The sequence below is a fragment of the Cetorhinus maximus genome, chromosome 5 (assembly GCF_964194155.1).
Source record: "Cetorhinus maximus chromosome 5, sCetMax3.hap1.1, whole genome shotgun sequence".
NCBI lineage: Eukaryota > Metazoa > Chordata > Chondrichthyes > Lamniformes > Cetorhinidae > Cetorhinus > Cetorhinus maximus.
The window spans coordinates 159,595,247-159,667,335 of NC_135883.1; the positions used below are offsets into that span (position 1 = coordinate 159,595,247).

Sequence of the window (72,089 nt, forward strand, 5' to 3'; positions counted from 1 at the left end):
AGGTGATGCTGGGCCCTCAACAGCTATTTAGCTGAGATCCCCATCGCCTCCATTGAAATAGCGCCTTATAAGTCTATAATCCACACCTCTACTCTATTTACTTACTATAGCAGCACCTTTGGAAAAAAAAACCCAGTCACATCTTTCCTTCTACAACGTCTGATTTGCAGACGTGAATCTTGGGATAGCAATTTTTAAAAAATAGTTTCCTGAAGGAATCACAAGTTTATTCCCAATTTATAGAGGGAGCTTTGTACTTTCAGGAAATTGAGAGAATGCCCCTTGTGGGAATTCTCATGGGATCTACGTGTTGCGACTGCAGAATGCGGTAGCTCGTGGACACGTGTGTGATCCAGGGCAAACATGTCTGCAGTAAGTGCCAGAGACTCGAGGAGCTTCGGCTCAGAGTCTTTGAGCTGGAGGCCGAGCTGCAGAAACTCCGAGGCATCAGGGAGGGGGAAAGTTACTTGGAATCTTCATTCCAGGAGACGTTCACACCCCTTAGAATAGGATCAGCTGATTTGGTCAGTGGTCAGGGACAGGAGGGTGTCGCTATGAGTGAGGCAGATTAGGGATCGAGAAGGTAGAAGTGGAGGAGCCTCAGCCCTTGCAGTTGTCCAACAGGTTTGAGTTCCTGCAGTTTGTAGGGATGAAAGTGGGGTCTGCAGCATGGCTGAGCGAACTGACCATGGCACCATCGTACAGGAAGCCAGTCAAATAGGGGGAGTGAATAGGAATGTAGTGGGTGTAGGGGACAGTATAGTCAGGGGGATAGGCACAGTTTCCTGCAGCTGAGAGTGAAACCCAGAAGGCTGGATTGCTGTCTCGTGCCAGGGTTCGGGACACCTGATCAGGGCTGGAGGGGAACTTGCAGTGGGAGGTGGAGGATCCAGTGGTTATGGTCCATGTGGGTACCTTCCTCACCTGAGCTTCCACCTCGGGCCGGGTGAGAAATATGCATTGCAGCGAGTTCCCGAGGCCTTCAGTCAAGGGCAGCAGAGTCAGATGAGAGGAGGCCACACCCATTTTTACAGCACTAGCTGCCATAAAGCAGCTAAGTTTAAAATACCCAGCCACTTTGATAAGCCAGGTGGAAGGTAAATGTTCAATGCAAGTGGGTAGGATAGGGAGTTATTGGTCAGTGGAAAGGCAGTGTGGTGGTAGAATGGGTCTGGGGTTGGCGGGGGAATGGAAGGAGAGTTGAGGGGGTTGGGGGTTGGTCATGGGATGAGGAGGGCAGTAGGGGGTGTTGAGTGGGTAGTTGGTGAGGTGGGGGATATTCGGGAGGTCAGGGATGTAGTTGTGTGGGTGGTGGGAGGTTGTTGGCAGCTCGGAAGGGTAATTGTGGAGGCGAGGGTTTAGTTGGTGGGTTGGGATTGTCGTCAGGGTGCTGGAGGGGGTTGTCAGGGTTTTGGGAATGTGGTGTGGTCTTAAGGTCAGGAGGGCATTCGGGCAATGGGAAGGTGGTGGGCGGTTAGAGAGTTGGGGAGTACTTTGTGGGCTGTTGGAAGGTAGTCAGGACTTTGAGGGGCTAGTTGGGGAATGGGTGAGGGTGTTGGAAGAGGCCCCTGGGTGGTCAGGCAGAGGTGGACAGTACGATAGTTATCCAGGTTTTAGATGTGATTTTAATTCTTCTAATTTTTCCTGGGTAACTAGTTTGGAACCTTCCGAAGTCTCCGATTTAAAGTGGAGTAAGAAATGGTTCCCAGTGCAGGGTAATTGCCAAAGGGAAGTTTGAGCTTCCCGGGGAATTCCCAAACATTCCTTGCATGGGGAGATCCAAGGGCACCTTATGGATACGACACCCCGGAGATCGGAAGTTATGGGCCAGTGGGTCTAAGACTAATGTTTTAAACTTAAATAAGGGCAAATATGAGGGCATGACGACAGAGCTGGCTAAAGTGAACTGGGGAAATAGGTTTAGAGATAGGTCTGTAGGGATGCAGTGGCAGATATTTCAGGAGATATTCCATAACCCTCAGCAAAGATACATTCCAGTGAGAAAGAGAAATTCTCTGGGAGGAACACACCATCCGTGGCTAACTAAGGAAGATAAAGGTAGCATCAAATTGAAAGAAAGAACATAGAATTCCATGAAGATCAGAAAATTGGACTTAGTATATAAAAAAAACAAAGAATGACCAAAAGAATAATAAGGAGGGAAAATTAAAATATGAGAGTAAGTTTGCTGGGAATATAAAAATATACATTAACGGTTACGACAAGTATTCAAAAAGGAATAGAATAACTAAAGTGAGTGTTTGTCCTCTAGAGAGTGAGTGTGGAATTAATAATGGAAAATGAGGACCCGGCAGGTGAGTTTAGCGGATGATATTTTGCATATGTCTTCACTATAGACGAAAAAGTAACATCCCAGGAATAATTGTGAAGCAAGAGGTGAAAGGGAGGGAGGAACTTCAAACAATTACAATCACCAGGGAAAGAGTACTGAGAAAACTATTGGAATTAAAGGCTGACAAGCCCCCAGGCCCTGATGGACTTCATCCTAGAGTCTTAGAAGAAGTAGCAGCTGAAATAGAAGATGCATTGGTTTTGGTTTTCCAAAATTCCCTGGATTCTGGATGGGTCCCATCAGATTGGAAAATAGTGAATGTAATTACTCTTGTCCACTTTGGCAGAAAGAATATAAAAGCAGCAGATTGTTTAAATGGAGAGAGATTGCAGACTCTGAGGTACAGAGGGATCTGGGTGTCCTGGTAGATGAAACACAAGAAGCTAGTATGCAGATACAGCAAGTGATTAGGAAGGGAAATGCTGTTGTTATTGCAAGGTGACTGGAATATAAAAGTAGGGATCTTTGCTACAGTTCTACAGGACATTGGTGAGACCACATCTGGAGTACTGTGGATAGTTTTGGTCTCCTTATTTAGGAAGGGAAATAATTTCCTTAGAAGCAGTTCATAGAAGGTTCACTCTACTGATTCCTGGGACAAGATCTCTTATGAGAAAGGTTGGGTATGTTGGGCCATTTGGAATTTAGAAGAATGAGGTGATCTTATTGAAACATAGAAGATGCTGGAGAGACATGACAGAGTGGATGCTGAGAGGATGTTTCCCCTTGATGAAGAGACCTGAACTGATAAGTCTTTCTCTTTAATTTCTCTTTAATTTTTGTAAGTTCAGTAGTCCAGTTAAAAGGTTGGTAAGGTAGCTGACTCAGCTGACTGTGCTACAGTAATCTGTCAATCACCTGAAACCTGATTGGGGCCTTAATAGGGGTTAATTACTATTTGAATCTTAACTAGTGGTGAGTCAAATCAGCTTTATTTAAGTGAGGGACTATCTCTAAGCATGCTCCAGTGAACTTGCACACGAGCAGGAGAGAGAGCACATCCTGAGTGGGGCACAGCCAGAGTGGGTATTCGGAATTTCTTACAAAGCAGGAATTCGGTGCATAGGGGAGGAGGTGCTCTTTGCATTTTTTCCTTGCTATCCAACTTCTTAAACCTTCAGAGCATGCTGCAGCAGGAGAGGCTACAAGGGAAATGATTCACTGGTAAGTAGAGTGTAAGGTATTTACTACTTTAATCACTTATAGTTCAAGGTCTTTTTGTGGTTTACAGTTTGTATACTCTGCAGTAACGAGGATCAGGAAAGAAGGGCCCTAGAGGAACTGAAATAAGAGGTTTAATTTCAAGGGATAAGTCATGGCAGGAGCACTCAAAGCCGTGGTGTGCTCCTCCTGCTCCAATTGGGAAACCGGGGACATTTCCAGTGCCCGGGACCAGCATGTGTGCAGGAAGTGTGTCCATCTGCAGCTCCTGGAATATTGGGTTTCAAAGTTGGAACGGTGGCTGAGGACACTGTGGAGCATCTGCAAATCTGAGAGCATCGTGGATAGCATGTTTAGAGAGGTGGTCACAGATGAAGGGACTTGGGGAAAGAAAGGAATGGGTGACCACCAGGCAGTCCAAGAGAAACAGGCAGGTAGTTCAAGGGTCCCCTGGGGTCCCGCTCGCAAATCGGTATTCCGTTTTCGAGGCTGACGAGGGCGCTGTTTCCTCCAGGGAGTGCGGGCAGAGCCAAGCTTCTGGCACCATAAGCAGCCTGTCTGTACAGGAGGGGAGGAAGGGAGGACGAGCAATAGTAATAGGGGATTCTATTGTCAGGGGAACAGTTAGGCTCTACTGTGGCCGTCAATGTGACTCCAGGATGATATGTTGCCTCCCTGGTGCCAGGGTCTGGGAAGTAACTGAATGGCTGCAGGGCATCCTGAAGGGAGGGGGTGATAAGGCAGAGGTCATGCTACATGTTAGTACCAATGACAGCGGTAGAAAGAGGGATGAGGTCTTGCTTCAGGAATTCAGGGAGTTAGGCAGTAGACTAAAAAGGAAGACTTCTCGGGTTGTAATGTCTGGATTACTCCCAGTGCCACATGTTAGTGACCTCAGAAATAGGAGAATAGTGCCGATGAATACGTGGCTTAAGAGTTGGTGCAGGAGGGAGGGTTTTAAATTCCTGGATCACTGGGACCGTTTCTGGGGAAGATGGGACCTGTACAAGTGGGACAGTCTACATCTGAACCAGAGCGGGACTAACATCCTTGCAGGTGTGTTTGCTAGTGCTGTTGGGAGGAGTTTAAACTAATTCAGCAGGGGGAGTGGACACAGAATGTTAGCAGAATAGGGACACATCAAAATGCAGTAAAACAATCAAGTCAGAGGGAGTACAGCTGCAATAAGCTTCAAGGGAGTAAGGCAAGGCTGGATGGCCTCTACTTTAATGCCAGGAGTATTACAGGTAAAACGGATGAGTTAAGGGTGAGGATTGACACGGGGAATTGTGATATAGTAGCCATCACTGAGACATGGTTGAGGGAAGGGCAGGATTGGCAACTCAACATTCCAGGATATAGAATCTTCAGGCGAGACAGGGGAGGGGGTAAAAGAGGAGGAGGCGTTGTATTATTAGTAAAGGAGTCAGTTACTGCAGTATGGAGAGATGATACCTTGGAGGGGGTATCAAATGAAGCTTTGTGGGTAGAGCTTAGGAATAAAACAGGGGCAGCCACATTATTAGGTGTTTATTATAGACCCACAGATAGTCAGCGGGAAATTGAGGAGCAAATATGTGCACAATTTGTGGAGGTGTGTAAAAACAATAACAATAGGGTAATTATATTAGGCGATTTCAACTTTCCCAACATTAATTGGGATAAACAGAGTGTTAAGGGCTTGGATGGAGTGGATTTCTTGAAACGCGTACAGGAGAACTTTTTAGATCAATATGTAGAGGGTCCAACAAGGGACGGTGCATTGCTGGACCTAATTCTGGGGAATGAAGCCGGACAGGTGGCTGAGGTGGTGGTGGGGGAGCATTTTAGTGATAGCGACCACAACCTGGTACAGTTTAAATTTGTTATGGACAAAGAAATAGACAAGTTGCAAAAAAATGTTTTGGATTGGGGGAGAGTGTATTTTAGTAAAATAAGGCAGGATCTGGCCAAGGTAGACTGGAAAAAGTTACTTATGGGGAAATCTACAGAGGAGCAGTGGGGGGTGTTCAAAAAGGAAATGGGGAGGGTACAAGCTCAACATGTTCCCTCTAGGGTGATAGGAAGGAGTAACAAGCCCAGAGAACCATGGATGACCAGAACAAAAACAGAATTACCTGGAAAAACTCAGCAGGTCTGGCAGCATCAGTGGAGAAGAAAAGAGTTGATGTTTCGAGTCCAATGACCCTTCAACAGAACTGTTGAACAGAACAGTTCTGTTGAACGGTCATTGGACTCGAAACGTCAACTCTTTTCTTCTCCACCGATGCTGCCAGACCTGCTGAGTTTTTCCAGGTAATTCTGTTTTTGTTTTGGATTTCCAGCATCCGCAGTAGTTTTTTTTTCTCATGGATGACCAGAGATATTTAGGTTACGATGAGAAGGAAAAGAGAGGCTTTTAGCAGGTACAAGGGAAGTAAATCAGCAGAGGCAATAGTGGAATACAGACAGTGCAGGTTGGAGCTTAAGAAAGCAATTGGGAGAGCAAAGAGGGGATATGAGAAAGTTCTGGCTAGTAAAAGTAGGGAAAATCCCAAGATATTCTATAAGTATATCAATGGGAAGAGGATAACCAGGGAAAGAGTAGGGCCCAGAAGGGACCAATGGGGCAATCTATGGGTGGAGCCTGTAGGGGGTGGTGTGTGTGTGTCAGCTTCCCCTCTGACTACTGAGCGGTCTGAATCGCTCCCACTCACTGGATTTTAGACCTTGGACTTATTTGGGGTTTGTGACAAATTGCAGCAGACAACTGGTTTTGGTGCAAGAAAAAAGAAACTGATGTTTTATTTTGGCTGAGGCACTGATGAAAAGATGTGAAAGGGGTCTATCAAAAATGCACAACATGGTGGATGTGAGAATGTCAGAAAAACAGGAGCCAACTCCATATGAACCTGACTAATGTGAATGGGGAGGTCTCGCTGTGATCTCAGAAGAAGGAACTGCAGATTGTGAGATATGAATCACTCCATTATACAATAAATATTGACCAATGTTCCCATGTACCCGGATGAGCCCAATAATCACAGTCCGACTCCCGGTTGAGTGATGTTGAGACAAGGGCTGACGTAAAGAAATGTCAAACACAATATATCAGCAACTAAATTCACCTGAGATAGTACGAACTAGTAGGTTGTCTTCCTGTTTTGACCGTTTGATCCGTTGGTTTCGGTGGACTGATGACTTCAGGAATTATTGTAACATATACCCTGAATGTCTGTTCTACTTTGCCACTTGCCAAGTGTCCAATAACTCCCCAAGGTGCAGAGACGGGAACAACTGTACCTGTAGACAAAGAAACACATTGTTTCAGCATTGATCATGGTGAATCAGAAATTACAGGTGAGGGGACAGGGAGACTTTGCTTTTCTTTTATTCATTCACGGGATGTGGCCTTCACTGGCTGGGCCAGCATTTACTACCCATCCCTAATTGCCCTTGAGAAGATGGTGGCGAGCTGTATTCTTGAACCGCTGCAGTCCATGTGGTGTCGGTAGACCCACAGCACTGTTAGGAAGGTAGTTCCAGGATTTTGACCAGTGACAGTGAAGGAATGATGATATATTTCCAAGTCAGGATGGTGAGTGACTTGGAGGGGAACTTCCAGTTGGTGGCATTGCCATCTACCTGCTGCTCTTGTCCTTCTAGATGGGAGCAGTCATGGGTTTGGAAGGTGAAAGCTGAGATGATTAAACTGAGTTATGGAAAACACTGATCTGAGCATTGAATTATAGACACACAGAATGATGCAGGCTGCTCCTGTCTTGTTTGGTGGACTTATCACACTAACTACCCTGACCTCCTCTCTTCCCATAGACACACAAAAATGATTCCCATTATCTCAACAATTGTCTTTTGAATTTTACTATTGAATTTGCTTAACTACAAGTTCAGGCAGTGCTCTCCAGATCACAGCGACTCATTGTTTAAATAAATGTTGCATCTGGTTCTGTTGCCAATTATCTTAATTCTAAGTCCTCCGGTTATCGATTGCACTGCCAATGGAAACAGTTTATCCTTATTTACTCTGTCAAATCCATTCCTGGTTCTGCACACCTTGGATCTCTCAAATCTCCTGGCAAATTTCTCTGCTCTGAGGAAATGACCTCCGACCTCTCCAGTCTCTCCATGTAACTGAGACCCATCCACACTCCTATCATTCTAGTAAATCTCTTCTGCACCCTCTCCAAGGCCTTGATCTCCTTCCTATTGTAAAGAAACAAGGATGTGCCTGGAGGAGGTGTGATTGACAGAATCTGAACAGCTCCCACCTGAAAACAAAAAGAGCAAAACAAGAGAGAGAAAAGGAAACCAGCAAAGAGAAAGGAAAGGAAATGGAGGCAGAGGTTCTGATGAGAGTCATTGGAACATGGCAGGAGACTGTGGACAGCAAGATCAGCATGGAAGCAGGATGGAGAATTAAAATGACAGGTGACCAGAGGCTTGACGACTGAAGGGATGTGTTTTGGAAAGCAATCGCCTTATCTTACTTACATTCATACGTACAAGTTAGGAGCAGGAGTAAATCATTTGGCTGCTCGAGCCTGCTCCAACATTCAGTAAGATCATGGCTGACCTGATTTTGGCCTCAACTGCACATTCCTTCCTACTCCCTGCACACTTTGACTCCCTTGTTAGTAAAGAATTTGTCTATTTCTGCCTTAGAATAATCTAATCACCTGCATCTAGTGTTTTAAACCTAAATAAAGGTAACTATAAGATTATGAAGTCAGAGTTAGCGAAGGTGAACTGGGAAACTAAGTTAAAACGTAGTACAGTAAAGTTGCAGTGACAAATTCTTAACAAGATATTTAAAGGATAGCCTTACATTCAAAGAAAAACTGTACAAATCTGCAATGATTAGCTGTAGGTCAGAGGATTGGACAGATTTTAAGAGCTAGCAAAGAATGTCTTAAAAGCGAATGAAGTGGCAGAAAGCAGAGTATGAGAGAAAGCTAGCTAATAATCAATAAATAGTAAAAGTTTCTACACATATTTGAATAGCAAAAGAATAACCAAAGCTAAAGAGTGATTCTGGGGAATTGGTAACAGAAAACAAAGAAATGGTGGAGGCGTTGAACAGGTATTTTGTCTCTATTTTCTGAGTGGAGGACTTAGATAACTTCCCAAAGAGTCTTGAAAATCAAGAGATGATCGGGAGGGGAGAACATAATACAATCACCATCACCTGGAAAAGGTGCTAGGAAAACTATCTGACCTGAAATCAAAACAGAGAATGCTGTAAATACTCAGCAGGTCTGGCAGTATCTGTGGAGAGGGAAACAGAGTTAATGTTTTGAGTCTGAATGATTCTCTCAGAGCTGAATCATACGGACTTGAAGCGTTAACTCTGTTTCTCTCTCCACAGATACTGCCAGACCTGATGCATTTTTCCAGCATTCTCTGTTTTTAGTTCAGATTTCCAGCATCCACAATATTTTACTTTTAAACTATTAGACTATGATGATAGGAGTACATTTTTATATTTCTGTGTTTATGTGTATATTCTGTGTAGTTAAGGGTAATTTGTGTCTGTCTGTGTCCAGGGTTAATCAAAGTGAGGTTAGTGGAGTCAGATTCTCTGTAGAGTGTAAGGCACAAAAGGCTAAGGGTGTTAACTTCTTGTATTTCGTAATGAGACCTTGTAGTGAGTGTTAACCTTCTCCCCCATCCAGGCAGGGCAGCTGTCGCTTTCGTGGCCACTCCCGCTCGCCCAGGCTGAGCCCGCCTGACGAGAGCCAAATCCTGGCCTTAGATTCTGAAATAATCCAGCAGATTAGAAAACAACTCAAGTAACACATTTATTCAAGCAAGGAGGGAGACAGAAAGCAGGAAACTACAGGCCAGTTAGCCTAACATCTGTCATAGGGAAAGTGCTCAAATCTATTATTAAGGATGTTGATCACGCAGTGCCAACATGGCTTTGTGCAAGCAAAATTGTTTTTAATGAATCTGTTTGAATTTTTTGATGAAGTAACATTCAAGGTGGATAAAGGGGAACCTGTGGATGTGATGTACTTGGATTTCCAAAAAGCATTTGATAAGGTACCACATCAAATGTAACTACACAATATAAGAGCACATGCTGTAGGTTGTAAGTTATTAGTGTGGATAAAAGATTGGATGGCTAACAGGAAGCAGAGGGTAGGATAAATGGTTCTTTATCAGGTTGGCAAGCTGTAACTAGTGGAGTGCCAGAGGTTTCAGTGCTGGGGCCTCAACTGTTTACAATCTACATCAATGACTTGCTTGAAATAAATGAATGCGAACCCAGTTCCTTCATTGTCTATGGGTCAAAATCCGGGAACTCCCTCCCTAACAGCACTGTGGGTGTACCTACACCACAGGGACTGTAGCAGTTTAAAAAGGCAGCTCACCACTACCTTCTCAAAGACAATTAGGGATGTACAATAAATGCGGGCATTGCTGGCAATGCCCACATCCTGTAAATTAAAAAGAAAACAAATGTATAGTAACTAAATTTGCTGATGACACCAAGGTATGGAAGAAAGTAAGTTGTCAAGAGGAGGTTGTAAGTCTGCAAAGAGATATAGACAGATTCAGTGAGCAGGAAAAGTTTGGCAGATTGAGGGTAACATGGGTAAATGTTCACTTTGGCAGGAAGAATAGAAAAGCAGTATAGTGTTTAAATGGAGAGAGATTGCAAAATCTAGTCGTACAGAGGGATCTAGGCAACCTCAAAGCTGAATCACATAAGGTTAGTGTGCAGGTACAGCAAGTGATTAGGAAGGCAAATGGAATGTTGGTGTTTATTGCAAGAGGAATGGAATATAAAAGTCAGAAAGTTTTACTACAGCTGTACTGGGCCTTGGTGAGACCATATCTGGAGTACTGGGCAGCTTTGGTCTCCTTATTTTTAAAAAATGTATAATTTTTTTGCAAGCAGTTCAGAGAAGGTTCAGAGAAGGTTCACTGATCTCATTTCTGGAATGAAGGAGTTGTCTTATGAAGACAGGTTGAACAGGTTAGTCCTATATCCAGTGGAGTTTAGAAGAATGAGAGTTGATCTTATTGAAACATACAAGATCCTGAGCGGACATGATAGGTGGATCCCCAGAGAGTGTTTCCTGTTTTGGGGAGACTAAAACTGAGGGACAGTTTAAAAATAAGGGGTCTCCCTTTGAAGGTAGAGATGAGGAGAAACTGTTTCTCCCAAAGGATCGTTGGTGTGTGGAATCCTCTTCCCCAGAAAGTAGTGGAGGGTGGGTCTTTGAATTGATTTAAGGCAGGGTTAGAAGATTTCTGTTAGTCAAGGGTTATGGAGGGGCAGACAGGAAAGTGGAACTGAGACCACAACCAGATCGGCCATGATCTTATTGAATGGTGGAGCAGGCTCAAAGTGCCAAATTCCTCACCTATTCCTGCTCCTATGTACCTATTGGATGTCCTGTTAGAATCCTCCTTATTTTTTTCTGCATTTCCCAAAATTTATATCGATTTGCAAATGTTGGTATTCTGCCTTGTGTACCCAATTCCAAATCATTAATATTTATTAAAGTGTAATATTCCTGGACTCCAAAAGTGTAATAGCCCCTGACCCCTGGAGAACACCACTGTAAACTTCCTTCCAGTCTGAAAAACAACTGTCCACCACTACTCTGTGTGTTCTGTCACTTAGCCAATTCTGTATCTACGCTGCCAATCCCTTTAATCCCATGGGCTTTAATTTGCTAACAGTCTATTATATAGTAATTTGTCAAACATCTTTTGAAAGTGTGTATACATCATATCAACTGTAACCTCATCCACCTTTAACCATTAAATATCACAATGAAGCTAGTCAAACACGATTTATCTGTAACAAGACAGAATTTCCTGCCACTGAGCCTCAGTCTGGACCCAGCATTCCAGCAGCATCCAGTAACCTGAGAGAGACGCAATATATCAGCTTCCACAAGGGTACATGTCGACTCCAGTAGTGGGATTCATGCCTGGCATATGGAGCCTTTATTATACTAGGAAAATTCAGCAGCCACTGCTGGAGTAGGAACATGAGTTTGGAATCCCACTCCCACCACATGTGGGAAACTGTCAGATTCTGGGAGTATAAAAGAAGCAGCCCAAGTGCGACTTCTGCCCTCTAGTAACATGTGAACGAGTATCCCTCAGAGATTGACAATGGTGGAGCTCTTTGGTCAGTGTGTCTGTCTATACACCAAGGGCGGAATCATTCCAGATTTGCCCTCAGTTCAGTAGCGGACGAATAAAATGAGGTTTTACCTGCCGGCCGCGATGGCAGGTTTTCACCCCGTATCGTCCCACGCCCAACGCATTACTAATGCATTTCTGGGAAACACACCGTTTCCATGGCGGGCAGGCTCTCATTCACCTGCAACGCCATCACCTTGCTGCTTCATCACACCAGGCACCACATTTAAAGTACAGCCGCACTCAGTGCTTCCAGCTCAGGACTGCAGCAAAGAAGACAGGACACCAAAAGGCAAAAAGACTGCAGTCCCGAGTGCCTTTTGGACACTGTGGACGCCCACAGTGATGTCCTCTACCCCTGCTCTGGACGCAGGAGGGGCAGCTACATTAGCACTCCGGCCTGGTGGGCAATGGCAGTGGCGATCATTGCCCTTGCTGCACAGAAGAGTTGGCCATTGAATGCAGATGGAGGATGAATGAACTCATCAATGCAGCCAGGGTATGGCAACCAGCCCATCACTCTAAACTCATACCCTCAGGCCCATCACACATTCACTGGCACCTCACTCACTGCCAGCTCAAGGAACATCACCCATTCTCACACACAGACCCTCATATGTCCATCTGGGCTCATCTCTTCTGGAAACTGCCTACTCAGCCCTCACCATCTTGAGGCCACTTGCACAGATCAACATGTGCCCTCTCACACACCCTGCGATACCCTCCTTCCCCAGTACAGCTCTCATCCTGCAGCCTCTTCCCTTGCCTGAGGCCAAATCTCCCCCTTCCTCAAGCAAGCCCTAGCCCTGCAGCCATTGAAAAGCCACCAACATTTGGCTGATCTTGTAGATCGAGACCTACCCATGATCCCCACTAAAAGGGCTGCGGTTGCGGCCTTGTTGTCTTCGGTTGAGCCTGCCACACCGTGCCCCTCACCGTGATGTTGCCTGCGGGCCTGCAAACCTCCAAATCTTCTTGCTTAAACTCTGTTTCAACTGCTCCCAATTGCTCACCGCCTGCTAGCTGGTTTCCCGCTCTCTCCCTTCTGCTAGCTGGTTTCTCTATCAGCTTTCAAAACTGCAACCCTTCTGCTAGCTGATTTCTCCCCCTCCCCTTCATAACTGACTGCCCAGGTATACTGTCTTTCGAATTTCTTATCTCAATCCAAATCAAGGTTAGTTCTTTGTTTGACTTTGGTGGGCTTTCCCTGGTGACTGTTGTATCTTTGTTTTTAATGGGCTCGCATGATGCTTATCATTGTCTTCCTGCCTTGTAACTAGTTTTGAACTGAAAGCCATTGTATGGGTGGAGTATTGATGGGTTCGCATAATTGAATTGATTGTGCCTTCCTGCCTTAGAAACCAGCCCGCAGGCAACATCACAGCGAGGGCCATGGGGTGGCAGGCTCAACTGAAGACAACAAGGCCGCAACCGCAGCCCTCCACGAAGACCGACCACCCACAACCGCACCCTCCACCCAACTGAAGAACCTTCGCAGATTCCACAGACCAGGACCACGTGGGGACGGCAGGCCCCAGAGGACACAAAGAGTGTACCCCAAAGCTGCAACCGGCTTACCTGGCTGGATTTCAAACTGTCAAGGGACCCTGGGTTGGTGAGCATGATCCCTGACCACTCCTGGTTCAATTTAGTTAGGTTTTGGGGGTGGGGCAAGGGTAAGGGGATTAGTAGCATGATTTTCCCTTGTTATGCCGTGTGTTAACCATTCTTAACTAAGTATACTTTGTAAATCTGTATAATCTCAGCTTAATCCAAATGTTATAAGTTCATTTGTGATTTAAATAAACCCAATTTTTTTTTTCTTGCACCAAAACCAGTTGTCTGCTGCACTTTGTCACAACCCCCAAATAAGTCCAAGGTCTAGAACCCAGGGAGTGGGAGAGATTCGAACTGCTCAGAATTCAGAGGTGATACTGACTCACACCACCACCCCCTACAAAGGGAAGAATGCATAATCTGTCTCCTCTCGTTGTCTGGTTTCAGGTAGAAGTCCAAAAGCCATATCCTTGTTGATGATATGAAAAATGTGGGAATTTTGAGAACCCTTCAAGTGCTGCCTGAAGCAAGGTAGGCAAACAAACCTTTAAGTCCAGACATCGTGGAGCCTGCCAGGTGCACATTGCTTATGTGCTGTTGTGAAACACTTCAGCGTGTTTTCCAGCCAACATGGGCGGACGATCCAGCGGGGGAGGATGATGCCGGCTGGCTGGGCTTATAAACATCTGCTTATCTATCACAATGAGGTTCCCGACGTCCAATGGCAGGGAACACGGCCCGCCATGGGTGGGTGGGCTGAGCGGACAATCGCAAACGGGTTTCACGTGGTTGTGAAGCCGGTCACGCCATATTGTCCGGTCACGCCACTGAACACGCCCGATACCAGTGGGCACGGAAAATCCCAGCCAAAGTTTCAAACAAGACACATCAAAGATTGAAGGGTTATCTTCCATTCTATTGTTACCTGGATGGAACATTTGATGTACCTGCAGCATTAGAGAAATGTGAATAATTGAAAAGTCTCTCCAGGCCGGTCTCTATTGCACGATTTATATCCATTCCATGAACCATTGTTTCAAGCCATTGGGGATGTAGGAATTTTTTCTCTTCATAATTCTAAGACAAAAAGAGCAGAATGTATTATCATATGACACAACTGAACTACCCCTGTAAAGCACCAGTGTTGACTGGACATCCTGGTTTCCCAGGTGAATTAGTAGCATTCATGTCCTGGATGGGCTGGGATTGAAAGAGAGTTAGGAGGTTTGATGGAATTCTTGGCCTTGACACTTCCTGGTTCATTTTCATTTCTCGTTCAGTCTTTTAATTTTGGCGTTGTCCTGCACTATTGGCCTTGCTCCTCCCCTTGGGTTTTCAATAAAAATCAGAGTGTTATTGACAGCCTTCTACACTGAGTCACTTCCCTCTGAGGGTTCTCAGGGTCAGAGAGAGAAGTCATGAGCACTATTGCTCCTCCTGTCTCCGGGCCCCTTAATCCCAATCCCAGCTACACCCCACGAGCTTCCCCCCAAACAACACTCTCCCCAGTCAATCATGCAGGTCATTTATCCCCATTCAACATTCACCAATTCATTCACCAAACAATCACAGAAAGTTCCCAGTAAAATGATAACTCCCATTATTTGCAGCCAGATGCCAACATCAACTGATATTTATGCAGAATGGGTCATTAATATTAAGAGCTACAATGATACAATGCAGTGTAAGTTTGTGCACACCCAAAAGGTGATCCCACCACGACCATTAAACAGACCAGAGAGTACAAATTTTCATGTAACAGCATCATGTAATATATCCCATTAGTTATTTATAACACTGCGGACGATAACACTGATTTTGTTCAGTGCTTCAGACCTCATTAACATATTCTGCACATTGCATCCTATGGAAGCAGTGACAGTAAATTAATATTTAGGGGAAAAATTCAAAACTTGTAACCCAGATAAAGTCCACAAGATCTTTCCTTTAACCTGCCTTGGGTTATTCAATATAATTATATAATTATTTCACACAAGAGGTGTAACTGGATTCTACTTTACCAGTGATCTCACAGGCTCGAAATGTCAAATAACTCCTGAGCAACAAAGTGGAATGATTGAACAACATCAGTCTTCACCGTCAGTGATAAGCATTGGTGCCCTAATGTGTCTCTTTGTAACACAACTTTTAAGAGGCCAGGGGACAAAGACTGAATGGTTCACATTTGTATTGGGTTTCTTGATCATCAAGTCTGAAGACTCTTCTGATTGCTGCTTCTTATTCCTCTTTATTTTTAATATCTGGTATGTAACACAACTTTATCACAATATTTCAATGCCTCCTGGAAGTCAAAAAAACATAGGAAAGAGTGAGCTAATAGGTGAGTAGACAGAGTGGAAAAGAACCTTGAGAATCATGTAGAGGGTAAAACAAGTTAATGATTCACAATGAGCTCATGGTCCACTCGTGTCCTCGTAATTTCACCCCACAAAACTTGCTCACAGTGAAGAACCATTAGCAACAAAATAAACAGATCTCCAGCAATTATTCAATACTCTGAACCGAAGATATTTATGAATGACAAACGTCATCGAGACTAGCTCATCTAAACTGTCCAGAATGACACAAACATACTGTTAGGTGCAGGAGTGAGCCATTTGGCCCATTGAGCCTGCTCTGCCATTTAATGACATGCCCTAAAATATAACAGTGACTACAATGAAAACACATTTAATTGGCAATAAGGAGATTTGAGACATTGTGCAAGGTGCTGTGTAAATGTAGCTTTTGTCTTTCTTTCATTACACCTGCATGCAGTAGGAAGAGAACTGGAGCAGTAGTGATATTGGAGGTCCAATGTTGATTCTCTAAGGATAATTAATCACAGAGCAATCAATTGGTGTCAGGAAAGTGGCTACCAAAAAAATTACTACATTTACAAAGCAATTCAACTCTGTAACTAATACAACCTTACCATTCTGACTTTGCTGGCATCAAATCGCAGCACACCTTAAATGACATCTACCACTTTGATGCTAATGAAACTATCGAAGGATTCGTCAGTCAGACAAATAAACATAAGAGCTTATGATTTAGGCACAGCAGTAGGCCACTCAGCCCCTCAAAACTGTCCCATCATTCAATAAGTTCACGGCTGATCTGAATGTAACTTCAGCTCCACATTCTTGCCTACCCCTAATAACCTTTCACCCATTGGTCGGTCTATCTAGCTCTGCCTTAAAAATATTCAGTCTTTGCTTCCACTGCCTTCTGAGGAAGAAAGTTCCAAAGACACACAACCCTCAGAGAAAAATAATTCTCCTCATCTCTGTCTTAAATGAGTGACCCCTTATTTTTAAACACTGACACCTAGTTCCAGATTCTACACAAGAGGAAACATCCTCCCCACATCAACCCTGTCTGGGCCACTCAGGATCTTAAAGGTTTCAAGAAATTTGCTTCTTCCTCATGTAAATCCCAGTGGATACAAGCCTAGCCTATCCAGCCCTTCCTCATAAGACAAGCTGCCCATTCCTGGCATTAGTATAGTAAACGTTCTCTGAACTGCTTGTAATGCATTTACATCTTTTATTTTTATTCAAGGAGACCAATATTGTACACAGTACTCAAGATGTGGTCTCACCAATGCCCTGTACAACTGAATCATAACCTCCCTACTTTTGTTATCAACTCCCCTCACAACAAATGATAACATTCGATTATGTTTCCAAATTACCTGCTCTACCTGCAAACTAAACTTTAATGATTCATGTGCTAGAACACCCAAATCCCTCTGAATCTCAGAACTCTGCAATCTCTCACCATTTAGGTAAAAGTTTCTTTTTTAGTCTTCCTACCAAAATGAACGATTTCACTTTTGCCTACACTATACTCCATTTGCCAGATCTTTGCCCACCCACTTAACCTATCCATGTCACTGCGTAGCCTCCTGACATCCTCTTCACAATTGACTTTCCTGCCTATCTTTGTGCCACCAGCAAATTTAGCAACCATTCCTTCAGCCTCTTCATCCAAGTCATTTACATAATTTGTAAAAAGTTGAGCCCCAGCACTGATCCCTGTGGCACACCACTTGTCACAATGTACTGATAACTGGAGTGGGAGCGGTACTACCTCACAAAATGGACGATGGCACAGAGAGGCCGAAAGGCTGTGTACCTAGGACACATAAGCTGAAAAAGGTTATCCTCAGATCAAAATTGAAGGTCTCTCGATTATTTTTGGTGTAAAAACATTACACCAATACGTTCACGGGCGACATTTCATGATAGCATCACAACACAAAACACTTTTGGGTCTGCTTAGCGAGGAAAACCTGATCCCACCCATAGCCTCTGCAAGAATACAAAGATGGGTCCGAATTTTGGAGGCATATGAATACACCTTTGTACTTAGACCAGGGATTCATATAGCAAATACCGATGCCCTAAGTCACCTCCCTTTACAAGAGAATGATGAACATGTCCCAAACTCAAATGTCAAATTGAAAGAAAAAACATACAATGTGGCAAAGATTAGTGGGAAGGCAAAGGATTGGGAGAGCTTTAAAAAGCAAAAAAGATGACCAAAACAAAATGAAGAGGAAGAAAATAAACGTTAAGTGTAAACTAGTAAGTAATATATAAATGGACTGTAAGAGCTTCTTTAAATATATAAAAAGGAAGGAAGAGGCCAAAGTGAACATAGGCCCCTTAGAGAATGAGGCTGGGGAAATAATAATGGGGAACCGGGAAATAGCAGAGGAGTTGAATAAATACTTTGCATCAGTCTTCACGTTAGAAGACACTAATATCGTTCCATAAATACTAAATAATCAAGGGGAAAAGAGGGGAACAGGGGGAGCAGGGGAGGAAATGAATACAATAACTATCAAATAGTAATAGGAAAACTAATGGGGCTAAAGGCTGATAGCCTGGACATGATGGGTTGCATCCTAGGATATTAAAGGAAGTAGCTACAGAGATAATGGATGCATTGATAGCAATCTTCCAAGAATCCTTAGATTCTGGAAAAGTCCCAGAGGGTTGGAAAACTGCCAATGTAACACCCTTATTCAAAAAGGTTCGTAGAGAAAAAACAGGTAACTAAAGGCCAGTTAACTTAACATCTGTCATTGGGAAAATGTTTGAGTTTATTATAAACAATGTAATAGCAGAGCATTTAGAAATGCATAATATAGTCTAGCAGAGGCGACATGGCTTCATGAAGGGGAAACCATGGCTGAAACATTTATTGGAATTCTTTGAGGTCACAAGCAGGAGAGATAAAGGGGAATCAGTCGATGTAATCTATTTGAAATTCCAAAAGACGTTTGAGAAGGTACCGCACATAAGGCTGCTTAATAAGATAAGAGCCCATTGTGTTTGGGGTGGTATATTTGCATGGATAGAGGATTGGATAACGAACAGAAAACAGAGAGTTGGGACAAGGGGGGCATTTTCAGGATGACAACCTGTAACACAGGGATCAGTGCTGGGGCCACAACTATTTACAACATTCATTAATGTCTTGGATGAGAGAAATGAATGTACTATTGCCACATTTACAGGTGACACAATATAATATGGAAGGTAAGTGGTGAGGATGACACAAAGAGTCGACAGAGGGATATAGACAGGTTAAGCGAGTGAGCAAAAACTTGGCAAATGGAATATAATGTTTGAAAATGTGAGGTTATGCACTTTGGCAGGAAGAAGAGAGGAGCTGAATATTATTTAAATGAAGGAAGACTACAGAAAGCTTCAGCACAGAGGGTTTTGGGGTCCTCGTGCATGAATCACAGAAAGCTAGCATACAGGTTCAGCAGGTAATAGGGAAGGTAAATGGACTGCTGGCCTTCATTTCAAAGGGAATGGAGTATGAAAATAAGGAAGCCTTGCTAAAACTATACAAGGCCCTAGTTCGACCACACCTAGAATGCTATGAACTGTTTTGGTCCCCTTATCTAAGGAAAGATATACTGGCATTGGAGGCAGCCCAGAAAAGGTTCATTAGGTTGATCCCGTGTATGGAGGGATTTTCTACTGAGGAGACGTTGAGTAGGTTGGGCCTGTGCTCATTGGAGTTTAGAAGAATGAGAGGCCAACTTATTGAAACAGATAACATTCTTAGGCGGCTTGACAGGGTAGATGCTGAGAGATTGTTTCCCCTTGTACTAGAGTCTTGGGCCAGAGGGCAAAATCTCAGAGTAAGGGGCCGCCCATTTAAGACAGAGATGAGGAGGAATTTCTTCTCTCAGAGGCTAGTGAATCTGTGGAATTCTTTACCGCAGACGGCTGTAGGGACTAAGTTGTTAAGTTTATTCAAGACTTAGATACACAGATATTTAATAAGTTAGGGAATCAAGGGCTATGGGGAAGAGGCAGGAAGGTGGAGTTGAGGATTATCAGACCAGCCATGATCTCATTAAATGGTAGAGCAGAATCGATGTGCCAAATGCCCAAATTCTGCTCCTACACCGTATGGTCTTATGGCCACTTGTCAGCCCAAGCCTGGAAATTGTGCAGGTTTTACTACATTTGGACATGGAACTGCTTCAGTATCTGAGGAGTCGTGAATGTTGATGAAGGTTGTGCAATCTTCAGTGAACATCCCCAGTTCTGACATTATGATGGAAGGAAGCTCATTGATGAAGCAGCTGAAGATGGTTAGGCTGAGGACAGTACCATGAGGAACTGCTGCAGTGATGTCCTGGAGCTGAGATGACTGACCTCCACCAACCACAACCATCTCCCTTTGTGTGAGGTATGACTCCAAACAGTGGAGAATATCCCCCCTGATTCCCATTGACTCCAGTTTTGCTAGGGCTCCTTGATGCCACACTCGGTCAAGTGTGGCCTTGATGTCTAGGGCAGTTACTTCCACCTCAACTCAGCAGTTCAGCTCTTTAGTCGATGTTTGAATTAAGGCTTCAATGAGGTAAGAATCTGAGTGGCCCTGGAGGAACACAAACTGGGCATCAATGAGCAGGTTATTGCGAGGTAAGTGCTGCTTGATAGCACAGTTGAAGATCCCTTCCATTACTTTACTGATGATCAAGAGTAGACTGACGGGGCATTAATTGGCTGGGTTGGATTTGTCTTGCATTCCTGGGCAATTTTCCACATTGCCGGGTAGATGCCAGCATTGGAGGTGCACTGGAACATCTTGGCTCGGGGCATGGCCTGTTCTTGGGCACAAGTCTTTAGTACGATGGCCAGAATATGGCCCACAGCCTTTGCTCTATATAGTGACTTCAGATGTGGAGTCAATCAAATTGGCTGAAGACTGGCATCTGTAAAGCTGGGGGCCTCCGGAAGGTCCAAGAATGATCATTCACAGGGCACGTCTGGCTGAAGATTTTTGCAAACGCTTCAACCTTATCTTTTGCACTGATATGGTGGGCTCCCCCATCATTGAGGATGGGAATATTTGTGGAACGTCCTCCTCCAATAAGTTGTTGAATTGCCCACCACCATTCATCACTGGATGTGGCTGGACTGCAGAGCTTAGATTTGATCCATTGGTTGTGGGATCGCTTAGCTCTGTCTATCAATTGTTGCTTATGATGTTTGGCATGCAAGTAGTCCTGTGTTATAGCTTCACCAGCCTGACACCTCATTTTTTGGCATGCTTGGTGCTGCTCCTGGCAAGCCCACCTGCACTCTTCATTGAACCAGGGTTGATCCCCTGTCTTGATGGTAATGGTAGTGTGGGTGATATGCCGGGCCATGGAGTTTACAAGTTGTTTTCTAGCATTTTTCTGCATCTGCTCTTGGATTCCTCATGGATGCCCATGCTTGAGTTGCGAGATCTGTTCGAAATCTATCCCACTTGGCATTGTGGTAGAGCCACACAACATGATGGAGGGTATCGTCAATGTGAAGATGAGGCTTAGTCTCCAATAGGTCTGTGCATTGGTCACTACTATTGATACTGTCATGGACGGATGCAGCTGTGTTGGTGAGCATCGTGTGTTTTTCCCTTTTGTTGGTTCCCTCACCACCTGCTGCAGACCCAGTCTAGCAGCTATGCCCTTTCGGACTCGCCTAGTTCAGTCATTAGTGGTGCAACTGAGCCACTCTTGATGATGGACATTAAAGTCTTCCACTCAAAGAATAGCCTGTGCCCTTGCCACTCTCAGAACATCTTCCAAGTCGTTTTCAGCATAGAGGAGGGAGGGCAGTGTGTGGTAATCAGCAGGATGTTTCCTTGCCCATGTTTGACCTGATGCCATGAGACTTCATGGGATCCCGACTTGAAGTTGAGGACTCCCAGGGCAACTCCCTCCCACCTGTGTACCACTGTGCCACCACCTCTGCTGCTGGTGTCTGGGACATTATCTGTAAGGTATGATTCCTTGAGTATGACTATGTCAGGCTGATGCCGACCGGTCAGTCAGTTTTCATTCCTTTTTGAGACTTTGTAGCAGTTCGATACAACTGTGTGGCTCCATTTCAGAGGGCATTTAGGAGTCAACCACATTGCTGTGGGTTTGGAATTACATGTAGGCCAGATCAGGTAAGGATTGCAGATTTCCTTCCCGAAAGGACATTAATGAACATGTTGATTTTTTACAAGAATCGACAATGGATTTGTGATCATCTTTAGACTTTTAATTCCAGGTTGTTTTTGAATTCAATTTCCACCATCTGCTCTGGCAGGTTCAAACCTGGGTCCCCAGAGCATTACCGTGGGTCTCTGGATTACTAGTCCAGTGAAAATACCACAAGACCTTCACCTCCCCATGTGTACATCTTCTTTCTGTCTGCAATGAGAAGGGCCCTGTGTAATAATATGTGTAGCTTCCAGTTCATGTTAAAGTGCCACACTGCGAGCCCAGCTGACAATCTTCAATTGGTTGTCAGTGTCATTCTTAGCACACTGAGGATTAATTAGCAAATGTTGTCCATTCGCCGAATCACATCTAATGTTGGACACTGTGTTTTGATTTTTGCAAGAAAGGTCTGGTTGGATACGGCCTGTACCCTGCCCGTTGTAAACAGCGGCTGGGACATGTTGTTTGATGTGATCCCCTGTCTTTGGCATGTCCGGCCTACATACCTAGCATCGCACTGGCACGAGAAATCATATATCACATCACTCATTTGTGTGATCGGCAGAATGACTTTTTGGCTTGATGGCAGCATCCTGCTACTCGCGAATACCACTCTTATTGCTGCTGCATAAATTATTGGGAAAACGTGCCCTTCCAGGGTAATCAGAGCACGGGGTGGATTCCATTAACATGTGTAAGGAAATTATTATATGCAGCTGTAAATTTAAATATGGCAAACGTATCATCCACATATCAGAAATGTGGGAGGGGTAGTTGATTAGGTGTCATTACATCAAAGACATGTTTCTCATAGAACCCAACAAAGATGTTCATGAAAGTTGGGCCTAGAGGGGATCGTATGGCTACACCATCTATTTGGGTATGCATGGCGTGGTTAAAACTGAAGTCAACTGCATAAGTTGCCAAGTTCTTAAGTTCAATGAATACTGATTCACATAATATCAATGCCTCTACCAAACAGAGTCCACTTGCCAACCAATCAGCACTCTCTTGTCATACAGTATAAACAGTTGTTTTCCCCTTATATTGGTATTCTTGAGGAGTGTCCTGATGAGTGCAATACGAAAAATTTTGACATGTTTCTATTTTAACAATAATCATGTTCTCTACAACAAAACAACTACAAATATTAATAGATGTCAATTTTTTTTGTAACATGAATAAGATCTGGATTCTCTATTATAGTCAAGAATATACTTGCTTCTCCTAGAACTGTCAATTTTGTGATTGATTTACCACAAAAAGTGAATTGCATTTTCAGTTCCAAAAGCAACTTTAATATAATTTTGAAACTGTATAGTTTCATATTGTCTTCTGTATCAAACTTGAAAACCCATCTCCATGCAATCTTCAGTGGAGAGGTATATTGTTGAGGAGAGATGCCCGGACTCCAGTAACATCCAGGTTGTTATAATCTTGCTTTAAACTTGTTAAAAATCTGGAGCATGGTAATAATCTCTGTTAATTCCTTTCCTTTGGGGAGAGATAGATCAGTTCTACAGGCACAGTTAAATATCTGTGAGGGCTTTTTTTTTCTATCTTAAGTGAGAGTGCTCATCCGAGCAGTGCATCTGTCCCAGAATAGCCCTAAAGAGGGGCTAGGATCATAATCCACTTTATCCTGAACCAGTTTGGACCCTGTCGGAGGCGACACTATAAACACAATTGTGAGAACCCTAGCTCCCAACCTCGGGGATTCATCCTTCAATTCAGTGATTGCTTCCTGGGAAGGATCATCATGGAGTAGGATATCCAGCTGCCCCATGCATATGCAGCTGGAATTCCAGGATCAGGACGATTGGAATATACTGGGGCTGTGGCTGTGATTTCCTCACTAACTGGTGTGTCTGTCTGAGTGGGGTTTGGAGGGATATCACTGTGTTATCTTGTTGCTATGTAAGTGGGGCCTCTTCCCTGGAACACATACCCTTTAATAAAAAACACGCCTGATTTTGGATGTTCTGTTTTTGCAGCAGGAAAAGTGTCCTTTAGATGGAAAGCATGACCAACTCCAGCCAGGATCAGGCTCTGGAATGCTTGTCTCCTAGGTTCCTACAGGGAGAAGCAGCTTTAACACAATAGAGGTGGAACTGACAGAAATCCCAATTGATGAGATTCTACCATCTGTTCAAAATCTTCCTGTCACCTCTGCAATGGAAAGTGTGGCGGGAAGGATTTCCTAACCCTTCTTGGATGGAAATTTGAACAAGTGAGGAAAGGGAATGAGTCCCGGATTAACCAGGTCCCTCCCCAGAATCCTCCCTTACCTGCCCAGATTGGGAAATTTTCCAAGAAAGAAGAATTTCACAACACCCGGCCGATGATTGATCCATGAATTGTGTGTTGGACTCTGTCTATCCTGGGAGTTTATCAGTGAAATCCCATTGAGAGAGTTTTAAACCCTGTTCAGAGTGGATTTTGACAGGTAGAAGTGTCAGGCTGCACGGGGTGTGAGGTGTCACCTGGAGAATATGGAGCTCACTGCCAAGTGTCACATCTCTCAAGAAATTACTCTCTGTCTCTTCATTCTTTCCTTTTGAACCTCAATATTTTGACAGAATCATTTCACTGAAATGCGGAGAGTTTATCTAATATTTTTATTTATTCTTTCATGGGATGTGGGTGTTGCTGGCAAGGCTCAGAAATTGTTGCCCATCACTAATTGCCCTTGATCTAAGACTCTTGCTCGGCCAATTCTGAGGGCAGTAAAGAGTCAGCCACATTGCTGTGGATGTGGAGTCAGTTGTAGGCCATACAGGTAAGGGCATTATTGAAGCAGATGTATTTTTACAACAATCAATGATTTTTTCAGAGTCACTATTACTGAAATTAATATTCAATTCCAGATTTTATTAACTGAATTTAATGTTCACCAGCTGCAATGGTGGGATTTGAACACGTGCTCCTACAGCATTAACCTGGGTCTCTGTATTACTAGTTCAGTGATATTATCACGACGCTACTATCTCCTCAGAAATAGCCAATGAGTGACCCAGATTGATTTCTGAGTAAGAATCTAACGTGACACCAAAAGTTGAAATGCATCACCCTCTTTATTTCACAGTGAGAATACATTCCCAGCAGTTTGAAAAATAAAAGACAAACAAAGGCAAGAAGACAATGGCTAATTTACTCCATGAGAGAAGCCTGTGAATGGGTCACCTGTTAACAGGGGAAATATCTGAATAGATCATGTTCTCAATCACAGGTTCTGTCTGTCGATGTTCCGACTGTGAGCTCCCAGTGTGGGCGTGAGGAGATGGGAATCTGAACTTTATTCCATGTTCAGTCTCTGGATTCTAATTTTAGATTGGGATTCTTTCTCAGTTTTAAGCAGTTAAGTTCCCACTGCAGGTTCCTCACGATTCTAATGAAAATTTAAAGTGCTGGTGGTGTGCATGGGAGACGTGTGTGACCATGCTGCGGGAAACTTTTCAGTGGTGAATGCTGTTGTCAGCTGACAATGCAGCAGGTACAGGCGGGTTATAAAGGAGTCTCCTGGACAAACAGGGAGGATCTTCATCATGACAACAACTTCCCTGCCCAGCTCCATTGCTACTAACAGGAGAATTATTGAGAGCACAAAGGTGGCATGCGTGTTTTTCAAATTTAAACTTCACTTGTAAGTATTTCACATTACATTGATTTCTCTTTATTCATGTCGGCACCATCGTTATTTATTGAAACTAATTTAATCAGAAAGCTCAATGTCCTGGCACAGCTCATAATTGGCACACCTTGATGGTTACAGAAGAATTAGAGAGATACAATATTATCTCTTCCACAATAAAGGTGTTTTTTGGTTCACTCTTTACTGAATGTTTATGTTAGTGTCCAGTGTTGCACTCACCGCTCTGTGGAACATGGCTGAAGTCGCCGGCTCAGCTGGCTCTCCCTTCTATGCATTGTAAAGGAGATTGTCGGAGATCACTCTCCGCAGGGATAATTGGAATGTTGTAGGTGAACTCAAGGACTCAGCCAATCAACAATTAGAAATGGATCCACATGTCCTGACATTGTCCTTTATGTCCCTCATTTTCTGATTAAAAACTCCCTTTCCCCACCACCCCTACCCCCACCCCTACCAGAACCAGGATGCCAGGCCCCTCCTATTTCACCCCTCCCTGCCCCCAACTCCACCCTCTGTCCTCCTTGGATCTTTCTGTCATTGATTAAATATAATCCATCGCTGTGTCAAGATAGAACATCCTGGAACTATGTCAGTCACTAGGACCATCTCAATCTCAGTCTGTTCATGATTCAATTAAAGCAAGATTATAGAAAAGGCAAATTACTGCAGTGATTAATCCCTGTTCCCCAATGGAGGGCCCACTACCCATGTCCAACTGGGATTAGGCCTGTGAATGTGCAGTGCGGAGATGTAAGATTCATTTCACCATTGCTGCCCACAGAGGTGGATGGTCAGAAATGAACCTGAATGATTAGCAAATAATTTGGAATTGAAGGAGGAACCTAATTATAAACAAAAAGAAAAGCAACAGCAGCAGTCAGGGCTCCTCTGTCAGGGACAGTCAGATCTGCCAGGGCTGGATCCTCATGTCTGGTTAACATGTGGGTAGAAGACCATGTGGTTTCTCCATATTTGGTTGGTTAAGTGAATGAGTAAGAATGTGGCAGACAGAATATAATTTGGGGACATGTGAAGTCAGTCAAACATGGGAAAAATATAAAAGTGGAATATTTTGCACGGGTGATTGACTGGAAAATGTTGGTATTCAGAGGGGCTTGGGTGTCTTTACACATGCAGCATAGAAAGGTAATATGCAGTTACAACAAGCAATCAGGAAAACAAATGGTATCTTAGCCTTTATTACAAAGGGAGTAAAGAGCAAATAAATCTTACTTCAGTTATTTAGGTGGGTAAAACCGTTGTTTTGCTCTCCTTACCTAAGGGATGAACTTCCTTAAAGGGACTGCAATACCTGTTTATTAGACAGATTATACACTCGAGGGATAGTGTGGGAAGGTGGAGTTAAGGTAGATAATCAGCCATGATCTTTATGGATGGTGGAACAAGATTAAAGACCCCCTGTTTTTAGTCGAATTTGGTGAGAAACAAGATCTGTCTGTCACAGGACAATGTGGAGAGACATTGAACTGGACACCTCGAAAGATCCATTGTTTGTAATGATGGAACTAAACAACTAAAGGAACCAGTGTATGAAAATAGGGAAGAACTGCTCACTTTTGATGCTCATGTGTTGATTTAATTTTGAATAAAGATTAAATGCATCAGTGTGTGTGGGAGTCAGAATTAACTGTCACTAGAGGGCAATATTTCTAAACAGAGTCTCAGTGCTGAATGTGTCATTGGTGGAATTGTTCAAAACCACAATACCGGCACATATATGTAATCTGTCTAATGAACAGTCATTGCGTTCCCTCTAAGGTAAATATATCCTTCCTCAGGAAAGGAGACCAGAACTTTGCACAGTACTCCAGCATAAACCCAAAGTGTAAATCGTGGAAGGTTCAATCAGTTTAAGAATAGAGTTAAGCACATCTCACTGTTGATGTCTACAGAGGTGACAAAACCTTCTCAAGAGGATTGTATTTCTTTAAGAAGCCTATTTGCATGAGCCCATGTGTATTATATAAAGCAATGAAAAAACTCGGATAAATGTTTCGTTTGTCTTGTTGCAAGTCCTGCTGGAATTTATTCACGAGTTCTTCATATTGTTGCTCATCAACTTTCCTGTCAAAAGCCCTGCAACAGAATAAAGAATATATAATTTTCATTTTATTCCACTGGACAAATCCTTTCTGGAATCCAAGTCAATTGTCAGGACAATAGGAACAGGAGTTGATCACTCAGCCCACTGAGGACCCTCCACCATTCAGTTCATCCACAGCTGTAGTAACATAATAGATAAGCTAGCTGAATGGGCAGACAATTGCCAGATTGGATTTAATACAGAGGAATGACATTCAATGGCATCACCATCACTGAATCCCCCCCTATCAGCATCCTCGGTGTCACTTTTGACATGAAACAGAACTGGACTAGCCATATAAATATGGTGGCTACAAGGACAGGTCAGAGGTTAGAAATCCTGTGATGAGTAACTCACCTCCTGAATCCTCAAGGCCTGTCACCCATCGACAAGGCCCAAGTCAGGAGTGTGATGGAACACTCCACTTGCTGGATGAGTGCAGCTTCAACAACACTCAAGAGGTTTGACATCATCCTGGACAAAGCAGCCCGCTTAATTGACACCACATTCACAAACTTTCACTCCCTCCATCACTGACACACACTGGCAGCAGTATGTACCATCTACAAGATGCACTGCAGGAACTCACCAAGGCTCCGCGGACAGCATCTTCCAAACCCACAACCACCACCATCTAGAAGGACAAGGACAGCAGATACCTGGGAACACCAACGCCTGGAAGTTCCCCTCCAAGCCACTCACCATCCTGCCTTGGAAATATATGGCCATTTCTTCACTATAGCTGAGTCAAAATCCTGGAGATCCCTCCCAAACAGCACTGTTGTTGTACCTACACCACATAGAGTGCAGTGGTTCAAGAAGGCATCTCACCATCACTTCCTCAAGGGTAATTAGGAATGGGCAATAAATGCAGGCCCAGCCAGCAGCACCCACACTCCATGAATGAAACAAAAACAAAGTGAACTGATGCATTTTGCATAAGGTATAGGGAGAGGCAATAGAGACGGCATGGAACAATTCTAAAGAGCGCACAGGGACAGAGGGACCTTGGGGTGCATGGATCTTTGAAGATGAGAGCACATAGTGAGAAAATGTTTCACAAACTACATAGGAACTTGGGTTTCATGGATAGAGGTGTTGAATACAAAAGCAGGGAAGTGATGCTGAACCTTTATTACGCTCTGGAGAGGCCACAAATAGATTATTGCATCCAGTGATGGTCACCACACATTAGCAGGGATGTGAGGCTCTTTGAGGGGGTGCAGAGGAGACTTACTCAAATGGTTCCCTGGGTTCGGGATTTTAGTGACAGGGTTGGGTTGGAGAAGCTGGTGTTGTTCTCCTTGGGGTAAAGGAGTTTGAGGGGTGTTTGGATACAGCTGTACAAGATTCTGACAGGGTTCAATATCGTAGAAAAGGAAAAGCTGTTCTCATGAGCTGATGGTACAAGAACTAGGGGAGACAGATAGAAGACTTTGGGCAAGAGATTCAGGGGGTATCTGAGGAAAAACCTTTTTATGCAGCGAATGGTAATGATCTGGAACTCACTGTTTATTAGAGCAGAGGAAACAGAGATGATGAATGATTTCAGAAGGAAATTGGATGGGCATTTGAGGGGAATAAATGTGCAGGGTCACTGAGTTAAAGGGAGGGTTTGGCACTGATTGGATTGCTCTATATAGCCACCATGGTCTCAATGGGCTGAATTGCCTCCTTATGTGCAGTCAGGAATTTATAGGCCAAATTTAACATGCTCCCTTCAGACAAGTTTGGTCATGGACAGGGCATTTAATTGTATGTGAGGGTGGCAGGCGGGCACCCTGCTGCCTTGCTGCCTCCACCAAAGCTAAATCCAGTGCGGGGTAGCTCGTGGGCGGCCATCCCAACCCTTCCCAACCCACCATCAATGGAGGCACTTAAGTGGACAATTCATGTCAACCTAAGAGACTCTTATCGCAGCCAAAGGCATTAACCCAGAGGCAGGAGGCCCTATCACTACTCGGGTTGCTCTCTGTGGGAGGGAGCACCTTGTTGTCGAGGGATTGGCATCAGGAAGGTGAGCAGAGCCACAGGAAGAAGCCCCTTTGCAACTTTTTCCTACACACTCAACCTCTCCCCCGTGAGTCCCTTTGCTGCGATCCTCTTGCTGCCATCGGTCACCTGTTATCCTGGGATCCAGCACTGAACCTAGGCCGCTCAGGAACAGAGCCAACAGCAGCCACTGCACCTTCTTGACCCTGACAAGCACTGAGATCTGCTGGCCTCTGATTGGCCAGCAGTTTTTGGAGAAGAGGCCTCTGTCCCCTGGGGTCCTTGGTCCCAGGGAAGGCCTGTCATTGGCCGCCTGGAAGGCATTTAATGTAGCAGGCACTCTCTAAAGGAGGTGATGCTGGGCCCTCAACTTCTATTTAGCTGAGATCCCCATCGCCTCCATTGAAATAGCGCCTTATAAGTCTATAATCCACACCCCTACTCTATTTACTTACTTTAGCACCACCTTTGGAAAAAAAAACCCAGTCACATCTTTCCTTCTACAACGTCTGATTTGCAAACATGAATCTTGGGACAGCAATTTTTAAAAAAATGTTTCCTGAAGGAATCACAAGTTTATTCCCAGTCTATAGAGGGAGTTTTGTACTTTCAAGATATTGAGAGAATGCCCCTTGTGTGAATTCTCGTGGGATCTACGTGTTGCGACTGCAGAATGCGGTAGCTCGTGGACACGTGTGTGATCCAGAGCAAACATGTCTGCAGTAAGTGCCAGAGACTCGAGGAGCTTCGGCTCAGAGTCTTTGAGCTGGAGGCCGAGCTGCAGACACTACGAGGCATCAGGGAGGGGGAAAGTTACTTGGAATCTTCATTCCAGGAGACGTTCACACTACTTAGAATAGGATCAGCTGATTTGGTCAGTGGTCAGGTACAGGAGGGTGTCGCTATGAGTGAGGCAGATTAGGGATCGAGAAGGTAGAAGTGGAGGAGCCTCAGCCCTTGCAGTTGTCCAACAGACTTGAGTTCCTGCAGTTTGTAGGGATGAAAGTGGGGTCTGCAGCATGGCTGAGCGAACTGACCATGGCACCATCGTACAGGAAGCCAGTCAAATATGGGGAGTGAATAGGAATGTAGTGGGTGTAGGGGACAATATAGTCAGAGGGATAGGCACAGTTTCCTGCAGCTGAGAGTGAAACCCAGAAGGCTGGATTGCTATCTCGTGCTAGGGTTCGGGACACCTGATCAGGGCTGGAGGGGAACTTGCAGTGGGAGGTGGAGGATCCAGTGGTTATGGTCCATGTGGGTACCTTCCTCACCTGAGTTTCCACCTCAGGCCGGGTGAGAAATATGCATTGCAGCGAGTTCCCGAGGCCTTCAGTCAAGGGCAGCAGAGTCAGATGAGAGGAGGCCACACCCACTTTAACAGCACTAGCTGCCATAAAGCAGCTAAGTTTAAAATACCCAGCCACTTTGATAAGCCAGGTGGAAGGTAAATATTCAATGCAAGTGGGTAGGATAGGGAGTTGTTGGTCAGTGGGGAGGCAGTGTGGTGGTAGAATGGGTCTGGGGTTGGCGGGGGAATGGGAGGAGAGTTGAGGGGGTTGGGATTGGTCATGGGATGAGGAGGGCAGTAGGGGGTGTTGAGTGGGTAGTTGGTGAGGAGGGGGATATTCGGGAGGTCAGGGATGTAGTTGTGTGGGTGGTGGGAGGTTGTTGGCAGCTCGGAAGGGTAATTGTGGAGTCCAGGGTTTAGTTGGTGGGTTGGGATTGTCGTCAGGGTGCTGGAGGGGGTTGTCATGGTTTTGGGAATGGGGTGTGGTCTTAAGGTCAGGAGGGCATTCGGGCAATGGGAAGGTGGTGGGCGGTTAGAGAGTTGGGGAGTACTTTGTGAGTTGTTGGAAGGTAGTCAGGACTTTGAGGGGCTAGTTGGGGGATGGGTGAGGGTGTTGGAAGAGGCCCCTGGGTGGTCAGGCAGAGGTGGACAGTACGATAGTTATCCAGGTTTTAGATGTGATTTTAATTCTTCTAATTTTTCCTGGGTAACTAGTTTGGAACCTTCCGAAGTCTCCGATTTAAAGTGGAGTAAGGAATGGTTCCCAGTGCAGGGTAATTGCCAAAGAGAAGTTTGAGCTTCCCGGGGAATTCCCATACAGTCCTTGCATGGGGAGATCCAAGGGCACCTTATGGATACGACACCCCGGAGATCGGAAGTTATGGGCCAGTGGGTCTAAGACTAATGTTTTAAACTTAAATAAGGGCAAATATGAGGGCATGACGACAGAGCTGGCTAAAGTGAACTGGTGAAATAGGTTTAGAGATAGTTCTGTAGAGATGCAGTGGCAGATATTTCAGGAGATATTCCATAACCCTCAGCAAAGTTACATTCCAGTGAGAAAGAGAAATTCTCTGGGAGGAACACACCATCCGTGGCTAACTAACGAAGATAAAGGTAGCATCAAATTGAAAGAAAGAACATAGAATTCCATGAAGATCAGAAAATTGGACTTAGTATATAAAAAAAACAAAGAATGACCAAAAGAATAATAAGGAGGGAAAATTAAAATATGAGAGTAAGTTTGCTGGGAATATAAAAATATACATTAACGGTTACGACAAGTATTCAAAAAGGAATAGAATAACTAAAGTGAGTGTTTGTCCTCTAGAGAGTGAGTGTGGAATTAATAATGGAAAATGACGACCTGGCAGGTGAGTTTAGCAGATGATATTTTGCATCTGTCTTCACTATAGACGAAAAAGTAACATCCCAGGAATAATTGTGAAGCAAGAGGTGAAAGGGAGGGAGGAACTTCAAACAATTACAATCACCAGGGAAAGAGTACTGAGAAAACTATTGGAATTAAAGGCTGACAAGCCCCCAGGCCCTGATGGACTTCATCCTAGAGTCTTAGAAGAAGTAGCTGCTGAAATAGGAGATGCATTGGTTTTAGTTTTCTAAAATTCCCTAGATTCTGGATGGGTCTCATCAGATTGGAAAATAGTGAATGTAATTCCTCTTGTCCACTTTGTCAGGAAGAATAGAAAAGCAGCAGGTTGTTTAACTGGATAGAGATTGCAGAACTCTGAGGTACAGAGGGATCTGGGTGTCCTGGTAGATGAAACACAAGAAGTTAGTATGCAGATACAGCAAGTGATTAGGATGGGAAATGTTATCATTATTGCAAGGTGACTGGAATATAAAAGTAGGGATCTTTGCTACAGTTCTACAGGGCATTGGTGAGACCACATCTGGAGTACTGTGGATAGTTTTGGTCTCCTTATTTAGGAAGGGAAATAATTGCCTTAGAAGCAGTTCAGAGAAGGTTCACTCTACTGATTCCTGGGACAAGATCACTTATGAGAAAGGTTGGGCATGTTGGGCCAATTGGAATTTAGAAGAATGAGGTGATCTTATTGAAACATAGAAGATGCTGGAGAGACATGACAGAATGGATGCTGAGAGGATGTTTCCCCTTGATGAAGAGACCTGAACTGGTAAGTCTTTCTCTTTAATTTCTCTTTAATTTTTGTAAGTTCAGTCATCTAGTTAAAAGGTTGGTAAGGTAGCTGACTCAGCTGAATGTGCGACAGTAATCTGTCAATCACCTGAAACCCGATTAGGGCCTTAATAGGGGTTAATTACTATTTGAATCTTAACTAGTGGTGAGTCAAATAAGCTCTATTTAAGTGAGGGACTATCTCTAAGCATGCTCCAGTGTACTTGCACACGAACAGGAGAGAGAGCACATCCTGAGTGGGCACAGCCAGAGTGGGTATTCGGAATTTCTTCCAAAGCAGGAATTCGGTGCATAGGGGAGGAGGTGCTGTTTGCGTTTATTCCCTGCTATCCAACTTCTTAAACCTTCAGAGCATGCTGCAGCAGGAGAGGCTACAAGGGAAAGGAATCACTGGTAAGTAGAGGGTAAGGTATTTACTACTTTAATCACTTATAGTTCAAGGTCTTTTTGTGGTTTACAGTTTGTATACTCTGCAGTAACGAGGATCAGGAAAGAAGGGCCCTAGAGGAACTGAAATAAGAGGTTTAATTTCAATGGATAAGTCATGGCAGGAGCACTCAAAGCCGTGGTGTGCTCCTCCTGCTCCATGTGGGAAGCCGGGGACATTTCCAGTGCCCGGGACCAGCATGTGTGCAGGAAGTGTGTCCAGCTGCAGCTCCTGGAATATTGGGTTTCAAAGTTGGAACGGCAGCTGAGGACACTGTGGAGCATCCGCAAATCTGAGAGCATCGTGGATAGCATGTTTAGAGAGGTGGTCACAGATGAAGGGACTTGGGGAAGGAAGGGAATGGGTGACCACCAGGCAGTCCAAGAGAAACAGGCAGGTAGTTCAAGGGTCCCCTGGGGTCCCGCTCGCAAATCGGTATTCCTTTTGAGGCTGACGAGGGCGCTGGTTCCTCCAGGGAGTGCGGACAGAGCCAAGCTTCTGGCACCATAAGCAGCCTGTCTGTACAGGAGGGGAGGAAGGGAGGAAGAGCTATAGCAATAGGGGATTCTATGGTCAGGGGAACAGATAGGCTCTACTGTGGCCGTCAATGTGACTCCAGGATGTTATGTTGCCTCCCTGGTGCCAGGGTCTGGGAAGTAACTGAATGGCTGCAGGGCATCCTGAAGGGAGGGGGTGATAAGGCAGAGGTCATGCTACATGTTAGTACCAATGACAGCGGTAGAAAGAGGGATGAGTTCTTGCTTCAGGAATTCAGGGAGTTAGGCAGTAGACTAAAAAGGAAGACTTCTCGGGTTGTAATGTCTGGATTACTCCCAGTGCCACATGTTAGTGACCTCAGAAATAGGAGAATAGTGCCGATGAATACGTGGCTTAAGAGTTGGTGCAGGAGGGAGGGTTTTAAATTCCTGGATCACTGGGACCGTTTCTGGGGAAGGTGGGACCTGTACAAGTGGGACAGTCTACATCTGAACCAGAGCGGGACTAACATCCTTGCAGGTGTGTTTGCTAGTGCTGTTGGGAGGAGTTTAAACTAATTCGGCAGGGGGAGTGGACACAGAATGTTAGCAGAATAGGGACACATCAAAATGCAGTAAAACAATCAAGTCAGAGGGAGTACAGCTGCAATAAGCTTCAAGGGAGTAAGGCAAGGCTGGATGGCCTCTACTTTAATGCCAGGAGTATTACAGGTAAAACGGATGAGTTAAGGGTGAGGATTGACACGGGGAATTGTGATATAGTAGCCATCACTGAGACATGGTTGAGGGAAGGGCAGGATTGGCAACTCAACATTCCAGGATATAGAATCTTCAGGCGAGACAGGGGAGGGGGTAAAAGAGGAGGAGGCGTTGTATTATTAGTAAAGGAGTCAGTTACTGCAGTATAGAGAGATGATACCTTGGAGGGGGTATCAAATGAAGCTTTGTGGGTAGAGCTTAGGAATAAAACAGGGGCAGCCACATTATTAGGTGTTTATTATAGACCCACAGATAGTCAGCGGGAAATTGAGGAGCAAATATGTGCACAATTTGTGGAGGTGTGTAAAAACAATAACAATAGGGTAATTATATTAGGCGATTTCAACTTTCCCAACATTAATTGGGATAAACAGAGTGTTAAGGGCTTGGATGGAGTGGATTTCTTGAAACGCGTACAGGAGAACTTTTTAGATCAATATGTAGAGGGTCCAACAAGGGACGGTGCATTGCTGGACCTAATTCTGGGGAATGAAGCCGGACAGGTGGCTGAGGTGGTGGTGGGGGAGCATTTTAGTGATAGCGATCACAACCTGGTACAGTTTAAATTTGTTATGGACAAAGAAATAGACAAGTTGCAAAAAAATGTTTTGGATTGGGGGAGAGTGTATTTTAGTAAAATAAGGCAGGATCTGGCCAAGGTAGACTGGAAAAAGTTACTTATGGGGAAATCTACAGAGGAGCAGTGGGGGGTGTTCAAAAAGGAAATGGGGAGGGTACAAGCTCAACATGTTCCCTCTAGGGTGATAGGAAGGAGTAACAAGCCCAGAGAACCATGGATGACCAGAACAAAAACAGAATTACCTGGAAAAACTCAGCAGGTCTGGCAGCATCAGTGGAGAAGAAAAGAGTTGATGTTTCGAGTCCAATGACCCTTCAACAGAACTGTTGAACAGAACAGTTCTGTTGAACGGTCATTGGACTCGAAACGTCAACTCTTTTCTTCTCCACCGATGCTGCCAGACCTGCTGAGTTTTTCCAGGTAATTCTGTTTTTGTTTTGGATTTCCAGCATCCGCAGTAGTTTTTTTTTCTCATGGATGACCAGAGATATTTAGGTTACGATGAGAAGGAAAAGAGAGGCTTTTAGCAGGTACAAGGGAAGCAAATCAGCAGAGGCAATAGTGGAATACAGACAGTGCAGGTTGGAGCTTAAGAAAGCAATTGGGAGAGCAAAGAGGGGATATGAGAAAGTTCTGGCTAGTAAAAGTAGGGAAAATCCCAAGATATTCTATAAGTATATCAATGGGAAGAGGATAACCAGGGAAAGAGTAGGGCCCAGAAGGGACCAATGGGGCAATCTATGGTTGGAGCCTGTAGGGGATGGTGTGTGTGTCAGCTTCCCCTCTGACTTCTGAGTGGTCCGAATCGCTCCCACTCACTGGATTTTAGACCTTGGACTTAATTGGGGGTTGTGACAAATTGCAGCAGACAACTGGTTTTGGTGCAAGAAAAAAAAAACTGATATTTTATTTTGGCTGAGGCACTGATGAAAAGATGTGAAAGGGGTCTATCAAAAATACACAACATGGTGGATGTGAGAATGTCAGAAAAACAGGAGCCAACTCCATATGAACCTGACTAATGTGAATGGGGATGTCTCGCTGTGTTCTCAGAAGAAGGAACTGCAGATTGTGAGATATGAATCACTCCATTATACAATAAATATTGACCAATGTTCCCATGTACCCGGATGATCCCAATAATCACAGTCCGACTCCCGGTTGAGTGATGTTGAGACAAGGGCTGACGTAAAGAAATGTCAAACACAATATATCAGCAACTAAATTCACCTGAGATAGTACGAACTAGTAGGCTGTCTTCCTGTTTTGACCGTTTGATCCGTTGGTTTCGGTGGACTGATGACTTCAGGAATTATTGTAACATATACCCTGAATGTCTGTTCTACTTTGCCACTTGCCAAGTGTCCAATAACTCCCCAAGGTGCAGACACGGGAACAACTGTACCTGTAGACAAAGAAACACATTGTTTCAGCATTGCTCATGGTGAATCAGAAATTACAGGTGAGTGGACAGGGTGACTTTGCTTTTCTTTTATTCATTCACGGGATGTGGCCTTCACTGGCTGGGCCAGCATTTACTACCCATCCCTAATTGCCCTTGAGAAGATATTGGCGAGCTGCATTCTTTAACCGCTGCAGTCCGTGTGGTGTCGGTAGACCCACAGCGCTGTTAGGAAGGTAGTTCCAGGATTTTGACCAGTGACAGTGAAGGAATGATGATATATTTCCAAGTCAGGATGGTGAGTGACTTGGAGGGGAACTTCCAGTTGGTGGCATTGCCATCTATCTGCTGCTCTTGTCCTTCTAGATGGTAGCGGTCATGGGTTTGGAAGGTGAAAGCTGAGATGATTTAACTGAGATATGGAAAACACTGATCTGGGCATTGAATTATGGACACACAGAATGATGCAGGCTGCTCCTGTCTTGTTTGGTGGACTTATCACACTAACTACCCTGACCTCCTCTCTTCCCATAGACACACAAAAATATTTCCCATTATCTCAACAATTGTCTTTTCAATTTTACTATTAAATTTGCTTAACTACAAGTTCAGGCAGTGCTCTCCAGATCACAGCGACTCATTGTTTAAATAAATGTTGCATCTGGTTCTGTTGCCAATTATCTTAATTCTATGTCCTCCGGTTATCGACTGCACTGCCAATGGAAACAGTTTATCCTTATTTACTCTGTCAAATCCATTCCTGGTTCTGCACACCTTGGATCTCTCAAATCTCCTGGCAAATTTCTCTGCTCTGAGGAAATGACCTCCGACCTCTCCAGTCTCTCCATGTAACTGAGACCCATCCACACTCCTATCATTCTAGTAAATCTCTTCTGCACCCTCTCCAAGGCCTTGATCTCCTTCCTATTGTAAAGAAACAAAGATGTGCCTGGAGGAGGTGTGATTGACAGAATCTGAACAGCTCCCACCTGAAAACAAAAAGAGCAAAACAAGAGAGAAAAAAGGAAACCAGCAAAGAGAAAGGAAAGGAAATGGAGGCAGAGGTTCTGATGAGAGTCATTGGAACACGGCAGGAAACTGTGGACAGCAAGATCAGCATGGAAGCAAGATGGAGAATTAAAATGACAGGTTACCAGAGGCTTGAAGACTGAAGGGATGTGTTTTGGAAAGCAATCGCCTTATCTTACTCACATTCATACATACAAATTAGGAGCAGGAGTAAATCATTTGGCTGCTCGAGCCTGCTCCAACATTCAGTAAGATCATGGCTGACCTGATTTTGGCCTCAACTGCACATTCCTTCCTACTCCCTGCACACTTTGACTCCCTTGTTAGTAAAGAATTTGTCTATTTCTACCTTAGAATAATCTAATCACCTGCATCTAGTGTTTTAAACCTAAATAAAGGTAACTATAAGATTATGAAGTCAGAGTTAGCCAAGGTGAACTGGGAAACTAGGTTAAAACGTAGTACAGTAAAGTTGCAGTGACAAATTCTTAACAAGATATTTAAAGGATAGCCTTACATTCAAAGAAAAACTGTACAAATCTGCAATGATTAGCTGTCGGTCAGAGGATTGGACAGATTTTAAGAGCCAGCAAACAATGAATTTAAAGTGAATGAAGTGGCAGAAAGCAGAGTATGAAAGAAAGTTAGCTAATTATCGATAAATAGATAGTAAAAGTTTCTACACATATTTGAATAGCAAAAGAATAACCAAAGCTAACGAGTGATTCTGGGGAATTGGTAACAGAAAACAAAGAAATGGTGGAGGCGTTGAACAGGTATTTTGTCTCTATTTTCACAGTGGAGGACTTGGATAACTTCCCAAAGAGTCTTGAAAATCAAGAGATGATCGGGAGGGGAGAACATAATACAATCACCATCACCTGGAAAAGGTGCTAGGAAAACTATCTGACCTGAAATCAAAACAGAGAATGCTGTAAATACTCAGCAGGTCTGGCAGTATCTGTGGAGAGGGAAACAGAGTTAATGTTTTGAGTCTGAATGATTCTCTCAGAGCTGAATCATACGGACTTGAAACATTAACTCTGTTTCTCTCTCCACAGATACTGCCAGACCTGATGCATTTTTCCAGCATTCTCTGTTTTTAGTTCAGATTTCCAGCATCCACAATATTTTACTTTTAAACTATTAGACTATGATGATAGGAGTACATTTTTATATTTCTGTGTTAATGTGTATATTCTGTGTGGGCAAGGGTAATTTGTGTCTGTCTGTGTCCAGGGTTAATCAAAGTGAGGTTAGTGGAGTCAGATTCTCTGTAGAGTGTAAGGCACAAAAGGCTAAGGGTGTTAACTTCTTGTATTTCGTAATGAGACCTTGTAGTGAGTGTTAACCTTCTCCCCCATCCAGGCAGGGCAGCTGTCGCTTTCGTGGCCACTCCCGCTCGCCCAGGCTGAGCCCGCCCGACGAGAGCCAAATCCTGGCCTTAGATTCTGAAATAATCCAGCAGATTGGAAAACAACTCAAGTAACACATTTATTCAAGCAAGGAGGGAGACAGAAAGCAGGAAACTACAGGCCAGTTAGCCTAACATCTGTCATAGGGAAAGTGCTCAAATCTATTATTAAGGATGTTGATCACGCAGTGCCAACATGGCTTTGTGCAAGCAAAATTGTTTTTAATGAATCTGTTTCAATTTTTTGATGAAGTAACATTCAAGGTGGATAAAGGGGAACCTGTGGATGTGATGTACTTGGATTTCCAAAAAGCATTTGATAAGATACCACATCAAATGTAACTACACAATATAAGAGCACATGCTGTAGGGTGTAAGTTATTAGTGTGGATAAAAGATTGGATGGCTAACAGGAAGCAGAGGGTAGGATAAATGGTTCTTTATCAGGTTGGCAAGCTGTAACTAGTGGAGTACCAGAGGTTTCAGTGCTGGGGCCTCAACTGTTTACAATCTACATCAATGACTTGCTTGAAATAAATGAATGCGAACCCAGTTCCTTCATTGTCTATGGGTCAAAATCCGGGAACTCCCTCCCTAACAGTACTGTGGGTGTACCTACACCACAGGGACTGTAGCAGTTTAAAAAGGCAGCTCACCACTACCTTCTCAAAGACAATTAGGGATGTACAATAAATGCGGACATTGCTGGCAATGCCCACATCCTGTAAATTAAAAAGAAAACAAATGTATAGTAACTAAATTTACTGATGACACCAAGCTATGTAAGAAAGTAAGTTGTCAAGAGGAGGTTGTAAGTCTGCAAAGAGATATAGACAGATTAAGTGAGCAGGAAAAGTTTGGCAGATTGAGGGTAACAAGGGTAAATGTGAGCTTGTTCACTTTGGCAGGAAGAATAGAAACGCAGTATAGTATTTAAATGGAGAGAGATTGCAGAATCTAGTCGTACAGAGGGATCTAGGCAACCTCAAAGCTGAATCACATAAGGTTAGTGTGCAGGTACAGCAAGTGATTAGAAAGGCAAATGGAATGTTGGTGTTTATTGCAAGAGGAATGGAATATAAAAGTCAGAAAGTTTACTACAGCTGTACTGGGCCTTGGTGAGACCATGTCTAGCGCACTGGGCAGTTTTGATCTCCTTATTTTTAAAAAATGTATAATTTTTTTGCAAGCAGTTCAGAGAAGGTTCAGAGAAGGTTCACTGATCTCATTCTGGAATGAAGGAGTTGCCTTATGAAGACAGGCTGAACAGGTTAGTCCTATATCCAGTGGAATTTAGAAGAATGAGAGTTGATCTTATTGAAACATACAAGATCCTGAGCGGACATGATAGGTGGATCCCCAGAGAATGTTTCCTGTTTTGGGGAGACTAAAACTGAGGGACAGTTTAAAAATAAGGGGTCTCCCTTTGAAGGTAGAGATGAGGAGAAACTGTTTCTCCCAAAGGATCGTTGGTGTGTGGAATCCTCTTCCCCAGAAAGTAGTGGAGGGTGGGTCTTTGAATTGATTTAAGGCAGGATCAGAAGATTTCTGTTAGTCAAGGGTTATGGAGGGGCAGACAGGAAAGTGGAACTGAGACCACAACCAGATCGGCCATGATCTTATTGAATGGTGGAGCAGGCTCAAAGTGCCAAACTCCTCCCCTATTCCTGCCCCTATGTTCCTATTGGATGTCCTGTTGGAATCCTCTTTATTTTTTTCTGCATTTCCCAAAATTTATATCGATTTGCAAATGTTGGTATTCTGCGTTGTGTACCCAATTCCAAATCATTAATATTTATTAAAGTGTAATATTCCTGGACTCCAAAAGTGTAATAGCCCCTGACCCCTGAAGAACACCACTGAAAACTTCCTTCCAGTCTGAAAAACAACTGTCCACCACTACTCTGTGTGTTCTGTCACTTAGCCAATTCTGTATCTAGGCTGCCAATCCCTTTAATCCCATGGGCTTTAATTTGCTAACAGTCTATTATATAGTAATTTGTCAAACATCTTTTGAAAGTGTGTATACATCATATCAACTGTAACCTCATCCACCTTTAACCATTAAATATCACAATGAAGCTAGTCAAACACGATTTATCTGTAACAAGACAGAATTTCCTGCCACTGAGCCTCAGTCTGGACCCAGCATTCCAGCAGCATCCAGTAACCTGAGAGAGATGCAATGTATCAGCTTCCACAAGGGTACATGTCGACTCCAGTAGTGGGATTCATGCCTGGCATATGGAGCCTTTATTATACTAGGAAAATTCAGCAGCCACTGCTGGAGTAGGAACATGAGTTTGGAATCCCACTCCCACCACATGTGGGAAACTGTCAGATTCTGGGAGTATAAAAGAAGCAGCCCAAGTGGGATTTCTGCCCACTAGTAACATGTGAACGAGTATCCCTCAGAGATTGACAATGGTGGAGCTCTTTGGTCAGTGTGTCTGTCTATACACCAAGGGCGGAATCATTCCAGATTTGCCCTCAGTTCAGTAGCGGACGAATAAAATGAGGGTTTACCTGCCGGCCGCGATGGCAGGTTTTCACCCCGTATCGTCCCACGCCCAACGCATTACTAATGCATTTCTGGGAAACACACCGTTTCCATGGCGGGCAGGCTCTCATTCACCTGCAACGCCATCACCTTGCTGCTTCATCACACCAGGCACCACATTTAAAGTACAGCCGCACTCAGTGCTTCCAGCTCAGGACTGCAGCAAAGAAGACAGGACACCTAAAGGCAAAAAGACTGCAGTACCGAGTGCCTTTTGGACACTGTGGAGGCCCACAGTGATGTCCTCTACCCCTGCTCTGGACGCAGGAGGGGCAGCTACATTAGCACTCCGGCCTGGTGGGCAATGGCAGTGGCGATCAGTGCCCTTGCTGCACGTAAGAGTTGGCCATCGAATGCAGATGGAGGATGAATGAACTCATCAATGCAGCCAGGGTATGGCAACCAGCCCATCTCTCTAAACTCATACCCTCAGGCCCATCACACATTCACTGGCACCTCACTCACTGACAGCTCAAGGAACATCACCCATTCTCACACACAGACCCTCATATGTCCATCTGGGCTCATCTCTTCTGGAAACTGCCTCCTCAGCCCTCACCATCTTGAGGCCACTTGCACAGATCAACGTGTGCCCTCTCACACACCCTGCAATACCTTCCTTCTCCAGTGCAGCTCTCATCCTGCAGCCTCTTCCCTTGCCTGAGGCCACTTCTCCCCCTTCCTCAAGCAAGCCCTAGCCCTGCAGCCATTGAAAAGCCACCAATATTTGGCTGATCTTGTAGATCGAGACCTACCCATGAGCCCCACTAAAAGGGCTGCGGTTGCGGCCTTGTTGTCTTCGGTTGAGCCTGCCGCACCGTGCCCCTCACCGTGATGTTGCCTGCGGGCCTGCAAACCTCCAAATCTTCTTGCTTAAACTCTGTTTCAACTGTGCCCAATTGCTCACTGCCTGCTAGCTGGGTTCCCGCTCTCTCCCTTCTGCTAGCTGGTTTCTCTATCAGCTTTCAAAACTGCAACCCTTCTGCTAGCTGATTTCTCCCCCTCCCCTTCATAACTGACTGCCCAGTTATACTGTCTTTCGAATTTCTTATCTCATCCAAATCAAGGTTAGTTCTTTGTTTGACTTTGGTGGGCTTTCCCTGGTGACTGTTGTATCTTTGTTTTTAATGGGCTCGCATGATGCTTATCATTGTCTTCCTGCCTTGTAACTAGTTTTGAACTGAAAGCCATTGTATGGGTGGAGTATTGATGGGTTCGCATAATTGAATTGATTGTGCCTTCCTGCCTTAGAAACCAGCCCGCAGGCAACATCACAGCGAGGGCCATGGGGTGGCAGGCTCAACTGAAGACAACAAGGCCGCAACCGCAGCCCTCCACGAAGACCGACCACCCACAACCGCACCCTCCACCCAACTGAAGAACCTTCGCAGATTCCACAGACCAGGACCACGTGGGGACGGCAGACCCCAGAGGACACAAAGAGCGTACCCCAAAACTGCAACTGGCTTACCTGGCTGGATTTTGAACTGTCAAGGAACTCTGGGTTGGTGAGCATGATCCCTGACCTCTCCTGGTTCAATTTAGTTAGGTTTTGGGGGTGGGGCAAGGGTAAGGGGATTAGTAGCATGATTTTCCCTTGTTATGCCATGTGTTAACCATTCTTAACTAAGTATACTTTGTAAGTCTGTATAATCTCAGCTTAATCCAAATGTTATAAGTTCATTTGTGACTTAAATAAACCCAGTTTTTTTTTTCTTGCACCAAAACCAGTTGTCTGCTGCACTTTGTCACACCCCCCAAGTAAGTCCAAGGTCTAGAACCCAGGGAGTGGGAGAGATTCGAACCGCTCAGAATTCAGAGGTGATACTGACTCACACCACCACCCCCTACAAAGGGAAGAATGCATAATCTGTCTCCTCTCGTTGTCTGGTTTCAGTTAAAAGTCCAAAAGCCATATCCTTGTTGATGATATGAAAAATGTAGGAATTTTGAGAACCCTTCAAGTGCTGCCCGAAGCAAGGAAGGCAAACAAACCTTTAAGTCCAGACATCGTGGAGCCTGCCAGGTGCACATTGCTTATGTGCTGTTGTGAAACACTTCAGCGTGTTTTCCAGCCAACATGGGCTGACGATCCAGCGGTGGAGGATGATGCCGGCCGGCTGGGCTTATAAACATCTGCTTATCTATCTCAATGAGGTTCCCGATGTCCAATGGCAGGGAACATGGCCCGCCATGGGCGGGCTGAGCGGACAATCGCAAACGGGTTTCACGTGGTTGTGAAGCCGGTCACGCCATATTGTCCGGTCTCGCCACCGAACACGCCCGATACCAGCGGGCATGGAAAATCCCAGCCAAAGTTTCAAACAAGACACATCAAAGATTGAAGGGTTATTTTCCAGTCTATTGTTACCTTGATGGAACATTTGATGTACCTGCAGCATTAGAGAAATGTGAATAATTGAAAAGTCTCTCCAGGCCGGTCTCTATTGCACGATTTATATCCATTCCATGAACCGTTGTTTCAACCCATTGGGGATGTAGGAATTTTTTCTCTTCATAATTCTAAGACAAAAAGAGCAGAATGTATTATCTTATGACACAACTGAACTACCCCTGTAAAGCACCAGTGTTGACTGGACATCCAGGTTTCCCAGGTGCATTAGTAGCATTCATGTCCTGGATGGGCTGGGATTGAAAGAGAGTTAGGAGGTTTGATGGAATTCTTGGCATTAACACTTCCTGGTTCATTTTCCTTTCTCGTTCAGTCTTTTAATTTTGGCGTTGTCCTGCACTATTGGCCTTGCTCCTCCCCTTGGGTTTTCAATAAAAATCAGAGTGTTATTGACAGCCTTCTACACTGAGTCACTTCCCTCTGAGTGTTCTCAGGGTCAGAGAGAGAAGCCATGAGCACAAGTGCTCCTCCTGTCTCCGGGCCCCTTAATCCCAATCCCAGCTACACCCCACGAGCTTCCCCCCAAACAACACTCTCCCCAGTCAATCATGCAGGTCATTTATCCCCATTCAACATTCACCAATTCATTCACCAAACAATCACAGAAAGTTCCCAGTAAAATGATAACTCCCATTATTTGCAGCCAGATGCCAACATCGACTGATACTTATGCAGAATGGGTCATTAATATTAAGAGCTACAATGATACAATGCAGTGTAAGTTTGTGCGCACCCGAAAGGTGATCCCACCACGACCATTAAACAGACCAGAGAGTACAAATTTTCATGTAACAGCATCATGCAATATATCCCATTATTTATTTATAACACTGCGGACGATAACACTGATTTTGTTCAGTGCTTCAGACCTCATTAACATATTCTGCACTTTGGGTCCTATGGAAGCAGTGACAGTAAATTAATATTTAGAGGAAAGATTCAAAACTTGTAACCCAGATAAAGTCCACAAGATCTTTCCTTTAACCTGCCTTGGGTTATTCAATATAATTATATAATTATTTCACACAAGAGGTGTAACTGGATTCTACTTTACCAGTGATCTCACAGGCTCGAAATGTCAAATAACTCCTGAGCAACAAAGTGGAATGATTGAACAACATCAGTCTTCACCGTCAGTGATAAGCATTGGTGCCCTAACGTGTCTCTTTGTAACACAACTTTTAAGAGGCCAGGGGACAAAGACTGAATGGTTCACATTTGTATTGGGTTTCTTGATCATCAAGTCTGAAGACTCTTCCGATTGCTGCTTCTTATTCCTCTTTATTTTTAATATCTGGTATGCGACACAACTTTATCACAATATTTCAATGCCTCCTGGAAGTCAAAAAAACATAGGAAAGAGTGAGCTAATAGGTCAGTAGACAGAGTGGAAAAGAACCTTGAGAATCATGTAGATGTAAAACAAGTTAATGATTCACAATGAGCTCATTGTCCACTTGTGTCCTCGTAATTTCACCCCACAAAACCTGCTCACAGTGAAGAACCATTAGCAACAAAATAAACAGATCTCCAGCAATTATTCAACACTCTGAACCGAAGATAATTATCAATGACAAACGTCATCGAGACTAGCTCATCTGAACTGTCCAGAATGACACAAACATACTGTTAGGTGCAGAAGTGAGCCATTTGGCCCATTGAGCCTGCTCTGCCATTTAATGACATGCCCTAAAATATAACAGTGACTACAATGAAAACACATTTAATTGGCAATAAGGAGATTTGAGACATTGTGCAAGGTGCTGTGTAAATGCAGCTTTTGTCTTCCTTTCATTACACCTGCATGCAGTAGGAAGAGAACTGGAGCAGTAGTGATATTGGAGGTCCAATGTTGATTCTCTCAGGATAATTAATCACAGAGCAATCAATTGGTGTCAGGAAAGTGGCTACCAAAAAAATTACTACATTTACAAAGCAATTCAACTCTGTAACTAATACAACCTTACCATTCTGACTTTGCTGGCATCAAATTGCAGCACACCTTAAATGACATCTACCACTTTGATGCTAATGAAACTATCCAAGGATTCGTCAGTCAGACAAATGAACATAAGAGCTTATGATTTAGGCACAGCAGTAGGCCACTCAGCCCCTCAAAACTGTCCCATCATTCAATAAGTTCACGGCTGATCTGAATGTAACTTCAGCTCCACATTCTTGCCTACCCCTAATAACCTTTCACCCCTTGGTCGGTCTATCTAGCTCTGCCTTAAAAATATTCAAAGACTTTGCTTCCACTGCCTTCTGAGGAAGAAAGTTCCAAAGACACAACCCTCAGAGAAAAATAATTCTCCTCATCTCTGTCTTAAATGAGTGACCCCTTATTTTTAAACACTGACACCTAGTTCCAGATTCTACACAAGAGGAAACATCCTCCCCACATCAACCCTGTCTGTGCCATTCAGGATCTTAAAGGTTTCAATAAATTGGCTCCTTCCTCATGTAAATCCCAGTGGATACAAGCCTAGCCTATCCAGCCCTTCCTCATAAGACAAGCTGCCCATTCCTGGCATTAGTATAGTAAATGTTCTCTGAACTGCTTGTAATGCATTTACATCTTTTATTTTTATTCAAGGAGACCTTGAAATAATATTGTACACAGTACTCAAGATGTGGTCTCACCAATGCCCTGTACAACTGAATCATAACCTCCCTACTTTTGTTATCAACTGCCTTCACAACAAATGATAACATTCGGTTACGTTTCCAAATTACCTGCTCTACCTGCAAACTAAACTTTATTGATTCATGTGCTAGAACACCCAAATCCCTCTGAATCTCAGAACTCTGCAATCTCTCACCATTTAGGTAAAAGTTTCTTTTTTAGTCTTCCTACCAAAATGAACGATTTCACTTTTGCCTACACTATACTCCATTTGCCAGATCTTTGCCCACCCACTTAACCTATCCATGTCACTGCGTAGCCTCCTTACATCCTCTTCACAATTGAGTTTCCTGCCTATCTTTGTGCCACCAGCAAATTTATCAATCATTCCTTCGGCCCCTTCATCCAAGTCATTTACATAATTTGTAAAAAGTTGAGCCCCAGCACTGATCCCTGTGGCACACCACTTGTCACATTCTGCTAACCAGAAAAAGATTCACTTATGCCAACTCTCTGCTTCCTGTCAGTTTCTTCTATCCATGCCAATATGTTACCCCCTACATCATGAGCTTTTAATTTTCTGCAATAATTTTTGTTGTGGCACTTTATCAAATGCATCTGAAAATATAAGTACAGTACATTTACCCCTTTATCAACAGCACATGTGACTCCTTCAAACAACTCCAATAAATTGGTTAAATTTGATTTCCCTTTTACAAAACCATGTTGACTCTGACTGATTGCCTTGAATTTTTCTAAGTGCCCTGCTATTGTATCTTTCCTAATAACTTCTCACGTCCCTCTGACAGATGTTAGGCTAACCGGCCAAAAGTTTCCTGCTTTCTGTATCCCTCCCTCTTTGAATAAAGGAGTTATATTTGTTATTTTCCAATCCAATGGAACCTTCCCGAATCTGGGGAATTTTGGAAAATTAAAACTAACACAAAAACTATCTCATAAGCCACTTCCTTCAAGGGCTTAGGGTGAGGTCCATCCAGACCTGAGGATTGGTCAGCCCACAGCCCCAACAATTTGCTCAATCCCACTTCCCTGGTGATTGTAATTTTCCCGGGTTCCTCTCTCCCTTCCATTTCCTGATTTACAGCTATTTCCGGAATGTCACTTTATAGTCCTCTATAGTGAAGACCAAAGCAAAATATCTGTTTAATTCATCCGACATCCCCCAACTTGCCATTATCAGTTCCCCAGACACACTCTCGATCGGACCAATGCTCACTTTGTTAACCCTTTTCTTATTTAAATAACAAAAGAAGCTCTTACTATCTGTCTTTATATTATGTGCAAGCTTTCTCTCATACTCTAATTTTCCCTCCTTAAACTTTTTGTCATACTTTGAAGTTCTTTATATTCTTTCCAATCTTCTGACCTGCCACCCATCTTTGTGTAATTACATGCTTTTTCTTTAAGTTTGATACTGTTTTAGTTTACGACAGATGGTGGGCCCTCCCCTTGGAATTTTTCTCTCATTCGAATGTATATATTCTGTGTATCTGAAATATCCCTTTAAATGTCTGCCACTGAACTTCAATTGACCTTTCCCTTAACCTCATTTGCCAGTTCACTTTAGCTACCTTTGCTTTCATGCCCCCATAATTGCCGTTATTTTAGTTTGAAATACTCGTCTTCTACACACTCGTTCCTCCCTTACAATGAAGGTAAAAGTCAAACATATTTTGATTGCTGCTATCCAGGCGTGCCTTCACTAGGAGGTTATCAATTAATCCAATCTTGTTTCTCAATATCAGGTCTAGTATCGCCTGGTCTCTGGTTGGCTCCAAAATGCACAGTTCTAACAAACTACCCTGAAAACATTCTATCAATTCGCATCTGATTTTCCATGTCTTTATGCAGATTAAAATCCCCCATGATTATTGCTGTACCTTTCTGACAAGCCCCCATTCACTCTTCTTTTATGCTCTGTCCTAGTGTGTAGTTACAATTAGGAGGCCTGTACACCACTTCCACAAGTGACTTCTTGCCTTTAACATTCCTCATCTTAAACAATCCACTACTAGATCCTGGTTTCCTGAACTTAGGTCATCCCTTTCTAAAGTGTTAACACCATCATTAATTAACAGAGCCAGCCATCCACCTTTTCCCACCTTCCTGTCCTTTCTAAATGTCACATACCCTTCAACATTCAGTTGCCAATCTTTGACATCCCGTAGCCATGTCTCTATAATGGCTATCTGATTGTACTTATTTATTTGGATTTGCGCTATCATTTGATCTGCTTTGCTTTGAATGCCTAAGTTGTTGGTACCTACATGGACCATGAGCACTGGATCATCCCCCTCCCATTGCAAGTTTATCTCTAGCCCTGAGCAGATGTCCCGAACCCTGGTACCAGGCAGGCAACAAAGCTGTCTGGACTCTCACTCTTTGCTACAGACGAAAGTGTCAATCCCCCTCACTATCCTGTCCCTACTACCACTACATTCCTTTTTGCTCCCCCACTTGAATGGCTCCCTGTACCAGAGTGCCATGGTCAGTTTGCTCATCCACCCGAAGCCTCCATTCTCATCCAAACAAATTGAGAGAACTGCAAAGCTATTGGACGATTGCAGAGGCTCACACTCCTGCCCTCTGGGTCGGCTTGCCTGCCTCACTCATAGTCATACCCTCCTGTCCCTGGCCACTGACCAAATCACAAGACCCTATCCTAAGTGGTGTGACTGCCTCCTGGTATAAAGCATCCAGGTAAATTTCCCCCTCCCTGATGTGTCGCAAAGTCTGCAGCTCAGCCTCCAGATCAATGACACTGAGTGGAATTTCCTCAAGGCGCAAACACTCACCTCAGACGTGTGTGTCGTGGATCACAATGTTATCCAGGAGCTCCCACATACTGCATCCTGAATATGTTTTAAACAATTACATTAATCACTTGTTTAATGTGGCTTTCTTACTTATTTGATAAAATTTACCAACAAATTATTTACTATTTTAAACATTAGCCATAGAATAGAACTTACCCACTTACCAGATACTCACCAAACAGCTCGCTCCTCTCCCTGTAGTAGGGCAAGTACCAATTTCTATGGGCTGAGAATGGTAGAAAGAGGAAATGAACAACTCCTTCCTCCAACCAAACTCCAAGTCTTCACTCAATTTTTCAGCTGCATGAAAGAACCCTGAATTTATAGTGAACTGAACAGGGGCAACAGTAACCAGATTGAACCAGTTAGCTAATTAACTACTCAGCTCCTACAGCCGAGAGTGAGTTTACCCTGTCTAAACTGCAAGAAAGAACTTAGCCTGCTTACACAGCACTTTCCAGTTACTGCTAATTACCGACTAGATTTGATTCTCAGAGCAAAATTTAAGAACAAAATTAATACTCAAAACTCCCCTCTCACCAAACTCCAAGGGCAGAATGTTTCCCTCCTGGGCGAGCCTCCCTATGTCACCGCGCACTCTCGCGATCATTCACCCGGTGGGTGCGTGCGGGTGCCAGAGCGGTGCCCACCATTAATTAACAAGCTACTCAAGGCCCTGAACAATGCAATTGTCTGAGGTTTTTCATTGCCCGAGTGATTTTCTGCTCATTGCACGGGCAAAACAGGCAGGTGGCCAGCTGACATTTCCTCAAACCTCATCTAAGGGCGGGATAAAAAGGGTCAGCAGCATTGCCAGTGTGAGCAGTGAGGAGTTTTGGAGATAGTTTGCAGCTGGTTGTTTATTGGTATTTGGCAGCTTCATCTCTGTTCAGGGCCTCAATCTTAGCATTTCCCGGCCTCATTTCAGGACTCATTGCTGTCTGCCAGGAGGGTTCAAACCATGTGGACCTTTCCAGGTATCAGACAGCCTTCCTTTACTCTGCTAATGGGGACTGTGGTTTGGCACTAGCAAGGGGGGGACACACTGAAGGAAAGGGATCTTGATGCAGCTGCATAAGCCACAGATGATGTGTCCAGTGGTGAGTTGGAAGATGAGCACAGAGAGGAGAATGCTGTGGGTGTGGAGCCTGACCTCGGTAACCTCCAGGAAGGCAGAGACAGCAGGGATTCCTTGATCCAACGCTCCTTCAGTGAGGCTACCAAAGATCAGCTTCAAATTCATGCCAGGGCTGCCTCCTCCAACCCGGATGTCTGAAAAGACCCTTTCATTTGAACACGAAGAACACTCAGCAACAAAGTTCTCAGCCACCTACGTCCAGAATTACATCCTGGCGTTCCCCACACCAATGAATTAGAAAGGTGAAGATACTCAGGCCATGATGACAAAACCAGATTTATATCATTTTGACAAGTACAGGCTACTTACATCAAACCCTCTGGTCTTAAGTCCCAGACCAGTATACATTAACTCAACATAAATGAACATAAAATCACCCATGACCTGTCCCTCTTGTACTCGTGCTGCCTTTAACTTACGCTTGTGAGTGCTCCCTCTCGGTGCTCCCTCCTCGCTGGCACAGGTATCGGAGACAGCCTGCTGACCCTGCCGTCCTGTTCCCTTGATGACCTTGTCGGTTGTCCTCAAGCCAGTGGCGCCCATGCTGACCCCGCCTGGGATGGAGCGGCCAGTGCCACAGCTGGCACCTCTCTAATCACCACAGCCTCATCTGGTGCCATTGTCACTGGTGGAGGGGCGGAGAAGCTGCTGCTATCACCTGGACTGCCCTGAGAGGAGTTCACAGAGATGGCTGGCAGCTCGTGCTCCAATGTAAGGTCTCTGTGGACCTCCTTGCACAACATTAATGGACATGTGTCTAGATGGGACACTGGGTGCCTCATCCTTCTCCCACACTGACACTGACCACCTGAGGTCAGTTTCTGTGTGAGGGCTTGCAGGTCCAAGCGCAACCACAGGAAACCCTCATTTGTCCCTGGAGCTGCCTCTCGATGAGAGACACCACTGTCTCAATGGAGTGGGCAGTGCACTCGCCCATGACAGTCAATGCAGTGCTCACGCTCCGCATGGATTCCTCCAACATGGAGAGCATGGCGCGCATATCCTCATTGATCTCCGCTCGATGCTCTCGTACATCTCACTGAACATCCAGCATCTGCTGCCTAATGGATGATTGCAGAGGCTCATTTTCAGCCTTTGACTGAGCATTGTCCTGGCCCCCGGCAATCCTCCCACTGCCGGCACCCTGGGCACTCTCTGCCTCCGCACACACCTCAAGCGAGTGTGAAGTGCCCTCACCAAAGTGCACCGAATTACTAGCCACTGAACTAATGCCCACCAACGTGCTGGTTTCTGCGCTGGTGCCTGCTTCAGTGAGTGGGTGTGATGCAGGTGACAGTGATGCCCGGAGGTTTTCTGCCGTTAGGGGGTGGCCCTTCGGGGTCTACAGATCGGACGTCAGCTGGCGAACCTAAAAAGGAAAAGAAGGACATTTCATTAGTTAAAGTCATCACTCTGTCACTGTGCATGCCAGGCACCCTGGTGAGACACCAGATATCTGTATCATGGTGCCATTGTCTTCCAATGATCAATGGGGAAGCCAGGTTCGAGACTCCCATCAATGAGGAGACTGCACTAGAATGGCTGCACAATCCAAGAGGGTCACTTCTTTGCACTGAGCTCTTACCTTCATCTGGCACCCTCGCCTCTCCATGCCCGGTTGCACGGGTGCGTGCTGGCTCTCCAGCTCAAGGGTGTTCTGCTCGAACCGGGAGGGCAGCAGCAGGTTGGACGGGCCTCCTCCTGTACATGACCTCTCTGCTTGGTGATGGATTGTCTTCTCTTGAACGGACAGAGGAGCATTGATCAGTCCACTCTCTACCTGCAGCTCTAATGCAGCCTGGCCAACCCCAGCTGAGGAACCCCTCACAGGGCACATCCGAGTCATGGCCCTCCAGCCGCAAGGCACTCAGTCTAAGCAGCTAGGGCTCACCCCCTTGGCCAGTTCTGGCATCATTGACAGTTGGCACTCAGACTCTAGCACCGCTGTGGTCCACAGGGGTACGGCCAGCCCTTAAAACATCTGCACACTGACCCATGCCAACATGGTACTCACCCTTCCTGAGCACTTCAGATCATTGAAATGCTTCTGGCACTGCACCCGTGTGTGCTGCACCACATCATGGCTGCTCACGCGGGCTGCCACTGTCGGAGATTAATCACAACGAGACATCATTTCGTACATAGAAACCCCACTTGTTACTTGTGCAAAAGGGAGACACACACAAGAGCTACTGTACAGTCTCGTAGCAGGATACACGCAGACCTGTTAAAAGCATTCTTACAGCCAATCAGTAAATTTTGCACAAACCTATCTGCTTATTTGCATAAGTTAACTGACCAATCCATATTTCAGTAAATGTTCATTCCCAGCACAACAGATGTTGTTCTTACACAAATGCTTATTACAAACCTGATTACATTGGCCTGGGAAAAAACAAAATGGAATGTCTCAGGGCTCATCCTACAACTGTGGTCAGACAAGATGGTATTGTTCTCAAGGCTGCGGTATTTTTCTCTTAGGCCTAGGCATATAATTCAACCTCTCCATTAACCCTTTTAGCACTAAATGCGTCCCTGTAGTTGCCTCGGCCACCACACCACCTCCTCCCATGCACTCTTCATGCGGTGCGGTGGACTCCTCCTCTCATCTCTGGGGACAAGAGTGTCCCTCCTGGGAGTCACCTCCTCCAGCAGGAGGGTGAGGCACTCATCGGAAAAGCTGCCGGCCGAGTTCTCACCCGACTTGTCCTTCCGCCTGCCGTGTCCAGCCACACTCAACTTCATAACTTCCATACTGACACCACAGAACAGACGTCTTTCCATAGCCAGCCTTCCAGGGGCTGCCTAGGCTGTTTTTAAACAGGTTTCCGGGTCACCATTGGACCCAGCAGCCGACAGGACCCTGCCCCCGCTCGGCCCTTCCTGACCAGTGCGGAGCCGCGTTTCATGCAGGACGGGCCTTAATTGGGCCACCAGAGTGAAATCACAGTCGGGGCCTGATCGCGGGTGGCGGTCGGTTTCATGGACACTCCCAGGCCTGCCCGCCGTGCCCGCCCAACGAGGGCAAAATTGAGGCCCAAGTCTTCACTCAGTTAGTCGATTGCACCTGTTTGTCCAGCAGCTCAGAAATAATGTAGAGAGAATCGTTGTTCTGAATGTTTCAGAGTAGAATGATACATGGTACAAACATTCAAACACTCAAGAACTGGATTGATTTCCCTGCCCCCAGAAGCTGTCGTACAAGTTGTGTTGAGCACTGAATTTACAGCCTATCCACAGGTTCAATGTGAGGTTGAATTTTATTTCTACTAAATGAATGTGCAAATAGAATTTTTTTAACTCGCTTTTGAGCTGTGACAGAACCAGGCAAATTAAGTGGAAAAATGTAATTAATAAATAAGAAACTCCAAAAGGAAAAAAAACTGACAACAATTATAAGTGCGACCTTGCACTGGAGTGCGACTTCAACAGAGCGCTGAGAGTTTGGTGAGTTGAGGGAACATTAAATCTCTTTCTAAATGTCTGATATTGTTTGTTTTTAACATTTAACATTATAAATCTCATCCAGGGACCCGAACAGTGAGAGAGCAGCTATCCACTGGGGTGCAGCTGTAGATAGTTAATTAAGGAAATTAACTTGAAATTGTTTTTCAGTTCCTGGGCTCAGCTAGTACCTTTCTTTTCAGAGCCCATAGATTCAAACATTTCAGTGTGACCTAGCACTGGAGTGTGACCTCAATGGAGTGCAGGGAGTTTGGTGAGGAGGTGAGGGAGGTGCTCCTCTGCTTTTTCTAACATTTTCAGCTGTAGGAACTGGCTCTTGCTCGACTGCAGGTGAATAAGCTAGCTGTTTGGTGAGGATCTGGTCAGTGGTTCAGGTCTTTTCTATTCCTAAGTTTTCAACTAGTATAGGAACGTGGTAAGATTAATAGAATACATAAAATAAAATACATAATTGAATAAAATAACTAAGCAGTTAATTAAAACATATGATGAAGGCAGGATAGGTGATGTGTCATGGCTGCAACATGTGGGACCTCCTGGATACCAGTGTGATCAGGGTAAACAAATCTGCAACAAGTGTCTGTGGCTCGAGGTGCTTCGGTTGGGAAGCCATTCAAGTGGGGGGAGCAAAAATGAATGTAGTGATAGCAGGGGACAGTATAGTGAGGGTGATTGACACTGTTCTCTCCAGTAAAGAGTGAGAGTGCAGACAGCTGTGTTACCTGCCCGGTGTCAGGGATTGGGCTATTTGCTCAGGGCTGAAGAGGAACTTTTCATTGGGAGGGTGGGGCTCCAGTTATCATGGTCTATGTAGGTACCAACAACATAATCAGGACAAGGAGGGAGTTTCTGCATAATCAGTATGAGGAGCTAAGCACCAAATTAAGAAGCAGAACCTCAGAAGTAATGACCCCAGGTTTACTACCTGAGCTACGTGCAAATTGACGTAGGGCAAATAAGATTGGAGGAATGAACGTGTAGCTCAAAGGCTGGTGTGGGAGAAGTGGGTTCCAGTTTGTGGGGCTCTGACGTCAGTACTGGGGAAAGTGGGGGCTACACCCCTGGGACGGCCTATACCTGAACCGTGCTGGGACCTGTTTCCTCGTGAGCCACATAATTAGGTAAGTAGAGATTCTTTTAAACTAAACAAGGTGGGGGATGGGGGTGTGGAGTGAGGGACCAAAAATATATTTTTAAAAATGGATTAAAAGGGGGTGAAAACAGAGGAGATATGTCTTGGTTTGAAGTTGTTGAACTTAATGTTAAGTCCGGAAGGCTGTAAAGTGCCTAATCGGAAGATGAGCTGCTGTTCCTCCAATTTGCGTTGGGCTTCACTGGAACATTGCAGAAGGCCAAGGACAGACATGTGGGCCTGAGAGCAGGGTGGGGTGTTGAAATGGCAAACAACAGGAAGATCTGGGTCATGCTTGCAGACAGACTGAAGGTGTTCCGCAAAGCAGTCACCCAGTCGGCCTTTGGTCTCCCCAGTGGAGAAGAGATTGCATTGGGAGCAGCGAATGGAGTGGACCAAATTGAAGGAGGTGCAAGTGAAGTGCTGCTTCACCAGAAAAGAGTGTTTGGACATTTGGACGGTGAGGAGGGAGAAGGGAAAGGGGCAGGTGTTGCACCTTCTGCGATTGCACGAGAAGATGCTATGGGTAGGCGATGAGGTGTTGTGGGTGATGGAGAAGTGGGCCAGGGTGTCACTGAGGGAATGGACCCAACAGAATGCTGATGGCGAGGGGTGAGGAGAAGATGTGTTTGGTGGTGGCATCATGCTGGAGTTGATAGAAATGGCAGAGGATGATCCTTTGAATGTGGAGGCTGGTGGGGTGAAAGGTGAGGACAAGGGGTCCCTATCATGGTGCTAGGAGGGAGGGAAAGGGGTGAGGGCAGAGGCACAAGAAACATGTCGGACGCAGTTGACGTCCTATCAATCACAATGGGGGTGGGGTAACCCTTGGTTAAGGAGGAATGAAGGCATGTCAGAAGTGCCACTTTGGAAGGTGGCATCATGAGGACCCCTCCCACAATTCTTTTCTCGGTACACCGATGGCTGTATTGGGGCTGTTTCATGCTCTCGTCCAGACCTGGAAAAACTTATCAATTTTGCTTTCAATTTCCACCCCTCTATCACCTTCACATGATGCATCTCTGACACTTCCCTTCCCTTCCTTGACCTCTGTCTCCGCTCCTGGTGATAGACTGTCCACCAATATTCAGTACAAGCCCACCCACTCCCACAGCTACTTCGACTACAGCTCCTCACACCCTGCTTCCTGTGAGGGCTCCATCCCATTCTCTCAGTTCCTTCGCCTCTGTCGCATCTGTTCTGTTGATTCCACCTTCCAAATCAGCGCTTCTGACATGTCTCCCATCTGCCTTCCCCGAGGACTCCCCTCTGACAGCACCCCAGTCACCCCGACTATCACCTGAACACCCCCACCCACCCAGCTACCCCCATCCCCAACCCCTATCTAGCCAACCACCTGACTAACCCTCCCTTCCCCTGTTTATCCCCACCCCACCAATTATCACCACTGACTAACCTCACTACCCCAAAACACCCCCCCACCCCAAACTACCTCCACCTCTCCAATGACTGCCACAATCTACCCCCCACCCCTATCTACCCCCTACACCCCAATTACCATCCAAACCCCCCACACCTCACTATCCTGTACCCCAAACTACCCCACCACCTCGACCACTCCCAACCCCTGACTGCACCCCGACCCCACCACCCAAACCCAAGATCCTCTCCCGTCACCATGGCCATCTGACCCCACCCATGCTACTCTCCACCCCCCCTGACCCTGCCACTCCCTGATTACCCCACAACTCCCCCGACTAACCCCCACACCCTGCCTAACCTCCACCACTGGACACTCCCAGCACTCCTTCAAACCCTGACTAACCCAAAATATTCCGAGTACACCCCACCCCCCGACTATCCCCCAACCATGGCCCAAGAATACCCCCACACCGGCCCATCTACCCCAGCTGTACCCCTGACTACCACATGACACCCCACCCCACCCCCGCCAAAAACCCCCACCTCCCCTCATTATTCCCTACCCTTCCTGACATCCTGACCCTCCCCCACACCTGGGTGAGTGAAAAGGAGCAGAGTGGAAATCCGAAGGTGATTGTCACTCCCCAGATGTTGTGAGCCATGAACATGAATAGGGGATTGGATAATGGACAGAAAGAGCTATGGGAGGTTGATAAACAGTAGTAAACATTTAGAGAAATAATTCCAACTTCTCAGTGAAACCACATTCCATCGAGAAACAATAAATTCTGCAGGAATACTAGTCCACCCACGGCTTACCACATAAACTAATGGGGAGACAAAGGGCAAAAGAGAGTGTGGAATTTAAAGTAGTTGACCAAGAAGAAAATAAACATTTATTCCATGCCTCAATCTAGTAAATTGGCTCTGAACCACCTCCAACACATTTACATCTTTCCTTAAATAAGGAGACCAAAACGGCTCAAAGTCTTCTCACCAATTCCCTGGTAGTCGGGTTGCAGGGGGCGGGGGTGGGGGTATTGGCGGGGGTGGGGTGGGGGGTGGCAGTGGTTTCAGTGGGGAGTTGGAGGGTCAGTACCACAGTGGGTAGCTCGGAGTTAGAAATGGTTTTAATCTGTCTAACTTTTCCTGGGTAACTATTCTGCTGAGAGAGTCGGAACCATCCAAAGTCACTGATGTAACTCGGAGTATCGGATACTTCCCAGTACAGGATAATTGCCCATCAGAAGTTTGAGCATTCCCGGACAAAACCCATGCAGTCCTTGCATGGGAACTTCGGGGGTGTCCCCAGCACATCTTCAGGGGAACCTCCTGGGTAAAACTACCCAGCGATCAGAAGTTCTGGGCCAATTTATATTACCCTAACAAGGATGTTGTGTAATTCTCACAGCCAAACCTGCTTTAAGGACACTGCTGTATTGATGTGACTTTCCAGGTATCTGTGGTGTGGGGGTATCGCCTAAAGCAAGACTTGGCTTCTTACAGATGTAACATAGTGATCTTAAGTCTGATATAAATTTCCAGAATTGGGTTAAATTCAGTGAATACAGGAGTAACAGTAATGTTCCCGATTCTACAGTCCTTCGCATCATCCCTCTAACCTCTTTGTTTCCACACCAACCCCACTTTAGACCCGCTGCTGGAGACGGAAACCCTGATATTCTCGCTACACAAGCTGGCAGTGGAGACCAATCAGCCGACAGCAGCTCATGTATAAAATGTTAATGAGACCCAAGGACCAATTTCAGCCCAGTCTCATGTTTCAGGGTTGGGGTGTGCGCTGTCGGTCCACCACAGGTTCTTTACCCCCAAAACAGGCATTGTATAATTTCCCCTGGTACAAACATTACAGAACGCAGTAAACTCTGAACAATACTATGGTAAAAACAAAAAACTACTGCAGATGCTGGGATCCAAAACAAAAACAGAATTACCTGGAAAAACTCAGCAGGTCTGGCAGCATCGGCGGAGAAGAAAAGAGTTGACGTTTCGAGTCCTCATGACCCTTCAACAGAATTCTGTTTTTGTTCTGAACAATACTAACCTTGTGCTGAATGACTTCTGTGGCCTCAGCGCAGTGATTTTCATGACAGAAGATGTCCACCTCATCCTGTGCAGCAAGTTGATGCCAGAAGAGGACAGACACAGTTAGGAAGAGCCTCAGCATCCTGGTGTCTGCTCAGATCACTGGTGAACGCCCTGAATGACTCTCAGCACCTTCAGGTGGATCTGCAGATTGAGCAGAGAGCTCAGGTCTTTTTATATTGTTTTATGAAGATGATTTTGAATAATGTTTAGCTGCAGGCAGGAACATGATGTGTTGAAGAAATGCACTTGCTGATTCCATTAGAAACCACTAACTCTCTGAGTGCCGGTTCCCGGGAAGTCTGAACACTCGGGAAGCTATTTTACAATTGATTCCAGTTCACACACTCAGGATTGTCAACCCTCCCTGTTTGGGAGTCGCCTGGAATAGAAGATTGATCTGCCGGTCGCTGGTGTTAGTGACCCGGGAGAAAACAATTTCACATTCGGATTTCATGTCTGCACAGTTTCATTTCTTGGGTTTCCTGCACAGGCGGAAAGTGGGAACCCAGTGGCCATGCTGCAATCCAACCGCGGGACAGACAACCATTTCCTCACTGAGTAGGTGAAGCTGGTGTGGGTCTCACTGCCCAATGACTTGAGCATTTCACACTGTTCCTGTTTGTTTCTTCCCCTCCTCTCCTGAGGTAACTGAGACTGGTTGAGGTACATAACCCTTGGTAACAACTCCCACTGAAGTCCAGTTTCTGACTTGGGTTCAGTTTTCCTGGCACTGACTCTCACTGGGTGTCTGTTTCGTGAACACTGACTCTCACTGGGTTTCTGTTTCCTGGATACTGACTCTCACTGGGTTTCTGTTTCCTGGACACTGAATCTCACTGGGTTTCTGTTTCCTGGACACTGATTCTCACTGGGTTTCTGTTTCCTGGATACTGACTCTCGCTGGGGTGCAATTTCCCTGACACGGACTGACAGGGGTGAAAGGGAACCTGGAACGAGGGGGCACAGTGTAAAAATAAGCAGCAGCCCTGACATGTGCATCTTTTTAATGTTTTGAAGACTCCCTAGTGGGCAAATAGGGCAGGAAAAGATAGCGCAACCCCTCAAGATTGTCCCTCCATTCAGGCCCTCCGGTCTATATGAGTGTCACCCCAGGATCCACTCAAAACCTTTGTCCACCCTCTGGTAAAGGTATCCCTTCACCTTCCCGAATTCTAATCACTTCTGGACCTTTTCCCTGACCACTTTCCCAATGCCAGGCAATTCTTTCCAGTCTCAAGTGGTGTCCTTTTTTATGGTTCTATCATATTTAGCTCCCGGCAAAGTAAGCCAATTCCCTTCAACTTATTGCTAGCTTAAAGTCTCAACTAAAAGAGATTCTAAGCATTAAAGGAATAAAGTCTTGGATTGGGTCCACAAATACAAGCCCTCTCCTCCAGAACTCTCAAAGCCCACATAATTATCAGAGGAGGGGACATACATTGAGGCATGTCTTAGCAGACCAACTTATTTGAAAATTTACCAACGTCAGATCTTGGAAATAGACTTTAGACTTCAGGAGTGGTGTATTTATGTGGATTGCTGAGATAATAAATATTTCAGACGACACATTCTATATGCTTCAAAAGCAAATACATTTTACTGAAGCTCATTATAAGTTGTAGCTTATACATGAAGTTATAAATGATAACTAAAGCTAACATAACATGTAAATAATGTGGTCTGAAATACATGGAATTTATAAATATACCTTATCAGCAAATATTGCTGGATAACTCAAACAAACAGTAACAATTAATAAAGTTAGTTACGCACAAATTCAACATGGTTACATTGAATTTTGACATATCTCTGTCTCAACCCAGGGAAATTCTCCAAAGGGAACTCTGACCCTTTATATTCCAATGATGTCTGACTGACCTAATGCTATTGGCGTGTACTTTAAAAGACAGTGGGTGGAATCGTCCGTACCCTCTGGCGTTGTGAAACCAGTTTGCGATTGTCTGCTCAGCCCGTCGATGGCGGCTGCATTTCCTTCCATCGGACGTTGGGAACCTCATTGTGGTCCATCTGCACATCATCATAAGGCTCGCCCGCCGGACTCATTCCCCCCGCTGCTGGACCGGCCGTCCACGCCGATGTGTTTCACAACAGCAGATAAAAGGCGTGCACTTGGCGGGCTGCACTTTGAGTGGAACTCGGAGGTGAGTACACAGAAACATTGCAGAGCACTCGTGAGGGATGCCTCTTAGTCTTCAAGCATGAATTTATTTATTGTTACAGTGTAAAAGGAGACTATTCAGCCCATTGTGTCTGCACTGGCTCTCTGAGCATTTTAACTTAGGGCCAGTCTCCTGCCTTTTCCTGATAACCCTGCACATTGTTTCTATTTAAATAATCAACCAATACCTTCATGAATGCCTCAATCGAATCTGCCTCCACCACACTTCCAGGCAGTGCATTCCAAACCCCAACCACTCGCTGTGTGAAAAAGTTTTATCTCACCTCGCATTTGCTTCTTTTGCAAAACACTTTAAAACTGTCCCTCTGGTTCTCAGCCTATTTACCAGCAGGAACAATTTCTCTCCATCTGCTCTGTCCAGGCCACTCATAATTTTGAAAACTTTCATCAAGTCTCCTCTTAGACTTCTCCTTTCAAAGGAAAACAGTCCCAACTTCTCCGATATTTCCTCATAACTGAAGTGTCTCATCTCTGGAATCATTCTTATAAACCTCTTCTACAGTCTTTCCAATGCGTTCGTATCCTTCCTATAGTGTGGTGCCCTGAGCTGTACACAGTACTCCAGCTGAGTCTAACCAGTACCTTATATAAGTTCATCGTTAGCCCCCTGCTCTTGTGCTCTATGCACTTGTTAATGAAGCCTAGAATACTGTCTGCTTTAGAAACAGTTCTCTCTACCGGTCATCCGGGTGCCTTCGTCAGCAGGAAAGGATTTCACTCCTGAGACACTCCCAGGTGCCGAGGCTCTTCAGTCCTCCAGCCCAGCTGGATGAATGGCACCTGGGCGGCAAGAGCTCTCCCCTCAAAAGGTGGCACATGATGCCCCTTCGTCACCCAAGAACAGAGGCCGAGCAGCCGTACAATAGGAGCCATGCCTCCACAAGGGCGGTGGTAGATAGAACCATCGGTCTTCTCAAGATGCGATTCCGATACCTGGACCGTTCAGGGGCCTCACTGCAATACCCCCTGGATTGTGTGTCACTGATAGTGGCTGCATGCTGCGCTCTCCACAATCTGGCGCTGGAAAGGGGGGACGCAGTGAAAGAAGAAGATGTTGACGCAGCTGCTCTGGCTGCAGACGATGAGTCAAATCGTAAGTCCGAGGACGAGCACGGTCAGGAGAACGCTGTGGGGATAAACACTGACCTGGGTAATCTCCAGGGAGGCAGGGACACCCGGGAAGCTCTGATCCAACAGTCCATCAGCTAGACTACCAAAGAAGAACCACCAGCACATGCCAGGTCTGCAGAATCCATACTCGATACCTAACAGGAACATTTGCCTGGTGAACAACATGCGCTATGTGCCATTTCATAGGGTTCAATGACAAACAAGTCACTCATAACATCATGGGTTACCCTGCACCTGCAGAATTAATGAAGCTCCCAGAGGCTTGTTGAACACAAACACATTTAATGGTGCGGTGCCTGGCATACAAAAAACAAATTAAATGGAAAGATGTTCTCCATCACACCTACTAATAATAAATATCACCAGTGATAAGCCCGTGTTGTGCTTTAAGTTTTAATTTGCGGGTGTGATGTCCAGGTTCTCCCCCTTCGCTGGCACTGGCATTGGAGACCGCCCACTCACTCTGCTGTCCTGTTGGCCTTGAAGACCTTGGTGGGCATCCTCTGGCCTGTGGAGCCTGTGCTGGCCTCGCCTGGGAGGGAGCAGCCAGTGCCATGGCTGGCGTCTCCTCAGTGCCCACAGACTCATCGGATGCCACGGTCACTGGCAGAGGGGCGGAGGAGCTGCTGCCATCATCCGGAGCGCCCTGAGAGGATCCTGCAGAGATGACAAGCAGCTCGTGCACCAGCGTCAGGTCACTTCGGACCTCCCTGATCACCATTGCTGGATGGGCTGAGATACTGGGTGCCCAATCCATCTGCCACACTGACAGTGGCCATTGAGGTCATTGCCCGGGTGAGGGCTTGCAGGCCCGAGCGCATCCCCAGGAAGCCCTGATTCAGCCCCTGGAGCAGCCTCTTCATGAGAGTCACCACTCTCTCCATGGAGGATGCAGTGTGCTTGGCCATGAGGGTCATTGCATTACTCATGTTCCGCATGGACTCCTCCACAATGGAGACCATGGCACGCATCCCCTCATGTATCTCTGCCAGATCCTCCCGCACACCCTGCTGGACTCACAGCATCTGCTGCCTCAGGGACGACTCCAGAGGCTCATCACCAGCTACCGACTGAGCATGTTCCAGTTCCCCAGCAGTACTCTGACTGCCGGCACCCTGGGCACACTCTGCCTCCGCCTGCAGCTCAAGTGAGTGTGAAGTGCCCTCACCGCTGTGCACCGAGATAGTACCCGCCGATCTAATGCCCACCAAGGTGCTGTTATCTGCGCTAGTGCCTGCCTGGCTGAGAGGGTGTGACACTGGTGCGTTTCTATCGCCTGTGTCCTCTGGGGTGAGCGGTGGGCCTTCAGGCCCCTGACCCTGAGGGGCTTCTGGTGAACCTGAAAGGAAGAACAAGGACATGTCATTAATCAATGAGCTCCCGCCCCCGCCTGCCCCTTCTTGCTGATGTCATTGTCGTGTATTATACTGGGCGGGCTGTAATTGGCCCACCCGTGTAAAATGGCGGTGCAGAGCCAAACGCAGTCGGTGATCGTGTTCCCGACCCGCCCACGCCCGCTCCCGTCGTGCCCGCTCGAAAGCTGGAAAATCCTGGCCCTTATCTTTCAGAGGATAACTCTAGTTTCAGATGGTTTTCATTAAAATTATCTCCAGCCCCACGTTGGGGGCCAGCTGTTAATGGTTCTGCTATTTATAACTCCTGGCAAGGTAAGCCAATCCCTTCAACTTATTGCCAGCTTAAAGACTCAACTAAAAGAGATTCTAAGCATTAAGGGAAGATAGTCTTAGACTGGGTCCTCAAATACAAGCCCTCTCCTCCAGGAGTCTCAAAGCCCACAAAATTATCTCAGGACGGGATACCTATTGAGGAATTTCTTAGTTCAACAATTTATTTGAAAGTTAACCAATATCAGCTCTTCGAAAATTACTAAGACTTCTAGAATAATGTATTTATGTGGATTGGCGAGATAATAAATATTTCAGACTGCACATTCTATATGCTTCAAAAACATACATTTTATTGAAGCCCATTGTAGATTATACCTTATACATTAAGTTATAAATGATAACTAAAGCTGAGCCTAACATATAAATAATGTACTCCTAAATACATGGAATTTATAAATCTACCTTATCAGCAAATGTTGTTGGATAACTCAAGCATACAGTAACAATTAAGAAAGATATATACTCAGAAATTCACTATGGTCATATCGACTTTTGATATATCTCTGTCTCAACCCAGGGGAATTCTCAAAAGACTGCCCTCTGACCCTTTATGTTCCAAAGATGGCTGACTGACCGAAAGCTAATGGTGTGTACTTTTTATAGACAGTCTGCAGAGACGAAACAAGCTCCTATTGTCTATTTCATTAATAAATCTTATCAATTTAAGAGTTAGTGAAGGCTAAATGTTTTTTTTTCCAAACTGTGTAATGGGGTGTTTTGAAATGGCTGGTTGGTTGGCTAAATTCCAAAAGTAATTTCACTTCAAGGTTTAGCTGTACTTTTAAAAAATGTTTGGTTTTCTGAAGTGATTTCATGTTCAGACTGACTCTGAGCGTAGATGTCTACTTTGGCTACATCCTAATTTCTCACCATCTGAAGCTTCCTTTGTCTGATGAGGAAAGGTTGGACAGACTGGGCTTATTTCCACTTGAGTTTAGTAGATTGAGGGCTAATATGATTGAAGTGGACAAGATCCTGAATGGCCTTGACAAGGTGGGTGTGGAAAGGATGTTTCCTCTTGTGGGTGAGCCAAGAACTAGGAGGCACTGTTTTAAAATTAGGGGGTGCCGTTTTAGGACACGATGAGGAGAAATTTTTTTCTCTCAGAGAGTAGTGCAACTTTGGAATTCTCTGCCTCAGAAGATGGTGGAGGCGGGGTCATTGAATATTTTTAAGGCAGATGTAGATAGATTCTTGTTAGGCAAGGGAAACAAAGATTTTCGGGGATAGATGCGAATGTGGAATTCGAAACACAAGAAAATCAACCATGACCTTATTGAATGACGGAGCAGGCTCGAGGGGGCGAATGATCTACTCCTGTTCCTATTTCTTCAGTTACATTGGCAAGAATTCAATTTATCAACCATCTTAAGTAGTTAAAGTCATTTCTACCTTTTTATGTTGCTAACCTGATGCGGCTAATCTGGTGCTGCTAATCCTGGGATTAACAGCTTCAATTCTTAGATTTGCCACCTGATCTGTAACTTAATTTACAGCCTCATGCAAAGCACATTGTAAATGTTACTGAGAAGAGAGGCCAAGAAATGACTTGTTGCTCTCTCAATGCAAAGTAATCAAATCAGCTGAGTACCTCACTCAAAAACAGGGTCATTGTAAATGTGGGTAAGATCTGGACCACCCAATGATCACTGAAGTAAAGCTGCCTCCAAAGACAGATCTGAAATCAAATCCCAATTGTCCTTCCGGACGTTTACAGGGCCTACATTTCAGAGCAATAACTGGAGCTGATTTTTATATTTTAAATTATTCAAGTGCTCTTCAATCACAAAGGCCTGAAACTTCTGGTCAGTGTGTGGGGGTGGGCACCGCTCACCCATGGGTAAAATGACACGCGGTGATGTCGGGCGTGCATCCTGATGTCACCGCACGTCATTCTGATCTTGAGTTTGGCAGGTGCCCAGCGGAATCAGCTGCGCGCCCGTCGAGCTGTCAAAGACCTATTAAGGCCATTTAAAAACGAATTGAAGTAATTAACAGGGCTGCCCGGCCAACCTTAAGGTTATCGGGCAGGCGAAGAGCCCAGGCGGCCTTCGCATTTTACATGGAAGCTCATCCACGGGCGGGATGAGATTTCATGAAGGCTTTATTAATTTAATAAATTGTTTCATATGAATTTATAAACATATTGCACCTCATGTGACAATTTCCCTGTTAATTTCATGTGTTAATGTCCCTGAGGCAGCTCCATGTGTGTGAAAGAGTGCAGGCCCCGACTCTCCCTCCTCCCCCCACCCGCACAGGTAGCCCTGAGCACTTCCGGGTGTGTGTCACGCTGGGCCCACTCACGCAAAATGGTGACAGCCGGCCGATTGCGGGTGGTGATCGGCTGTGCGCCCGCCCGTGCCCGCTCCCACCCGGCTCGCCAAAGGGGAGAAAATTCTCCCCATAGTAAAATGAAGCTGTAAAAAACTTTAACCAGGGACATATTTGTTCGAGTCATTGCACATTGTGGTCACATGGTATTTATTATTGCTTCTTGGGATGTGAGAGTTGCCGACAAGGTTGGTATTTATTACCATTCCCTTGGTGCCCTAAGATGGTGGTGAGGCCTCTTTTTGAACGGCTGCATTCCATGTGGTGCAGGTAAACCAACATTGTTAAACTGGGAGTTCCAGGGATTAATCCAGCGACAGTGAGAAAATGGAGATTGAGATCTTGGAGGGGAACTTGGAGGTGAAGGTGTTCCATTGACCTGCTGCTCTTGTCCTTTTGGCTGGTGAAGGTTGTGGGATTGGGAGGTGCAAATGAAGGCCGGCCCAGCGTGAAACAGGAGCGGCAGCAGCAGCGCTGCCTCTGTGGGCGGGGGAGGAGGGTGAGCGGGGCGAGCGCTAACTTTGCACATGTGCACGAGTGAGTGATTCAAAATCTCCCTGAGGCACAGAGCTGCCTCAGGAACATGAAGCATTTTCTTGTGGTCACTTTGACAAATGGACCACAGGAGTCTCAGGTACAGGTCACGATCGTTTATTCGAGTAATTGCAAGGGGAGAACCATCTCAATGCAGCTTGAGATAGCACTCTGCTAAATTACAAGTGTTCAGCATATTTCCAGATTCCAACCTCGTCAGCAGATATGTTTACATTAAACAGACATCACCGATACATGTCCCTCCTACCTAAACTAGGACTATATGTTCTTCCCCTATCTGTTGAAGAGCACACTTAATCTATGTTATTGCCATCCTCTGACTCCAGTCTGGTTCCCAATGCCTTTGTGTTGTTTGCAGGCCCTAAGGCTGTGCAAGGTTCATCTGGTAACCTTTAACTGTTAATGTGCTTGGTAGCACTGGCTGCTTGGAGATTTTAAGTAATTCATTCCCTTTCAATAAATTCTTACTCTACCCCTATATTCCCCCCGAACAGTTATTTAAAAAATAAATAAAGATTTGAAAAATGTAATTAAAAAGTCCCCTCTTGTGACTTGGTCACATGAGCAGGGACATGTTATTGATTAAATTTTAAAATTTTTATTTTTTATTTGCTTTTGGAAACCTCATCCCGCACGTGGATGAGGTTTTCAAAAAAGTGCAAAGGCCGCTTGGCCTTTCTGCCTGCCCGCCAACCATAAGGTTGGATGGTCGGTGAAAAATTTAAGTTAATTGATTCTTTAACAGCTTTTTCATTGTCAGCGGGCGTGCTGCCGACTCCGCTGTGCACCCGCTGACCAAACCATCGCGTAACTGTGCGTTGACGTCGGCACGTTGGGCTGAAATCAATGAGTGTTGTTTCACGCTCGAGCGGGTGGGGCTCGCGCCCACCCACCAAAATAAAAATTTTAGTAACACTCTGCAGTGAATCTTGAAGAGATTACAGCCTGTAGCTACAACATACCGATGGTGGAGGGTGAGGCTATTTAAACTAATAGATGTGGTGCTGGTTAAAGGGATTGATTTGTTGTGGACGGTTGTGTCACCTCCTGGAGTGTTGCTGGACCTTCACCCATCCAGGAAAGTGGTGAGGATAACATTACAACCAGACGTCTGCCTTGCAGTGAGGATTGGGTGTGCAGGAGGTGATCCAGTATGAAGTCTCTAATCTGGGTGGATAGAAACAGTGTTTGTGTGGTTGGTCACTTCAGTTTCTGCTCAATGGTGACACCCAGGAGGTTGATGCTTGGGTCTCAGCAATGGTGATGCCATCGTTCATGGTCACTGCCTGGCACTTGGGTGGCATGAAATTTCTTTACCCCTCATCAGACAAGCCAGGGTGTTGTCCAGGTCTGCAGTATGTAGCTCTGAACTGCAACGGCTGTCCTGGAGGTGTAAGATGCTAGAAATAGGGAGTCTACAAGGTTCGGGACCTGTTCTCTGGGTATCAACAACACAAAGCCAGTCTTGGATGCATTTTCTACTTCAGGTGGGAAACCTTTATTCATTCACTAGTGACAGCTCATACTCACTGTACCGGGTGCTTGGTGACTCCCCGTGCACGGGGTCACCCTTCAGGTGGTCGGCCCACTGGACGATGTCTCCCCACGTCTCCCAGTGAGTGACCAGGCCCCTATCCTCCGCCTGCAGTGCTGATGTCTTCTTGGGCTCTGACGTTTATACACTTTTTCTGACTCTGGCCCCTTCCCCTTTGGCATATAAGACAAAACCTCAAAACGGGTCATCCGATTGGCCTTCTGTACCTTCGTGATTCTCTCTGGCAACTCTCCACCCACTAAGGGATAGGCCAATAGAGGTTCAGTAGCAGATATTTAAAGGGATATTTCAAAATATACAGAATATATACATTCCAATGAGAAAGAAAAATTCCAAGGGAGGGCCCACCATCTGTGGTTAACTAAAAAAGTTAAAGACAGCTCAAACTTAATGAAAAAACATATAATTACACGCAGACATCTGGAAGGTCAGGAGATTGGAAAGAATATAAGGAACAGCACAGGATGTAAAAAAGATTAATAAGGAAGGATAAATTAGAGAATGAGAGAAAGCTAGCTCGTAATATAAAGATGGGTAGTAAGTGTTTCTATGGATATTTAAATAAGAAGAGTTAACAAAGTGAGTATTGGTCCTTTAGAGAGTGCGTCGGGGGAATTGATAATTGAAAGTCGGGAGGTGGCGAATGAATTAAACAGATATTTTGCTTCGATCTTCACTATAGAGGACACAAGTAACATCATGGGCTTAGCTGTAAATCAGGAAATGGAAGGGAGGAAGAACTCAGGAAAATTACAATTCCCAGAAAAGTGGTATTGAGCAAATTGTTGGGGCTGCGGGCTGACAAATCCCCAGGTACAGATGGAATTCACTGTGAAGTCTTGACAGAAGTGACTAGTGAGATAACTGATGCGCTGGCTTTAATTTTCCAAAATTCCCTAGATTTGGGGAAAGTTGCATTCGATTGGAAAATAAAAAATATAACTCCTTTATTCCAAAATGGAGGGAGACAGAAAACAGGAACCTAAAGGCGAGTTAGCCTAGTCTCTGTCATAGGGAAAATGTTAGAAGCTATTATTAAAGATGCTATAGCAGAGCACTTAGAAAAATTCAAGGCAAACACACAGAGTCTTGGTTTTGTAAAAGGGAAATCATGTTTAACCAATTTGTTGGAGTTCTTTGAAGGAGTCACATGTGCTGTGGAAAAGGGGAACAGGTGGATGTTCTATACTTAGATTTCCAGAAGGCATTTGATGAAGTGTCACATCAAAGGATAATGCAGAATATAAAAGCTCATGGTGTAGGGGGTAACATATTGGCATGGATAGAAGATTGGCGGGCTAACAGGAAGCAGAGAGTTTGCATAAATGGGTCTTTTTCTGGTTGGCAGGATGTGATGAGTGGTCTTTTGTCTGCACTGGAGTGCTGTGTTTGGCTGCAGTAGAGAGCTTCAGTTGGAGATTGGTGACTGAGGGAGTATAAGCGTTTAAATTAAGGTTAAAATTCTATCTGAAGTCTGGTCTTTCTTTAATTTAACAATTAACTAAAAGTTACTGTTAACATTAGAGGAAGGTGAGTTTTAGACAGGAGAGGAGAGGCCAGCGACAGCGGTATAAAAGGGCATGAGAAACAGAGGCCGAGACCGGAGAGGAGAGCTGTACCCTCAGGACCTTCAGGCGGTGGATTTCAAAGTGACGTCACGATTGAAATAGTGACACGACACAGCGGAGGCAGCTGATTGGTAAGTAGGGTCAGGTGAGCACTTCTACTTCTATATTTTCTACTAATTAAACTGCTGCAGTCCATTAGCTTAAACAAAATAAGGTGAGGACTTTGGACTGTAGTGGGAGTGTTTCGGTAGAATAAGGTCCCTAGCATAGTTAGTATTCTTTAAAGGGAGTAACTAACGAGCTTAATTGAAATGGAAGTCATGGCAGCAGAGCTCACACCCGTGATATGCTCCTCCTGCGCTACGTGGGAAGACATGAATGCTTCCAGTGTCCTTGGTGACCATGTGTGCAGGAAGTGCGTCCAGCTGCATCTACTGGCTAACTGCATTATGGAGCTGGAGCTGCAGGTGGATTCATTGTGGCGCATGCACGATGCTGATATTGTGTGGACAGCACATTCATTGAGATAGTCACACCGCAGGTAAAGACTGAACAAGCAGAAAGGGGATGGGTCACCACCAGGCAGAGTAGAGGAAGGCAGGTAGTGGAGGAGACCCCCATGTTTATCCACCTCTCTAACAGATATATATTGTTTTGGATACTGTTGCGGGAGACAACATTGAAAGAAACACAGAGTACAGCTAAACCCTGAAGCTAAATTATTTTTGGAATGTAGCCAACCAGCCAATCACTTCAAACACCCCATTACACAGGTTGGAAAGAAAAAATTTAGCCTTCACTAATTCTTCAATGATAAGATTTATTAATAAAATAGACAATAGGAGCTTGTTTTGTCTTTGCAGGCACTGGGGGAATTCGTCCCAGATTTGCTTTAAGTGCGGTAGCGGGCGGGTAAAACTACATTTTACCCATCAGCCTGGAAACAGTTTATTGTCCCAAACCCACCGTGTTAATTATGCATTCTCAGGAAACACACCGTTTCCATGCCAGGCGGCCTCTCATTTGCCCTCCACACCATCATCTCACCGCTTCACACCGGGTACCATATTTAAAGTGTAGCTGCGGCAAAACATTTCAGTGCTTCCAGCCCACGGCTGCTGCACAGAAGACATAGCCCTGTATGGAAATAAGACTGTAGCCCTCCCAGTTCAATGACATGTCTCTCGAGCACCTTTTGGACGCACTGGACAGTCGCCGTGATGTCCTCTAACCCCGCTCTGGCCGCAGGATGGGCAGCAACATCAGAAATCCGGCTTGGCAGACTGTGGCAGAGTGGTCAGTTCCAATGCCCTGCACAAGAGGACTGCCACCCTTTGCCAGGTCTCAGCCTCCAGAGGAAGCCAATCCTCTGCCTCCTTGTTCTGACGAACACTGTTCATGTCACTCAGATATGAAACATTTCTGCACTAGATAAAGGCAGGAGTCTCAGTCCATGGCCTCTTCCTTATGCTCTGTGCAGCCTTCAGACCAAAGTAACGGTGTGTCCTCACGCTCCCTGGACACATTCCTGATGCCTGCACCTCGGCTGTGCTTGTTAGTGCTGCCGGAATGTTGTGGCCAGGCATCCCAGAGATCCGTCATTCTCTCTGTGTGTTCTCAGCACCTTTAAGGTGAGGCTGGCCCCCATCTCCTCAGCATCTGTGACCAGTGACGCTGTGCTCCTGAAGGACTCAGGTGCTGAAGGTGGACAAAGGATCAGATGCTCCTTAAGTTTCAGGGCTGTGTCTCTTTGATTTGACCCTGATCACAGAGCGGAAGCGAGCTGCCCTTGGCCAGACAGGAGTCAGACATTCTCAGAGGCTATGTAAAGATATTAGGCGAGTCCTCACCGCATGTCATCATCATCCTCCTGCAATCAAGTGACTATTAGGGCCTCCACTGCATCTCCATGACAGGAGCAGTATCACAGAGGGTATGTGTTCTGCCATGAGCCAGACTGGATTCAAATATTCATAGATGTAATGTGAGGATCTTATGGTGTCTCTCCACTGCATGTTGTCATCATCCTCCACAAGTCTAGAGGCTATGAGGGCCACCCGAGCACGTCTGCCTCGTCTGGCCAGGGTGAGGGCCTCATCCTAGTCATGGTTGCCTTCAAGGCCCTCCTCACCCTCATCACAGTCGATGATCTCAGAGGTGATGGAGGAGGAGGAGACCTTCAGCTCCTCCAACTCCTCCTCAGCCAGCTCCTCTCCTGTTTGCAGCACCAGGTTGTAAAGGGTGCAGCAGGCGACGATGATGGGAGACACCCTCTGGGGACTGTGTTGCAGGGCTGCTCCAGACCGGTCCA

General features: G+C 45.2%; 1 protein-coding gene across 1 annotated transcript; it reads right to left on the reverse strand.

The window, feature by feature from the left end:
- Nucleotides 1-27,314: 27,314 nt before the first annotated feature.
- LOC144681147 (uncharacterized) lies at nt 27,315-58,826 on the reverse strand. The gene is made up of 4 exons (XM_078542873.1): nt 58,704-58,826; nt 44,038-44,167; nt 36,470-36,644; nt 27,315-27,504 (listed from the first exon to the last, which is right to left on the reverse strand). Exons 1-4 carry the CDS (start codon nt 58,824-58,826, stop codon nt 27,315-27,317), a joined length of 618 nt encoding a protein of 205 aa, XP_078398999.1.
- Nucleotides 58,827-72,089: the final 13,263 nt, after the last annotated feature.

Excerpts from the sequence above, each read along its gene's own strand:
- LOC144681147 (XM_078542873.1), bottom strand. The coding sequence starts at position 58,826 with ATGCTGAGGCTCTTCCTAACTGTGTCTGTCCTCTTCTGGCATCAACTT. Across the intron at positions 36,645-44,037 it reads ACATTTCTCTAATGCTGCAG|GTACAGTTGTTCCCGTGTCT; the intron begins GTACATCAAATG and ends CTTTGTCTACAG. Across the intron at positions 27,505-36,469 it reads ACTAGTTCGTACTATCTCAG|GGCTTTTGACAGGAAAGTTG; the intron begins GTGAATTTAGTT and ends ATTCTGTTGCAG.